The 67,606-nt window shown below is 48.4% G+C and overlaps 5 protein-coding genes across 8 annotated transcripts; 4 read left to right on the forward strand and 1 right to left on the reverse strand.

The window, feature by feature from the left end:
- The first annotated feature begins 2,532 nt into the window (after window positions 1-2,532).
- SF3A3 (splicing factor 3a subunit 3) lies at window positions 2,533-12,017 on the forward strand. The gene is made up of 17 exons (XM_072355235.1): window positions 2,533-2,668; window positions 2,763-2,810; window positions 3,691-3,743; window positions 4,005-4,110; window positions 4,522-4,594; window positions 4,979-5,070; window positions 5,339-5,421; window positions 5,642-5,780; window positions 6,079-6,147; window positions 6,507-6,574; window positions 6,915-7,022; window positions 7,309-7,378; window positions 7,664-7,828; window positions 7,961-8,071; window positions 8,373-8,463; window positions 9,050-9,105; window positions 9,437-12,017. The coding sequence occupies exons 1-17, from the start codon at window positions 2,573-2,575 to the stop codon at window positions 9,512-9,514; spliced, it is 1,506 nt and encodes a 501-aa protein (XP_072211336.1). The 5' UTR covers window positions 2,533-2,572; the 3' UTR covers window positions 9,515-12,017.
- Window positions 12,018-12,265: 248 nt separating this feature from the next.
- Window positions 12,266-30,548, forward strand: INPP5B (inositol polyphosphate-5-phosphatase B). Of its 3 annotated transcripts, none has more exons than XM_072355232.1 (23): window positions 12,266-12,701; window positions 12,858-16,044; window positions 16,161-16,241; window positions 16,352-16,449; window positions 16,790-16,819; window positions 17,376-17,486; window positions 21,246-21,339; window positions 22,635-22,805; window positions 23,256-23,357; window positions 23,743-23,857; window positions 24,480-24,596; window positions 25,091-25,278; window positions 25,780-25,891; window positions 26,044-26,153; window positions 26,341-26,476; window positions 26,701-26,811; window positions 27,475-27,637; window positions 27,791-28,026; window positions 28,437-28,550; window positions 28,940-29,024; window positions 29,364-29,491; window positions 29,723-29,834; window positions 30,132-30,548. In XM_072355232.1, the coding sequence occupies exons 2-23, from the start codon at window positions 15,989-15,991 to the stop codon at window positions 30,254-30,256; spliced, it is 2,595 nt and encodes an 864-aa protein (XP_072211333.1). In that variant the 5' UTR covers window positions 12,266-12,701; window positions 12,858-15,988; the 3' UTR covers window positions 30,257-30,548. The 3 variants fall into 3 exon arrangements, with proteins under 3 accessions (XP_072211333.1, XP_072211334.1, XP_072211335.1); XM_072355233.1 differs by having other exon boundaries at window positions 12,266-12,525; window positions 12,603-16,044; XM_072355234.1 differs by lacking the exons at window positions 12,266-12,701; window positions 12,858-16,044; window positions 16,161-16,241; ... (1 more) ...; window positions 16,790-16,819; window positions 17,376-17,486 and adding an exon at window positions 17,966-18,026.
- A 310-nt stretch (window positions 30,549-30,858) lies between these two features.
- On the forward strand, window positions 30,859-41,735 carry MTF1 (metal regulatory transcription factor 1). Its single transcript, XM_072355584.1, has 11 exons — window positions 30,859-30,937; window positions 31,244-31,708; window positions 35,947-36,185; window positions 36,474-36,605; window positions 37,158-37,231; window positions 38,243-38,376; window positions 38,801-38,878; window positions 39,091-39,193; window positions 39,770-40,326; window positions 40,713-40,779; window positions 41,153-41,735. The coding sequence occupies exons 2-11, from the start codon at window positions 31,295-31,297 to the stop codon at window positions 41,545-41,547; spliced, it is 2,193 nt and encodes a 730-aa protein (XP_072211685.1). The 5' UTR covers window positions 30,859-30,937; window positions 31,244-31,294; the 3' UTR covers window positions 41,548-41,735.
- A 6,521-nt stretch (window positions 41,736-48,256) lies between these two features.
- On the forward strand, window positions 48,257-50,459 carry YRDC (yrdC N6-threonylcarbamoyltransferase domain containing). 2 transcript variants are annotated; one of them, XM_072355689.1, is made up of 6 exons: window positions 48,257-48,422; window positions 48,571-48,766; window positions 48,904-49,018; window positions 49,191-49,310; window positions 49,689-49,831; window positions 49,967-50,459. In XM_072355689.1, exons 1-6 carry the CDS (start codon window positions 48,290-48,292, stop codon window positions 50,028-50,030), a joined length of 771 nt encoding a protein of 256 aa, XP_072211790.1. In that variant the 5' UTR covers window positions 48,257-48,289; the 3' UTR covers window positions 50,031-50,459. The 2 variants fall into 2 exon arrangements, with proteins under 2 accessions (XP_072211790.1, XP_072211791.1); XM_072355690.1 differs by lacking the exon at window positions 48,257-48,422 and having other exon boundaries at window positions 48,434-48,766; window positions 49,967-50,322.
- Window positions 50,460-50,981: 522 nt separating this feature from the next.
- MANEAL (mannosidase endo-alpha like) lies at window positions 50,982-54,312 on the reverse strand. Its single transcript, XM_072355688.1, has 4 exons — window positions 53,744-54,312; window positions 53,335-53,444; window positions 52,809-52,885; window positions 50,982-52,347 (listed from the first exon to the last, which is right to left on the reverse strand). The coding sequence occupies exons 1-4, from the start codon at window positions 54,168-54,170 to the stop codon at window positions 51,711-51,713; spliced, it is 1,251 nt and encodes a 416-aa protein (XP_072211789.1). The 5' UTR covers window positions 54,171-54,312; the 3' UTR covers window positions 50,982-51,710.
- Window positions 54,313-67,606: the final 13,294 nt, after the last annotated feature.

Below are 67,606 nucleotides of genomic sequence, written 5' to 3' on the forward strand. Positions count from 1 at the left end.
ACTGCTCTGGGTATTGCCTCGCACCCCACTGCACACAGCAGCTTCCCCATCTTGCGCCCCACGCTCTGAGCTGGGGGGGGCTTTGCTGGGGATGTGTCTGCAGGCTCCTCCTGGCAGCCTGCCCCACAGCACTGAGTGCTTTGTTACTCACTTTTATCAGCTGGGGAGCCAGTTGTTTCCCCTAACATCTGAAACTGTTTTCCGTGGATTCCTTTACATTTACTAACAGCTGCCACAGCTTCCTGCAGGCTCTCCAGCCCCCGCACCCCGCGGGTGCTGCTGCAGCAGGACCACGGTGCTGGCTCTGTGCCTGCACACTCCTGGATCAGCTCCTGCAAAAACGATGGTTTTGTTGCTTTTTTCTTCTTTCTTTTCACGTAAGACTTTTGCTGCTCGTGACCTGTGCCAGGCTCTGCTTTTTACCGCTGTTTGGCCTCAAAACAAGGAGCGAGCAACTCAGGCCCTGGAGGTTTCTGGCTGAGCCTGTCCTGCAGCAGCAGCACCACGAGCCCTTGTTTCTGCAGTGCCGTTTCCAGGGATTAACCACAAAAGGTTTCTGTACAAAAGGGCCCCTGGGTTCCTCTTTTGCTCAGCCTCAAGAGCCTCACGTTTTTAGCCAAAAAAGGAAATGACCCAGCTGCACGTAGAGCTGGAACATCTGGATTTTATCCCTGTCATGAATGGGTCATGGCTGTGAGCGGCCCCGGGCCTGATTTACGGGAGGGGGGAGGGTGATGTCATGCACAAACCTCCCTTGGGCTCCCTGAAGCAGGCACGGAAATACTCCTCAGCACGCAGCAGGGCTCTCACTGTGAGCCCAGCATGAACCACACACTGAGCTTGAAAAGCCACCCCACAGAGGGACACGGTGGCTCCTGCCACATGCTTTTGGGGCTCACTGTGGGCACCTCTCTCTGCCCTGTGGCTGAGGGCTCTCTCTTTCCAGACTGACTTTTCAGCTCCCTGCTGGAGGTCACCCATTTCCCAGCTGCAGGCATATACATGCAGCATCAGGTCACGGCTCCAGCACAGCCTTTCCTGAGCTCCTAAACCCAGCATGGACCTGCCCCAGCAGCTCCTGCAGCCCTGCAGGGATGGGTCTGGATACCAGGTGCAGCTGAAGGCTTGGACTTGACCCTGTGTGTGGTAACAAGCCCAGGACCACTACTGTCCATCCTGCCTGGGGTACTGGGGAACTAGAGCTGAAGGTGAACTTTCTCCTTTGCCTCTGTTAGGTGAGGTTAGGGATGAGCCCTGCAGGCATCCTGAATGCTCCTCCTGCTGTTATCCCTTCTTCCAGACCCTCAGCTAAGGTCCAGAAAGGTGGAGAGGCAGCAGAGCCTGTTTTATTCCCATTGTCCCACCTCTCCCAGCAGGAAAACTGTCCCCCCATCAGCACCAAGCTTGGTGGCAGTTCCCACACTGCCTTCCCAGCACTGCACAGCTCAGCCCACGTCTCCTCCCATAGTGCTGCTTGTGGGCAGAGGAAGAAGAGCAGCATCAGGCTCCTGGTTTACCTTACTGAGGATGAAGGTTCATGCAGAGGGAAAGGGGAGAGCACCAAGTATCATCCCCTCAGTGCAATGAATGTTCCCAGGGCAGGATCATCTTTGTCTGCCATAATTAAGCCAAGTTTTCTCGTTGTTGTGCAAAATGGGGGCAAAGCACCCACACGCTCCTCAGCATTTAGAGTAAGATCTGAAGGTGGTAATTAAAACCCAAGACAAAGCGGAAGGCCACAACCACGACCTCTGCAGGACGACATCCTTTGAGCCCTGATGTCCCAAACCCACTGAGCACAACGCCTGTTCTTCCCAGGAGCAACAGCTGTGAGCCCGGGGCAAGGCAGGCAGGAGGCAGCACCAGACCGGACACGTTTTGTTCTGCTGGGCCTGTTCCTGCTCGGGCTGTGATTCACAGCTGTGTAACGCTGCCCACAGCCACACACTCGGGCTGGAGGCTTTCGACCCAGCCTGGGGGCAGCTGCAATGCTTGTCCACCCTCAGGACAAGCAGAGCTGCAGAGCACTCAGTGAGTCTGAGAGGGGTAACTCAAGCTGTGGCTATTCTAAGCGCTGTGATAAAGGGCAGATGTGAATGTGGATGCTGATGGACTCTGCTGGGTGGACAGCCCTGGTCAGGGGGAGGGTGTTCAGTGCCCATTATTGTGGGTACATGGGTGTGTTTGGGAGCAGCTGTGCACTATCAGGGGATGGCACTGACCCCCGTGCTGAGCTCCTGGAGGCTCAGAGGCTGTTGGGGCTGTGAGCAGCTGTCCCTTTCAATGCACATTGGGACAAAGCCGTTGTGCTGGTAGCGTTTGGGATAGGATTTGTGGGCGTTCAGCACTCCTCTCCCACCACCCGATACCGGAGTGGCTTCCCACGGCTCCACACCTCCCCGAGGTGCGGACGGGCGTCTTCACAGCTCCGCCTCCCCTGACGAAGATCACCGCGGACCCAAGTTCAACCCGGACCCTTCCGACGCGGCTCAGGGAGGGGCCGGACCCTTCCGGTGATACACATGCTTTGACGGAAGTAGCGCTCGTCGACTTCCGGGCGGGAGGCGGGAGGATGGAGACGATCCTTGAGCAGCAGCGGCGCTACCATGAGGAGCGGGAGCGGCTGATGGACGTCATGGTGAAGGAGATGCTCACCAAGAAGTCCACGGTGAGGCCGGGGAGGGGAGCGGGGGGGAACGGAGGGGTGTGTGGGGAGTAGGCCGGGATCAGGCCTTCACCGACGGCGTTTCTTTTCCCTGCAGCTCCGCGATCAGATCAATTCAGACCACCGGACTCGGGCCATGCAGGACGTGAGTCGGGAGGGTTGGGCCGATGCGGAGCCGGGATCGAAACGGGATCGAAACAGGATGTAAATGGGATTGAAACGGGATCGAAATGGGATGTAAATGGGATCCAAATGGGGTCTAAACGGGATCGAAATGGGATCAAAACGGGATGTAAATGGGATCTAAATGGGATCGAAACGGGATCGAAACGGGATTGAAATGGGATCTAAATGGGATCCAAACGGGATCTAAATGGGATGTAAACGGGATGTAAACGGGATCGAAATGGGATCGAAACGGGATCAAAACGGGATCTAAATGGGATCGAAGCGGGATCGAGATGGGATCTAAATGGGATCTAAATGGGATCCAAACGGGATCTAAATGGGATCTAAATGGGATTGAAACGGGATCTAAATGGGATTGAAACGGGATCTAAATGGGATTGAAACGGGATCGAAACGGGATCTAAATGGGATCGAAACGGGATTTAAATGGGATCTAAATGGGATCAAAATGGAATCCAAACGGGATCTAAACGGGATCCAAACAGGATCTAAATGGGATCGAAATGGGATCGAAATGGGATCGAAACGTGATCTAAATGGGATCCAAACGGGATCGAAATGGAATCCAAACGGGATCTAAATGGGATCCAAACGGGATCCAAACGGGATCTAAATGGGATCTAAATGGGATCCAAACGGGATCCAAACGGGATCCAAACGGGATCGAAATGGGATCGAAACAGGATCGAAATGGGATCAAAACGGGATCTAAATGGGATCTAAACGGGATCTAAATGGGATCGAAACGAGACGGCTCAGGCGGCTTGTTAAGCTGCAAGGCCGGGCCTAAAGGAGCTTCGTTGTGACAGCGCGGGGTTTGTGTTGTGTTTTATTAGAGGTACATGGAAGTGAGCAGCAACCTGAGGGACCTCTATGACGATAAGGATGGGTGAGTGTGCGGCCTGATGGTGACGGACCTGCGGCTCCTCTGGGTCTGTTTAGATACGACACAAGTGACTGCAGTGCAGAGCTGGGGGTCTGCTGATCCTAGATCCCTAAAGCTGCTGACCCAGATCCTTAAAGCACAGGCCTGGCTGCCTGTGGGACGTCAGCAGGGAGCAGAATGCAGTGTTAGACTTCCAAGCATGACACCAATAGAAACGTGCTTTCTTTTCTATGTGCAACCTGTCTTCTTTTTATGAACCTGTAGCTTGCGGAAGGAGGAGCTCAGTGCCATTTCAGGGCCCAATGAGTTTGCTGAATTCTATAACAGGCTGAAGCAAATTAAAGAGTTTCACCGGAAGCATCCCAATGAGGTAAGCAGCTGCTTCGTAAGGATAACTGATCTGTGGTGTGTTGGGCTTCATCTCTGCTGTATTAAAATGTCACTCAGGAAAACAAAGTGCTCAGAAATAGGTGGTGCTTTGAGGCTTTATATAAGCCTCTGTCTGAGCAGGAGAAAATGCAGGATGCTCACCATGTCCTCCACACTCTCTATTAGTTTAAGAGCATTCTGCTTCTGAGCTAGCATTCATTCTTGCCTGCCTAACGCTGTCTAAAGTCAGAGTCACTGGGTTGTACTTTTTTGCCTTAGTGCAGATGTAATCATGAAGAAGTGCTTTGAACACCTCTTCAGTGACCTGTTTTACTGTTGGCAGTCTGTATGAGTTACTTCTGGACGTTAGCTGAACTAACCCCTTTTTCTATAACTTCTTCTGTTCCCGAAGATTTGTGTTCCAATGTCAGTGGAGTTTGAGGAACTGCTGAAGGCCAGAGACAACCCAAGTGAAGAAGCTCAAAGTAAGTCTTCAGGGTTTTGTTTGTTTCTTGTTTGAGGCTGGTTTAGGTGAGAATACATTGCGTGCTGTGATTTAGTGACCTGCCTGTTCTGCTTGCCTCCCTTTCCCTACATTAACCATAACAACTGTTTTAATTTCATTTAAATTCTTCTGAGCTGCAGCCACCCTGAAATATTCCACTGTTGCGATGGTTCTTTTGAGGAATGGTCTGATATAATGCAAGGAAGCTGGCAGACATCTGTCCAATGAGTATCCATTTGCATTATAAACATGCTTAAGAAAGATAAACTAGTCTGCAGTTAATTATTTTCAGGTTCTAAAGCATGCATATAATAAGCAGAGGATGTTGAGTTTGTAACAAAGCCCTGCATGCTCTTTCCTGCAGACCTGGTGGAGTTCACAGATGAAGAAGGGTACGGAAGATACTTAGATCTGCATGATTGCTACCTGAAATACATTAATCTGAAATCATCAGAGGTAAGTGGTTGCAGTAGTGTGGGCACTCAGTTGTGATACACTTCAGTGCTGAAGGCTGAGGGCTCTTTCTTTCATGGGTTCATTGTTTGTTTGTTTTAATTGTCATTTATTTCCAAATAGCTGTTTCAGGGTGCTCTGTTTGCCCTGTGCAGACCATGCAGAATAAAGGCATGAGCTTTGTGCTTTTCTTCTGGTCTGGTAACTAGAAACTGGTTGCTGATATGCTGCGTGTATCTAAAGTCTGAATCAAACTTCCTTTCTTTCTTAGAAACTGGATTACATCACTTATCTGTCTACATTTGACCAACTCTTTGACATCCCCAAAGAGAGAAAAAATGCTGAATATAAGAGGTGAGTCTTTTGTCCTGCCTGCTTCATTCATGAAAGTTGATGTGAAGAAACTTGCTTCTCAAGTGTCCAGGAACAGAGCTAGCAATCAAGCATAGGGCTTCTTATTTTGTGGAAGTACTTTAGTTTGCTGTATCAAAAGCTGTTCTAATCTTGATAACTTTGATGTTGTTATATCGGTACTTTGGTATGGAATTGTCTGTGTCCATAATTACTCTGCCAGGTATCTTGAAATGCTTCTTGAGTACCTACAGGAGTACACGGATCGAGTGAAACCATTACTGGACCAGAATGAGCTCTTTGGGAAAATTCAGACTGAGTTTGAGAAGAAGTGGGAAAATGGGACATTCCCTGGCTGGCCGGTGAGCAGCTGTGAATTCAGTGTGAATGCATTCCTGTTTGTGCTGGGTTTCCCATGAGCTGTCTGTGTTAAATCATTGCCGAGGTTAAGCTTAATAGCAAGATGTGTAGCTGCATGTCACAAAGGTGGAGTTTGAAGAGAACTCGTATTTGGAAGTAGCCTTTTCTGTTATTTCACTGCACGGTTCAGTGATAGAATGCTTCTGTGTGTGAAATGAACTGCTTTTCTCTATGTTAAATAGCTGTATAGCACAAAGAGCTACAGGTCACACAGATATCCCATGTGTCTTCTCTTGGCAGAAAGAGACCAGCAGTGCCCTCACTCATGCTGGAGCCCACCTGGATCTCTCAGCTTTTTCCTCTTGGGAAGTACGTATTCAGTGTTGCGTACCTGGTTCTAAATGTGAGGCAGATGGGAGCTTAACCATCTGGTTTCTTTCCATCATTTTTGCTTCTTGAGCTTTTGGTTTTGGCTCTGTGCTCTCTGGATGAGACTTTGGTTGTGCTGCTGATTTAATTTCTCCCACTAGAGGGCTGCAACTTGAAAGGCCTGTTGAGATTTGTCACATTCCTCATTTATTTTCAGTAAGGAGCAGCACACACTTGACAGTCGTTTCTTTCATGCTGTTCATATTCCTTCTTCCCTTTTGTTTTTAATTGAGACATACATCCACATTACATATATTTTTAATAGCTTTTATCTTACTGTGATTTGCTGCATTGAATAGGAATTGGCCTCCCTAGGACTGGACAGATTAAAATCAGCGTTATTGGCTCTGGGACTGAAATGTGGCGGGTAAGATGCACTCTGTTTTCCCAATTCCCTTTCAATTTTTCAGGTCTTCCCACTTTGCATTCCTTCATGGGATGTTTGTTTGACTTCTCTACTGTACAAGAAGTACTTTAATGATGGTCAACACATTAAAAACCAATCAGGGGATTCTGTGATCAACAGTTCTGCCATACTGAAGTCTCTTGTAGAGAAGAATTTGGGCTAAGAAACAAAGACAAGAGATTATAGAAATTCTCTTCATCTCTTAAAGGCTGAATTTCTGATGTTGTTCCATGAATTCAAATAGCATTCTGGAAATAGAAAAACAATGATCTGAATTCATCTCCTCCCTGTTTCTCCACAGGACTCTGGAAGAACGTGCTCAGAGACTTTTTAGTACTAAAGGCAAGTCCCTGGAAGCACTCGATCCTTCCTTGTTTGCTAAGAACCCAAAGACAAAGGGAATCAAAAGGTGAGTTCTTAGAGGTCATTCTCAAGTTGGTGCTGATCCCATCACTGGGATATAAGCATCACCACTATGTAGTTATATTAGATTCCCAGAGTATTGGAATCCTTTTATGTTGGTCCTGAACCAAATGTAAGATATCAGAGCTGAATAGTTTGCATGCAGTTTAGTTCATGCAGCTGTTTCTCTTCTCTTGCTGCACATGAGTCAAACACATCCTTAGGAGTTCCACATATGTTTGGTGATTGCAGTTCTGGAGTGGACTTAGTGAAATTTCCTTATCTGTTTCCAGAGACACCGAAAGAAATAAAGACCTTGCATTCCTGGAAGCTCAGATATATGAATACGTAGAAGTTCTTGGGGTAAGAACTTTATTTTGTCTTTGAGCTTTAGTTACAGATCTGTCCAGCAGAACAGAAGATCATTTTGTCTTTACCCAGTGTATTCATAGACTGTGTGTCCAGAGGAACTGGTTTTCTTTCCACAAGTTTACATGTTCCTGTGGGGAAGCCTGCCTGCCTTTATTTCTTTCCTTGTTCCTCCTTAAATCTTGCTTCAATTTCGAGTGGCACCTGCCATTGGCTTGTCATCTTATTTTATTGCTGTTGTGTTGTGTGAACAGTTCCTTCTATTTTCTCACTCTCTAGGAGCAGAGACACCTTACTCATGAGAATGTGCAACGTAAGCAAGCACGGACAGGGGAAGAGAGGGAGGAGGAGGAAGAAGAGCAGATCAGTGAGAGTGAGAGTGAAGATGAAGAAAATGAAATCATTTATAATCCTAAAAATCTGCCTCTTGGTTGGGATGGCAAGGTAACCGAGACTGTTAGGTCTGGATTTAGCTCTGAACAAGTGGGAGATTCCACTTAACTCCATGCTTGTCTTCTCTTTGTCTTCTCTTCTCCCTTGTCACTTGGTCTAATCTTTCTTTGTATTCCTTCTCAGCCAATCCCGTACTGGTTATATAAATTACACGGATTAAACATCAACTACAACTGTGAGATTTGTGGTAACTACACCTACCGAGGACCCAAAGCTTTTCAACGCCATTTTGCTGTAAGTAATGTTTTGTCACAAGAGCCATCAGTGCCACGTTCAGATAATGTTTATATATCCAGAGCGTGTGAAGATCTGTTCTGCCAATTTCTGTCCCCTCTCCTCTTGTTTGAACACCGATATCCAGGCCTGATTGATGCACAGCACAGTCAGTGTCTTGCTACCATCAGAAACAAAGGTTTTGGGAGATTTGTGTTATGTTAGTATTTGTTTTACACTGTTTAGATTGCAATAGGTCTTCTAATAGGCACTGTGGGTGAGTTGGCCTTCCCTCTCAGTGACTTTTGCCTCTTGTTCCCAGGAGTGGCGTCACGCTCACGGAATGAGATGCCTGGGCATTCCCAACACTGCACATTTTGCCAATGTCACACAGATTGAGGATGCTGTCTCACGTAAGTCTTGATGGCATTTCTTTACACAGTACTGGGAACGTGCTACAAGGACAATTGGTATTTACTAGCTCTGGCCAAAAATGTATTTACCCCCATGACTGGTGGCTAATTTAAGGAAGGAGTGTAAGAAGATGATGCTGCTGGGATTACCCTTCATTGGAACATCTCTCCCACTTCTTTGTTTTCTTGCTGAATGCCTACGGAAGTAGATGTTTGCTAGGAATGCCAGCCAAGTGTCTGTGTTTGTTGCCAGCTGTTTTGCCTGCAATGCTTTATGTATGGAATCTCAGCCAAGTGTAGCAGGACACCATTAATTCAGAGCATGACTGCGTGATCCCATGCAACTGGTACTTAATTGTTACTCATCACAGTCTCCACGGGGAAGCCAGCAAAACATTCAGAAATGATGGAGCCTCTAGGGAGATTCTGAAAGCCTGCAGTACATGGGGAAAGGCAGAGGAGTGGCAGTGTTTGGGGTTTATTTTATTGCATTTATTTATGTTAAAAGCTGATGTATTTTAGTCGTTTAAAACCCAGTATTTGAAGGGAAATGGTGCTCATATTGTGAACGACTTTGTATTTACAGTGTGGGCAAAGCTGAAGCTACAGAAGGCTTCAGAGAGGTGGCAGCCTGATACAGAGGTAAGATGGTGAAGGCACTGGGACGTTTCTAGTCCAGTGTATTTGGGGGGCTTCATCTATCTTGCATGAAGTGGCTCTGGCTGGAGAGTTTCTAACACAAGCTGTATCTCAGGCTGAGGTCTCCTGTGCACTTCGGAGCCTTCTGTAATTGTTCTGAGCCTAGATAAGATCTTCCTGAGCTCATTGCTAGATCCACTGCATGTCTTCATATAGAGGGGCTCTTGGCAGAGTGGTTGTGCTCAGATGCAAGCAGAGCATAACTGTGAATGCTGTAGCACGACCTGAGTCAGGCTGCATGCAATTGTCTCTTAAACTGTTGATTCCACTCTAGGAGGAATATGAGGACTCCAGCGGGAATGTGGTGAATAAAAAGACCTACGAAGACTTGAAACGTCAAGGGCTGCTGTAACTTTTCCCAGGTGAAGGATTTCACATGAGAAAAAACGGAGGAGCCTCACCAGCTCCATTTGATCATTTCCTTTCTATTTTGCATGACCATAGGATACTTTATAGGATCGCTTTGTAGGAAGCCCTTTGTGAAAAGCAGCCTTGTGATGTTATTTTATATTAAAAAAACAACAAAACAACAAACCTTAAAAATAAATCGATTTTTAACTTAGGAAGTGCTGAAGATGTGTCTCCTTTTGTGTGCTGGAAGGAGGAGATTTGATGATGGTGTTTTTCAGACACCTTCTACATGGTTAGAAACGATCACTTCTTCCATCAGCATTGGAATAAGAGAGTTTTTATGATGAGGATTGCCTTCTTTAAAGCACATATGAACACCGCATGCTGACAATGCATCGTGGTCTTGTACCGTATAACAGTTAACATGGGCTGCCATGTGGGTAGTCTGTGGTAGTTTGTCCAGCACTGGGCATTGACTTGAAGGCCTGGTAGATGCCAACACAGATCTTCCCTTTGGTTCTCTTGAACCATAGTACTGCCACGTGAATTAAAATCCTGTGAGGAGAAAAGAGGCATTGGGCAGAGGCCTCGTGCTTTGTGGCAGCCCTCACCGCCTACAGCGGGCTTTCATTTTGGTGCAGATGTGCATCACCTTTCTCTGTTTTTTGCTGCACACAGACATTTGCATCTCCAAATCCAGCAGAGCTGCAGGTAACAAACCCTTCTCCCTGGGTGACGGTTTGCGCAGCTGCTGGTTGGCAGGGTGGGGCTGCTTGCTGGCACCAGGGTATGAGCTGTGCTGCAGGTGCTGCAGGTGCTGCAGCTGCTCGGTGCTCAGAGACTCTCCATCTCTTGCACGGGGGCTCTCCATCTCTTCCTCTGGTGCACGGGGGCTTTCAGGGCACCGGACACACAGGGTGAGTCTGTGAGCAGATTCCTTTCCCTGCTTTGGGGGGAGAAGCTTGTCTCAGGGTGAGCCTTTTCTGGTTTGTTCTTAGCCTGTCCTGGAGGTGGGTCTGGCTGTGCTGGAGCTCTACCCTACTCAGTAAGGGCTGTCCTAACCTGCTCTGGGTTGGGGGGGCTGCCCCTGCTGTGGGAGGTAGGAAACTCCAGCCTGTATTGTTTTCTGTCATTCTGAAAGAGTGCCCTGGGAATGCTATCTGAGCTTAAATCCTAAGGCAGAAGTGGGGGAGTATTTGGAAAACAGCCTTGGAGCACGTTTGGAGTTATCTCTACTGTTTCCTTATTTCAACTGGCAAAGATTTGGCAAGGAAAATGTGTCTGGTTTCATTCAATGGAGAGCAGCGTATCTCAGGAGACACCAAAGGAGGTAGAAACTTCCCCATCCACGGTGTGAGCAGTGCTGGGGGTCGGTGTTGGGAAGCAGTGCAGACAACTGGATTCAGAATTCAATGCGATGGGGATGTACGTGCCACCATCCTGAGCTGGGCAGCTTCTTCATTCACAACAGCATCAGCAGTTTGCTGTGCGTGGTGACAGGCTGGTGCTGCTCACAGCTCTGTGTTACACAAGGGTAGAGAGTTACCACACCAACAGCAGCTCATGGCCTCCCAGGGGGCTCCTGTTCAGCAAGGTTGGGCTGAGCGCTGGGTCTGAGCCTATGGAGAGAAGTGCTCCCAGGGTCCCTTGGTGTTTGTTCAACCTTCTGCTGCAACTGAGGCTGGAAGGGCCTGGCTCTTGGTTCCTGATGCCACACAAGGATAACTTCTGGGTGATGAGCTGGTTCTGATTGCCCAGTTCTGATTGCATCTCTCTGCCAGGTCCCAGCTGAGGTTGCTGGTAGGGACGATGGCAGCTTACCGGCAGCTCCTCCCTGCTCAAGGTAATGGGGGCTCTGAGCAGTGTCCATCCCAGAGCTGGTACCCCACAGCTTGCACAGATCCCTGCTCTCCAAGGGAGACTGCCAGGGCTGAAATTGGCCATTGATGGTCCCAGCTGTCTCTGCTCTGTTTCAGGCCTGCTGTTCTGTGTCTTGGCTCTGCACTTCTGCACCCAGGGCTCTCTTGCCATAGCAGGTGAGTGCACAGCAGAGGATCTTCTTGGGGATGGGGCAAAGGCAACTTGGTGTGATGGCACAGTGTCCCTGTCCCCTCTTGGCTGTAAGCTCAGGAAACTTTTCTTGAGGTTTTGAGCCCAGAAATGGCTCTTATCTCCTATGCAATGTGCCTTGAAGGGCAAGGGAGAAGTTGCTGTAAGGTTTCCATAGTCAGCCATTATCTCTGATCTGCTGGGCAATCTCCTCACTGCTGGCTGCAAACGGATCTTTGTTCTTGTTTGGGATAGGGAACCACAGAGCTTGTTAAGCACATGGATGGATGCTGTTTCCTTCACCAAGGGAGAACTCTGTGTTTTTCAGGGCACAAAGTGGTCAACATGTCCATAGCCACCAACCACACTTCAGGGGCTGCCACCAAAGCTTCAGTGGCCACCAAGCAGGCCTCAGTGGCCACCACCAGAGCCTTGATGGCCACCTCCAAGCAAGCATCGGTGGCCACCACCAGAGCCTCAGTGGCCACCTCCAAGCAGGCATTAGTGGCCACCAACCAGACCTCAGTGGCCACCACTAGTGCCTCAGTGGCCATCTCCAAGCAGGCATTGGTGGCCACCAACCAGGTCTCAGTGGCCACCTCCAAGCAGGCATTGGTGGCTACCAGCCAGACATCAGTAGCCACCACCAGAGCCTCAATGGCCACCTCCAAGCAGGCATTAGTGGCCACCAACCAGACCTCAGTGGCCACCTCCAACCAGGCATTGGTGGCCACCAACCAGGCATCGGTGGCTACTAGCCAGGCATCAGTGGCCACCACTAGAGCCTCAATGGCCACCTCCAAGCAGGCACTGGTGGCCACCAACCAGACCTTAGTGTCTGCCACCAGTGCCTCAATGGCTGCCACCAACCAGACTTCAATGACCATCACCACCACCTCGGTGGATACCAGCCAGGCTTCAATGGCTGCTAACACCTCCATGAACCATACAGAACAAACCCCGGTAAGGAGAGGGAAGGGGGATGCTGGCCATGCAGAAGCTCTGCTGCGCTGTGACCCCTGGCATGTCCCCCCCCTCAGCTCAGCTGTCAGAGCTTCCAGTGCTCCAGGGAGAGGTGTTACCAGGATGAAGCCCACAGCAACATGACGGCCACCTGCCACAATGAGACCTTCTGCGAGGTATGGAGCTTACAGTGGCTGCTGGGGGCTGTGAGCACAACACCTGCTTTTCCTTTGCCTCTCCCACAGTCTGTCCATTATTTTTGCTCCTCCATAATGGCCCCTCTGCACTTCTAGTGGTGGTTTTTTTTTCCCCCTTTGGTTCTGCTGTTGCAGCTTTATCGCTTCTCCAGCACGAACTACACCGCCAGGTGCAGCAGCTCGTGCAGTGCAGGGCTGTGCAGGACCAATGGCAGCGTGACCCTACAGCAGTGCACCATGGAGTGCTGCAACACCTCACTCTGTCTGCAGCTCAATGCAAGCTCCTACGGTAACTGCTCCCTGGTTTATCCCACTGCATGTGAGAGCAATGGGTGTGCAGACCCATCGTGCTGGGCTGGCTGCATCAGTGCAGTTCCTCTGCCCCAATGTGTGGACACGAAGGCTGCTCATGGGCTGTGTCCTCAGGGTTCCTCTGTTCCCACAGGTGATCTTCCTTCCACCACCACCGTGCCACCCACAACCACCATCACCACCACCACCCCACGACTTCCCCCAAGAAACGTAGGTACCCAATGTGATCTTTGTGCCAAAGCTGCCTCGAAAGGGGAACAAACCCTTAATGAGCTTTGCAAGGACAGAGATGTGAGGGTGCTAAGCAAACCATCTGCATTGCTCCAAGCAGTCCAAGCTGCCTGTTGGACAAAGTCTCCTCGAGCCACAGGGTAGGGTGATGTTGGGGTACCCAAGTGATGGGGTGGAAGGAGCTTTATCTCTGCACAGCCTCACTGAGAGGAAGGAAAAGGAGGTTTGAAACGTTGTGGTGGTGTTGCAGTGAGGTTTCCTGCAGTGTTAGATGGGAGCTTTCTGTCTCTTATCTCTGAGTATGAAAAGCCAGAGGCAGATGATGTCAAATGTTGAGATACATTGGGGGTTTGAAAGGGCACTGTGGGAGGAAGGGCTGCCCAAGGTCCAGATCTGGCCCTGAGCATCCTGCTGCCTGCACCACACCTGCACAGGTCTCCTCTGGTCTTGTTTTGCAGGGGAAGATCTGTGCAGCATTCTCCTGCCACGGGGATGGATGTTTCAAAGGCAAGAAGAGCACAACTCGATGCTTTGTTGGGCACGATTTCTGTGAGGTATGGTTGGGAACAGGACAGGTGGGATGTGCTGGAGTCTGTGTGCATCCCCTCAATGCAAATGCCAGAGGCTGAGCAGGATCAGCAGGTCAACCTCTCTCCTCCTTCCAGGTGAAGAAGATGGGCTTTAATTACGTGGCAGGATGCAGCAAAGCCTGCAAGTCTGCCAAGCCTATCTGTGCCCATGGGGTGAAGGCTGCCTGTTTCCAGGAGTGCTGCCCTGCCACCCCCAAGGGCAGCTGCCTGAAGCTGGATGGCAAAGTTCATGTGAATGGTGCTGGGCAGGTGGCTGTGTCCCCACTGCTGCAGCTCCTGGCATGTGGGACAGCCCTCCTCTTGAGCCTCAGGGCCTCCACTCCCTTCCACGGGTAAACAGCAGCCCTGCAGCCTTTCCTGTCCTTGATTTCAGCTGAGATCACTATCAAACACCCTCTGTTGCATCCCCATGTCAGGAGCAAGGTGTCCTGGAGCTCGTAGACGGCGGCTTCTCCCCCCATGCAGGTGCTCTCTGCTACACATCATCCCCAGGAGCTGCAGCATTGCACCTCTGTGCTGCAGGGATGGCAGATGCTGGAAGGAGAGACCTCAGGTGTAGGAGTGAGAGGGTGCTGAGCCAGCTTGGAACTTAGGAACCTCTGCCTTGACCCAAGGCACAGCTTACACAATGTAGTTACATCTGAACATCCACTTAAGTTTCTAAACAATACCTCCTGCCCCAGTAGGCTGGGCTGTTTTGTCTCCAGGTCTTAGGCAAGGAAATAGGGCTGAGCTAAAAGTGTTTTGTTAGACCATCCTGTTTAGTAGCTATGATTCTCTATGGGTAGAGCAGAGATATGAGTGTGAGTCTGTAACACAAGCTGGCATCATCACAGACAGCAGGTAATGGCTCTGTGATGTCACTGTGCAAACACACACTGTCCTCTTCCTGCTCTCCTTTAAGAAAATAATAAAACAATAATAAAGAAGCACTGGGTTGATGTCAGGCTGCTTTGTGCACAGCTCGAGGGATGTGGTGGGATCCCAGCCATAGGGCTGTGCTGGGGCAGCAGCAGGATGGCTTTGCTGGGAGTAAGTGAATGCAGGGCTGAGGGCAGGCACTGTGCAACCATTACCAGCCCTTCCATGCTGCTGCAGCAAAGCCACAGCACGTTGTCACATCCGGGTATCAGCAGAAAGTGACAACAGGATGGAACTCAAAAGACATTTCTGTTCCAGAAGTGATTCACAGCGCCACGTTTCTTGCAAGAGGAGCGCTCTGCAGTTGGAAGCAGATATTTCTCATTCTCCTTTCATTTCCTCTTTGCAGTCTTTTATCTGTTACTGCATCGCTGCCGAGAAGGGAGCAGAAAGCACCGCTCCTTGCTGCTGCTGTTTCCATATCTGCTCGACTTTGCTGTTCTACAGCTAGTGGAAAGAGCTGACTCACACCGAGCTCCCCTGCTTGGCACGTCAGAGTCTGCTGCCATTTCCCAGCACCTGCTTATAACCCTCCGCAGCGGTTATTTGCATAAATTAAAGCTCGGAAATCAGCCGGGGTCACGACATTTAACAAAACGCTGCAGGTGCTACCGCAACAAGAGCCCCTTTTGATGGCAGTAGGAAGTCAGCGGCTCTGCATTGCCGCAGGCTCGGCCCCGTCGGCTCTATGCACGCAGTACGCTCAGCTCGGGGACGCTCCGTACCCCACCGCCCCCCCCGTACTCCGCTTCTGCTCAGCCCTTCCCGCAGCTCTCCCGGTTCTCCGCCCCATTAAACCCGCATCATCCCGTTTAAAAATCCCTCCCGGTCCCGTCCAGCGGAGCTGGAAATGATGCTCGGCCGCTTCCTGGCACTTTACGAGCTTCTCTCCGGGCTGAGGGCGGCGGTTCCGGCCGCGGTGAGGAGCCCCGACAGCGGCGGCCGAAGCCCGAAAAGCCCCGTAGGACCGCACCGGCTCATCCCCATCCCCGCAGCCGGAGCCGTTCCCGAGCGAAGGGTTAACGGAGCCCTGGGGCAGGCCGGGAGCGCGGGGCGGGGAGAGGGGCGACGGGGCGGCGGCTCCCGGCTACGGCGGTACCGAGCGCGGCCGCATTGCGGTCCCGATCCCCATCCCCGTCCCCATCCCGACCCCTAACCCGGTCCCCCCGAGCTGCTCGCTGACCGCCGGCCCCCACCCCGCGGGCACGGAGGATGGATCAGTCGGTGGCCATCCAGGAGACGCTTCTCGATGGGGCGACGTGTCGAATCATATCCTTTGCCTTATGCGAGTCCAGGGGAGCGATGCCGAGTTCCCTCTTTTTTCTCTTCCCCTTCCGACCCCTCGACTCCCATCTCGGTTTGCCGTTCCTTGACCCACAGCGAACGCCGTGCAGGGAGCCGTGGCTGCGGGGCAGAGCGTGGAGAGCCGACTGCTGGGCCTGGTGGAGCGCGGCGGGCAGCACGCGTGGGTGCCAAGATGGGGCAAGCCGGGCTTGTGCTTGCGGGGAGGGGTTTGTGTGGGGTGGGGTCTGCCCACACCGAGGCATTCCCTCCGCCTCTGCTCTGTGCTTGCAGGATCTATGTGTACACCCACCGGCGGATGGCCATCACAGCTGAGGATGTCTGGCTGGAGAAGGTTATCCCCATCACAGACGGGTTTGCAGTGGAAGAAGGTACCCACGCACTTCAGGGCTCAGTGCTCACCTCCAAAGGAAGGGGTAGAGGGATCTGCAGTCTGTATTTTGTTGTTATACTTGCTGTGCCTTGGGATCTACTCAGCCCATCGTGTTTTCTCATGTAATCCTTGGTGAAGTTAATGCACCTGAAAGGTTCTGCCTTATCAATCCTCCTGCAATCCAGAGCAGCACCCTGGGCTCCTGCAGGGCTGCATTACCCACCCCTGTGCCTGTAGCATCTGAGGGCTGTGCTCAGTTATCCAGCCTCAAAGCGTTAAATCAAATGCTACAGTCCTGTTACTCAGCTTTGTAACTGAACTTTCTTTCCTGTTTGCAGTGATACCTGATGGTGACCTTCATGTCATTGGTGAGTTCTGATATTGCTGTTATGCCTGTGCTGCCGCAGCCACTGGATGAATCATAGAATCACAGGATGCTTTGAATTGAATGGGACCCTTAAAGGCCATCTGGTCCAACTCCCCTGCAGTGAGTGGGGACACCCACAGCCCAGCCAGCCTTCTGGTCTGTTGTTACCAGCCTGGCTTTATTGCTCATTGAGGGGCGGTATACCCTCCTGGACTTTCCTTTCCCAGTTGCTGTACCCATAGAAGCCTTTCTTATCCTTCTTTGTGCCCCTTGACAAGTCTAGTTCCAGCCTGGCCATGGCTTTCCTGACCCCATCCCTTTGCAGCCTGGCAGCATCCTATGCTCCTCCCGGGGTGTCTGTCCCCTGCTTCCATTGCATCCCCTATCACTGAACGAGGAGAACAAAACATTACAAAGAGTGATTGAAATGGTAACACCTGGGGAAACTCACTGATGAAGGCCCACAGGCATGCTCAGCTGCAGAGAGCAGATTAGGGGCTGTTCCTGAGCACTGGGCAGCACTAATGCATGCTCCTTTCCTCCTCTTGGTGTCACAGGTTCAGATGTGACCATTCGGATCCACTCAGAAGGCGACAAGCTCACAGTGCAGCTGCCCTTTGGTTCACACACACGCACGTTCCTGCAGGAGGTCAGCAAGTGCAGCACAGGTACGTGTGCTGCAGTGATTGTGCTCAGTGATAGGGATGCAGGAGCCCGGGCTGCATTTGTACTCATTGCCGAACCTCGTGCAGAGCAGCGATGCTTTGTGTCACCAGGATCAGCAGGGGGGGAGCAGCACTTCGAGGCAGTGCTGTGACACACGCCTGCATGCTGTGCAGTCAGAAGGCCGAATAGAGATTTGCTCTGTGTACACTCTGGGAGACCACAAGGGGAAAGCTGTCTCCTCCCACATTCTGTGCTCTCCGTGCTCTCTCATTTCCTCGGTACCGGCAGCTCGCAGCCCGGTGCTCTTCCCACCACGGCTCCCTTTGGGTTTTTTGGGGGGATGGAATCCCGTTGCATGCTGCAGCCGTCCGAAGGACTTCGTACTGCGGTCAGGGCCCCAGGGCCGGCCCCGGTTCCTGCGTGGGGCGGGAGGGGCTGATAGCCGTCCCCCGGCGGGCGGAGCGAGGCGAAACGGGGCCGGGTCGGAACGGGGCCGGGCCGGCCGGGTGCCGCGATGTCGGCGGGCGGGCGGCCCCGCCGAGGTGAGTGCTTAGAGGGAACCGCAGGGAGCTTCTGGGGCTGGGATTCGAGACCCGTCCCAACCCGCGGAGCAGCCTTCCCGTCCCGTCGGAACCGCTTCGCTCGGGCCGATCGCGATGCCCGCCCCACAACGACGCTGGTTCCGAGCGATGGGAACCTGCTGGGTTGAGGGAACCCCTGGCCGCACTCGGGCGGCCGTGGGGGAGTTCGGGCTCTTGCTCTGTGCGTGGTCGTGCTTTGAGGAGGGCACGCTGTCGGTTCAGCCATGGGCAGCGCTCCCGGCTGCCCCGAGGGCTGCGGTGAGGGGCGGGGGGCGAAGGGTTCGCTCCGTGCAGCAGCGGCTCAGCCCACGCTCTCAGGCAGCGCTGGGACCCCGAGGGCCGTTTGCTGGCTACGGTTCCGGGCTGCGCTTTCCTCGATGGCGAATCCGGTGTCGGTTTTCATGTGCTGTGGCTGCGACCTTTCAGCTGTTCTCTGCCCGGTTGCTACGGGTCCGCCCCGTGCCGTGCCGTGCCGTCCGCCTCTTCCCCTCCTGCTTCCAGGAGCTGCTGCTATGCGAAGGGAGCGCTTGAGAAAGTGCGGAGAGCTGAGCGATGCCGGCACTCAGCGTGGCGTTCAGAATAGAGGTTAATCCATCTCTGCTTTACCTGCCTTTCTCTGGGCTGCTGCTGCCATTCCTCCTCGCTATTCTGTAATTCAGACATGAGACAAGGGGCACGGAATGCACTGAGCTGGAGATGGGGGAACATCTGTCCAGCTGTGCTGTTAAACTCGGGGCTTCAAAGCAACTGGGAGGGACCTGGGCGTGTGTTTAGGAGGAAAAGCACTGAGTGGCACCGGAGCCGGGTTGCAGTGCTGGGATGTTTTTGTTGTATCTGGAGCACGGGAACGCCCTTTGCATTGCGAGCTCTTTGGGAAGCAGCTCTGCTATCAAACCCTGCCTCTGAGCTGTGACAAAATTGCCTTCTCAAGGTTTTGTTGTGTGTTTCTTCAGTCTGAGTTGTTCAGGGATCTCTCTTTTGGCCTCTCTTACAAGTAGAAAGCACTGTCACACAGGGTCTTTTGGGACAGAAAGTCAAACAGTGTGAGGGTTTGTCTGCTGTTTTCCATAATATCTCCCACACTTTCATTACCTGATCATGAGCCCTGAGCGAGCGACTCCCATATGCAAAGCAAAGCACATTTAAATAGTGTGCAAATGCTGCCGTTTGCTGCTAGAACACCATTGGTGCCTTCTGTGGATTAAGGCTGGTGAATGCATCAGGGAATCTGGGAAAGGATTCTAATGGGCTTTCATTTCAGGGGTCGATGTTCCCAGTTTCAGATAGGCCCTTATCTAGAGCCCTGTGTCTGTGTGTGCAGACTCAGCCTGTGTGCTTCTGTGCAGGGAGGGGTGGGCTGGCTGTGCTGCTGCAAGCAATGCATGGCACAGGTAGTTCTCACTTCTGGGTGCTGAGCTGGATCTGGCTTTATCTGAAGATAGGATAGACCTTCCTGCTGTAGAACAGTGTTGGAATGCTGCTGCACGCTTTTCATAGCAAGTCTTTGTTGCTGCAGAAGTCCATTCTAGCTGCAAATCCTGGTTCAGGCTGTCTGTGTTCTGCTGCTCTCTTATCTCTGCACAAAGCTCGTTGGTTCTGTGCCCCTCTCAGGGCTTACATGAGGTTGTGTATTGCTAAAATATTCCGCTTTTGGTTGCCAAATTATGGACCCCTTTGGCTTGAGCAACATCTGCTTAGATACAAACTTATCTGAAGGAAACAGCCCATTTCCAGGGCTGATTTCTTCCTTAGGAGAATCCTACATAGGAATTAGTGCTGTTAATGAGGTTAAAACATGAAGGTGTGACACATGGCTGTGATCTTTGGGTTGCACGGTGCTGCACAGCACGCAGCAGGCACTGATATCTCCCATGCTGCCCAGCATTGTCCTCTGTGGTTAACAGAGCCCAAACTTTTGCCCTCTGCTCCAAAAGCAGCAGCAGTCCAATTGCTGTGCCCTTTATTGCCAAAGGTCAAGTTGGTTCACGTCACTGGCAGGATGCACAGCGTGGTGCTTATCAGGAGCGCTGCAGAGGCTCAGGCAGCACTGAATAAGTGCTTGATGCCTGCAGAGAACACACACAGCTCCATCCCAGTGCACACAACTAGGGCACTTCTAGCTGGATGGGCTCTGAAGGAGCGTTGTGCTGCTGGTGGAGGTTTTGTCTTATCAAAGTCTGCTCCTGCTCAGCTCTGTGGGGACTGTGTGTGATCCGTAATGAGGTTTGAATCATGTGCTCTTCTGGAAGCAGCCGCTGATTAATCCTCTTAGACAGCCTTTCTTCTCTGAGGGCTCTTTGGGCAGAAGAGGTTTTCCAGGCTGTGAATGCGACCACTTCTTGTCGGTGTGTTTATACTCAGAGTACTCAGGGTTCTATGTGTGGGATGTGCTCGCATCCCAAAGGATGCACTACAGCAGCAATAATAATACTTAATCATTTGTCTGTGCTTAACTAAATGAATGTTACGAGCTGAAGAGCATCTTCCGTGTCATCTTTAGATTCATGTGCCACTTCTCATAGCCCTGAGATTGCCTTTTGTGCATGGACACTTGGCAAAAACCCATGCAAAATTCTCTTGTTTTGGCCCCTGTAGGAGCAGAATAGCTGAAACAAGCGTTGCAGGCTCTCTGAATGTTGCTAACCAAGTGTCATGTAATTGCTATTGTACCTGCATCTAATTGCATTTGCACAGGGTCTGCCCTGTTGTTTTTTTTAGGAGCGTGTGATTTGCATTGAGGCACCGTTTCTGCTGCAGCGTGGAGGGTTTGCATTGGGAATGTACTACACTGCTTTGCAGGAGGGGCTCCCCTGCTTTGCTGTGCTGCTGCAGACAGGCAGAAAGCCTTTAAATAGCAGCATGCTTTTTGGTTTTTTTCTTCCTTTCTTTGTACTTCCTGTCTTGCTTCAGAAAGGGAAAGCTTATCAGCACAGCTTTCTGCATGCCTAGGATAAAGCTCAAGGGGGTGGGCAGCTCTGCAGCTCTGTGCCATGCTGTGTGTTCCTCTTGCTTATCCCTGTACCCCACCAGCCCATCAGATAAGTGACAGATCCTGAGATAACCGGGCTGCTTTGGTTCTCTGTACAGAACTAAGCTATGTTGGTTTCCCTTCTGTTTGCCTGTGGTTGGTAAGTTAAACACCACTTTGTGTTTCATGCGAAGCTTTTGTTGCCTTTCCAGAAGCGGTTGGCTCTGAAGGCATCAAGCAGAATGGAAAGAAGCTTGTGGTCAGTCCAGGCTGGAGCCAGGACAGCACTGACAAGAGTGCTCCCAGGTATGGTTTTGCTCTGACTTCACCTGAATCACATTCAAAGTGATTCTTGTGTGCATCTGGGAAGGGTGAGTGAGGTGTCCAAGCGGTGGCAATGTTCCCTTGCTTCTTCAGCTCTGCCTCCCCTTGATAAAGGATCTCAGTGCTAACAGTAAATGTATAGCAACAAACTTCTTTGTGCTTCTGTGGAATGGTGTTCAGCTGGAACAGGCTGTGGTGGGTAAGCTGTTGGTCTTTTGGTATCAAGAGGAAGAAAGAGAAATGGCAAAGTGTTTTGTGTCTGGTTTCCTGGTTTTCAGCTGGAACTGAGGGGGAACTTGGTCTCTGTGGTCCCAGTGTGTGTGTGCAGGGTACCAGCACAGGGTATGTGGCTGCTGCATTATCTGCTAGCACTCACCAATGTACCAGGATCTAGAGCAGGAGCCAGCATCTTTTTGAGAAGAGAACCCTAAGATTCTATTTAGGAGAGGAAAAATAAAGTCCAACATCAGCATGCTATCAAAACTAGAGTGGGAATTTCTGCACTGCCTCTTGGAGCTAGTCCCTCCATTCCCCCTATTTGGGCATATTTCGCTGTGTAGTGGGACGGGGCCGGCTGGTGTTGTTTGTTTTGAGTTCAGAGAGCTTTGGCTTAGGGCCACCATGTCTCACAGATACACTCCTAGAACGTTAGAGTTTCATTTTTTCAGTTCCCAGGGCTTTGTGGACCCTGCTGAGTACCCTTCAAAGTCTGCCTCTGTGCCATCTTTGGCACCCACATGCAGGTTGTTGACCTTACATTTATATCATGTACTTGCTTGTGGGAACTCCTGAGCTGTTGCAAAAGGAGCATGAAGTAACTCACAGAGCCACAAGATACTAAATAAAACCCACATCCACCCCTTGCTGCCTCCTTACTGGACAGAAATGGGACTTTTCTGCTACAAAAAAGAGTTTTTCATTCTTCTGCTGTCATCTGAAGGGTTGAGCAGAGGGTGATGGCATTGGCATCCACCTAATCCAGGGAGCAGGAAATGTGTGTGGTTTGATATCAACATCCAGGTGAGCAAGGTCAGCCCTGATCTGACAGGCTGCACCGGGTGAGCCAGAAGGGTTTGTTCTCTCAGTTGGTTAAACTGGTTTTGTCTGGAGAAGGTCTGAGTTGTCGTAAGAAGTGCTGGTTTCACTCTCGTCTGCTTGTTCTGAACGTTGATTGGTGAAACAGACAGGAAGATTTGGGTCGTATAGCAGCAGAATGAAGCTGGTCAGGGTGTGCGCTCATCCTGTGCTTCATCTCACGGTTCTGCATTTACTTACAGGCAAAGCAAACTCAAACCAGAGGTGACAACAGAAATGGTGCGGTCCTCCAGCGTGATGGTCTCAAACGTGGCTTCAATTTTATCAGAACCCAAGTTTGGGTTGCGAGATACTCTTGTCAAATCTAAGCTTGTGCAAAGGGAGGATTCCTACACGTACATCCAGAACTTCAGGTAATGATCATTCCTTATTTCGAAGGCGGGATGAGGTTTTTTTGTGCTTGAAGGTGAGTTGGTTCCACACAACCCTGCCTGCTTCAGGTCATTCTTTCACCTTGCTGCCATTCTAACGAGCTCCTAAGAGCTTAGGAGGGTTATTGTAATGATGAGCAGAAACTATTCTGTGGTTAAAGTCCTTTTGTGCTGGTGATGTGATGAGTTTGTCCTTTCAGGCTGCTCCTGCACAGCTCAATCTGTGTGTTTTTACGCTGTATGCAAAAAATGTGTATTTTTCTGTAAAGCAGGCACAGAAAAGTGCTACTTTAATTAAATCACCGTAGGAATTTAAGCTTCGCCACGTTGTCTTAACTCCCTCTGGAAACAAGCTATAATTAGTAAGTACGTGGGTTAATAATAGTGATGTTTACAGGTCTGGCGTTTAGCAAAAGTGTATTTTCTTTGCAGGTTTTTTGTTGGGACTTACAATGTGAACGGTCAGTCCCCCAGAGAAAGCCTCCAGCCTTGGCTGAGATGCGACTCTGTACCTCCAGACGTTTACTGTGTGGGGTGAGTGGCTCCCTCCAAACCTCAGCCCTGGGTTGCTTTGCTTGTGAAGCCGCAGCATGGAGGTGTTCAGCCAGGAACACCACAGCAGAGGAATGTTTGCATTGCCTTATTGTGCTGCATAGCTTCAGTTTGTGTGTCTGCATAGCCTGGAAGGGATGATGTTCTGGTGGTGTTTGGGCTCTTTGGCACTGCAGTTTTACAGCATCTTTAATGCAATTCAGTATAGCTGAGCTTTACATTTTAACGTGCCTCTGAAATGAGCATATCTGAAAATTCAAATTCAGTTCTAATTTAGAGCATAAACTGTTTTAGTTCTTTCCTGGAGGAAAGAGCTGGAGAGTTATAAACCAGTGCGTGCATCCACGGGTTCCTTCCTCTAATGCAGTTTCCAGGAGCTTGATCTGAGTAAAGAAGCCTTCTTTTTCAATGACACACCGAAGGAAGAAGAATGGTTTAAAGCTGTAACTGATAGCCTTCACCCAGATGCCAAGTATGCAAAGGTAAATGTGACTTCTGGGGAGGTTTGAGTGTGGAATCGTTTTCCAGTCGGGCTTCTTTTCACCTTGTTCTCCTGTTTTCAGTCGCTGTGTCTTTCAGAGGGGCATTGTCTGCAGGCTTTTGCTCAGTCAGAAGGTGACGTAGGCAGTGTTACTGTGCAGTGTGCCAATGCAGAGGGCAGGCAGGGCAGCTGGGCGCCATGAGTTAGTGGAGCTCCTCCTGTTTGGGGGTAGGGAATAGGAAGCATCTCGTTGTTTGCCCTGTCTGTCTCCTGGTATGCATGCTTGAATGAGCTGTCAAGGCATTTTGGAAGGAATACTGCTTGTGTTTTGGCTCCTGCTCCTTACTTCTGCTTTGTCTCTTGTTAGTTGTCTAAGTGAAGCTCCTTCTATGGGCTGCCTGTGCCTCGGGCTTTGCTTTGGGCTTCTGCTTCCTTTACTTACAGCATTGCTCCCTGGCTCCCTCCTGTGCTATGCTGCCAGAGTAACTGTAAGGGTGTGTTGAGGTGGTCTGTTGGATGAGCCTGCAACTCTCCTTTGTGTGTGCTTTGACCCGTGTTCTGGGCTGGGAGGCAGAGTGCCTTCTCCTGTTCTGGTATTTAATACAACAGGATCTGTTTTCCAGGTGAAGCTTGTGCGACTTGTGGGAATAATGCTTCTGTTGTATGTGAAGGCAGACCTTGCTTTGAACATCTCTGAGGTGGAAATCGAGACTGTGGGAACTGGCATCATGGGGAGGATGGTAAGAATTGACAGCAGTGCCTGAGACTTTGGAGAGCCCTGGGAGCCCCTCTCCTTAGATGTAGAGGTTATTCTTCCAGCTAAAAGATGCAGCTGCCTTTAGAAATGCATGTGATGGCTGAGGGTGTTGCTGGAGGGAACCACCATCTGCCCTCAAAGCCTTGCAGACCTTGAAAGTTTTTCATGTGTTGGGCTGTATGGGACCATGAGGTTTGATGATGGCTGTGGTTTTACCTACGGCAATTAATATGAGGAAACACAAGAACGAGAAACCTGTCCGTCCAGATTATAGTTTTCCTGAGGGGAACTTAGTGGCCTCTTGCCATTCTGCTCCATTGGAATGAAGTCTGTGTCCTTTCAATGTTGTTTCTGCAGCTGTAAATTGGCAGAGGTATTTTGGACCAGCTGAGCTTCCTCCTCCACTGCTCTTAACTCATTTCTGGATTCATCTGTTGTGTACAGAAGAGTTTCTGACCGCTTTATTTCCTCTTTCAGGGTAACAAAGGTGGCGTTGCCATAAGGTTTAAATTCCACAACACTAGTGTGTGCGTTGTGAATTCTCACCTTGCTGCTCACACGGAGGAATATGAGAGGAGGAACCAGGACTTCAAAGACATTTGCTCTCGGATGCAGTTCTGCCAGTCGGATCCAAATTTGCCACCTCTCACTATCAGCAAACACGAGTATGTTTCTGGTTTGATTGTGTGGATCACTGCAGGAAGCAAGACAGAGCATTATGAATGTGGTGGGCTGTTCTCTAGGCAGGGATGCGAGGAGGGTGGCTAATGCTTTAATTGCTAGCCTGGAAAAGCCAGAAACACTTCACTGTAACTCTGGTTTTGATAGTGGTCACCTATATGGTTCTGGCAAGCCACTTGCCCACTTATGCTCTAGCAAGCCTTGTTTTAGTTCCTGCATGAAGCAGGAAGGAGGCGATAATACACATTGGTCTCCTCAATGTATTGTGGCATTGAGTGAGGATTATAAAAAGCACTAGATGTGGTGACAAACATGCAGGGTGGGAATTAAAAACAGCAAAGGCAGAAGAAGTGGCTTCACTTTCAAGTTCCAGCTCTTGCTTGCGTGTTGTGGTGCAGAAAGACAGACACAGCATCCACCTGATCATGGGGAGAGCTCACATGGGTACCTTTGTGCAGACTTCTGGTCTATGTTCTCTCTTGCAGCGTGATCTTGTGGTTGGGTGACCTCAACTATCGGCTGGAAGAACTGGATGTGACGAAAGTGAAGCAGCTTGTAGATGAGAAAGCATTTCCAGAGCTTTGCCAATACGACCAGGTACTGATGCCTCACCCACCTGCAGGTGGAGCTGAGGGTGCTCATTAGGGATTGCTCATGTGCTCCTCAGCCTTCTCAGTGCTGAATAGCTCACATGGGAATTGTGCTTGAGCTCATTCCATTTCTCTTCTTTTTTTTTTTTTCTCCTGTAGCTAAAGAGGCAAATGAATGCAAAAGCCGTCTTTGAAGGCTTTACAGAGGGAGAGATCTCTTTCCAGCCGACGTACAAATATGACGCTGGCTGTGATGAGTGGGACACAAGGTACAGTGATTGCTTCATAGGTGGCACCGACGTTATTCTCAAAGGCAGTAAAAATAAAGCGAGAAAGAATTACAGAAGCGGGTCTTGTTCAAAACACGTGGTTGCTGGGGAGAGCAGTGTTCTGCTTTGCCTTGTTACTCCACCTGAACTGCACCTGGAAGCTGTAATTTTCACCTCTCTGTCCTAGTGAGAAATGCCGTGTTCCAGCTTGGTGTGATCGGATACTCTGGAAAGGCCAGAACATTACTCAGCTGAGCTACCGCAGCCATATGGCTCTGAAGATCAGCGACCATAAGCCCGTTAGCTCCGTGTTTGATATTGGGGTAAGTGTGTCAGTGCTGAAGGAAATAGCTCTGCCGACCTTGTCCTCTGTGTGGGTGGAGGAGGGAGGCTCTCCTGCTGGATTGTCCCTACTTTTATGGCATCCACATGGAACAATGGCTCGTAAGGTGGGCTAATAATGCATTGTACTACTGAAACATAATCACTTGACGTCTGCTCTATAGGCACAGTAAATACGAGTTGGTGCTGTGTGTGTCCTTTTCAGGTGAAAGTGGTGAATGAGGAGCTCTACCGAAAGGTCTTTGAGGAAATCGTGCGCTCCCTGGATAAGATGGAGAACGCCAACATTCCCTCTGTGACCCTCTCCAAGAGAGAGGTAGGATCTGTTGATCTGTTATGAGCTGCTGGACAAAACAAGCATTCCCAGGCCCTAGATGTGTTGTCTCGTGGTAGCAGTACATTAGATGGATGCTGGACCAGCTGGTCTGGTTCCAGTCAAGTAGAGCACAGTGACTTTCAACTGTTTTCTGTCTACAAACCCTAGAAATACCTTCTTTGTTTCTGTTTTAAATGCAAGAAAGATTCATTCAGGGTACCAAGCTGAATATACAGCTGGGTTATGAGGTGGAGAATAAAAGGGTAGTTTCAGGTAACACCAAGTATCTCTTTCTGTTACTTAGTCTTGGAAACATAAAATGTCACATTCTGAGGAATTTAGAGAAGGTCACAAGACCAGCATTTGCTTTGTGTGTTGGGGACTATAAAAGATACGCAACCAAGAGGCTTACAGATACCTTGTTCTCAAGTTCCTCTGAGGTTATTTGAGGGGAGCATTTGTTTTAAAGGGCACACTGCTGCATAGAGTGTAAATAAGTGTAATCCTTTTTAATCCTGGAAGAGGCGGGATGTGGGAGCAAGAGGGTTAATCTGGATATCTTGCTGCTTAATGATTAAACTATGGGACAGCAATGTGAGGAATTGCTGCTGGTGCTTGGCGACGGGGGATTGGCTGACGATGTTGGCTGATGTTTGTTTCTAGTTCCATTTTGAGGATGTCAAATACATGCAGCTGCAGGTAGAGAAGTTTACAATCCGCAATGGACAAGTGCCCTGCCAGTTTGAATTCATCAGCAAACCAGATGAGGTTACCTATTGCAAGGAGTGGCTGATTGCTAATCCTAGTAAGGGCTTTCTGCTGTCAGGTGAGCTCCTCATTGTTCCTTTCATGTTAATGAGCTATTATTGTCATGTGTTGGCTTTGCTCCTTCTGCTAATTCGAGAGTGCTATGCTTGCCTACAGGCTTATTGGTTTAATGCCTTTTTAAACTCAGTGTGGTTTTCTTATCTTCTGTCAGGTTCTGAGATCACAATTGAGTTGGAACTGTTTGTTAATAAATCAACAGCTACACAGTTGAACTCTGGAGAAGAAAAACTCGAAGACATCCTAGTCTTGCATCTCGACAGGGGGAAGGATTATTTTCTGTCTGTAACAGGAAACTACTTGCCCAGTTGCTTTGGGTCTCCCATTCATACGCTGTGTTACATGAGGGAACCAATCCAAGACATGTCTGCAGAATCCATTCGGAATCTTGTGAGTTAAAGATTAGCTTCCCTTCTGAACCCACCGACACCATTAAAACTAGGTGATTGAGTCTTAGTTATCGCCACAGAGCCTCCTTTCTGGTCCATTGTCTGAAAATGCTGATACATCTCCACGCCTTGTGTTAGTGCTTTGTGTGGATGAACCAACCCATTTTAGGTACAGCACTGACAGTAACGTTGCCATTCGCTCTGCTTGCACGTTGAAAAATGGTGTGTGTATGTGAAGCGTGACTGAGAGCATCTTTTCTGTCTGTGCTTATGATGCAATTACAGCTGACACAGCAGCCTGTGAAAACTGGTGAGTGCAGCTGCACAAGTCCTAGTTCTCAGCTTTAAGCTCTGTGAACAAGAAGCTGGCTAGCTAGCTCACTTTGTTCTTTATTTCTTCCTCTCTCTCAGACCCTGATGCCACTGGAAGGGAGCAATAATGCTACTCAAGCTGAAAAGCCTCTGGAGATTCCCAAAGAGCTGTGGATGATGGTGGATCACTTATACCGCAATGCTTCCCAGCAGGTCGGCAGTGCTTGTGCTGGAGCTGCAAAGTAATTGGTTGGCATTAGGTTGAGTTATGGGAGAAGATGCTAGTAATGTCAACCATTGCTAAGTGTGGATGTTTGGTTAATGGTAAAGGGTGAAAATGGATCTTTTTGAGATAAGAGATCCCATTACCCTGGGTTGCAAAGTTTTGTGAAGGTGATGCTGTGTATGGTATGCACCAGCAGCTGTCCTTTTGTGTTGCTCTTTACTGCAGTCCCACAGCCTTCCTGAACTGCTCTTAGTGAGGTTTGTGCTGATAACAACCAACCTAGAGAGATTTTTGCTGCCAGTTTATAAAGGCAATGCTTCGGTTACCCAAATAACTTCTATTTTCCATGGAGATTGATTAACGGTGGCCTTTGCAGGAGGATCTGTTTCAGCAGCCAGGCCTTAGGTCTGAATTTGAGCAAATCCGAGATTGTTTGGACAAAGGAATGCATGATACCCTCCGTATCCTTTTAGACTGATGTCTGATTGGGCTCCCTATGCCCAAGCAAAAGATCAAAGCTGAGAAAGGTTTTTAAACTGCTCTTTCTCATCTCACAGTAACTGAGATGTGCTCTTTGCTGACATCTGCAATCCGTCCTAATGCCTCTGCGGAGTCCTTGCTATGCTGATGAACTACATCAGTATCTAACTTCCAATGGGGAAACAGTTTGCTGTGTGGGGCCAAGCAGTTTAACTCAAAGCTATGAACAGCAGTTCTTTGGAGACATTAGGAAAGATCAGTGTTTCAGCAGAAATACTGCCATGCTGTGCTTACCTCTTCCTTAACCACCTCTGGATCAGTTGGCAGCAACCACTCGGTAGCAGAGGCACTACTGCTCTTTCTGGAAAGCCTGCCAGAGCCAGTCATCTGCTACAGGTTCTACAGCAGCTGTTTGGAGTGTGCCAACAACTACCTGCTGAGCAGCCAGGTAATGCCAGCTTCACTGGGAGACCATTTCTGGAAGGAGGTAGACTGGTTTATCCTGGATCAATAACAACGTTTTGCTATGAGAAACCTAATATTCTCATAAAAGAAGTGATCCAGAGCTTGGGTTATTAAGAGCTGTTCCCATATACAGAAAGCGTGATGTTGGTAGTAGACAAAGCTTCCAAGTTACAGTCGTTTCTTTCAAGGTATGTTGTTTCTTCTCTCCACCCAGATTATCTCTAACCTGCCGGAGTGCCATAAAAACGTCTTTGAATATCTCATGGCATTTCTACGAGAGCTACTGAAGAATTCAGGGAAGAACAACTTGGATGTGAATATTTTAGGTAAGGCGAGCAAAATAACCATTCTGTTCAGTGGGGTTTTTCAGTTAGTGGGACAGAACGTGTTTCTCCATAGCGAAATGCAGTCGTGGTCTCTCCTGATTTGAAGCATGTCGTTATCAAAGCCCATAGAAAGATGGATTTTGCATCCTTGCAATAGCTTGTCCTGCAGTGTCATCAGCTTTATCTAACTCCTCCTGAAACCAGGTTGTCTCTCATTGCAACTAATTGAGCTTGATGGAATTACCCTTACTAGCTCGCTTGCTTGATGCTCTTTTCTCTCTCCCCTTTAAAACACAGCTAGTATATTTGGTGGCTTGTTACTTCGACCTCCTCCTGGACATCCTATGCCTGATATAACAGAAAAGAGGAAAGCTCAGCAATTTATCCACCAGTTCCTCCTGAGGGAGAACAACTCGTCGTGAATTTCAGATGCAGCCCATCCGATTTTTAAGCTGCTGTAAAGAAAAGCAATGTACAGTGGATCGGTTTATTTTTTAATCACGGTATTTTATACAATCTCTTTGCTATTAAATGCAGCTCAGGCGTTTAGAATCAGGTGTCACTGTTCAATAAGCTGTATATTGAATTTCTACATAAGCTGTACGTAGACAAGCGAGAAGAGCCGGTATTTACGTTTCTTATTTAACTTGTATGAAAGCAGCGGATTTTTAAGTCCTTATTATTTAAATAATAAAACATCTCAGTGCATTTTCCAGCCTGTTTTGCTTTGGTTTTAAGTGGGTGGGTCACATGTGTTACAAACAAGGAGCGGCCCTCTCCATAGCAACAAGGAGATGAGCATTTCCATGCCTTCCCCTGCACCTTATAACCCTATGGGAATGCTCCCTATTGAGTTTATCTTAGCAGGAGCTGGGCTCTACCCTGCTGCACATTATTGCCCTACACCCAGTTGGCCCCACGTTGCCCTCGGGCCCAGCGCGCATGCGCTGCCCCTTCTCCCTCCCCCCTCCCTCCCCCATTAACCCCCGCGGCGGGCGCGGCCTTCCCGTCGTGCCGTGCGCGGCCGGAAGCGGAAGTGAGTGCTGTGGTAATCATGGTGCCGCTGGGGTGGGGAAGGAGGTGCCGCCGCTGCCGGGAGCTCGGTGAGCGCGGTCGGAACGAGACGGGGCGGCTCTTGAGGCCTGTGTGCGGGGTTGGGGTGGGCCCTGGAGACGGGTGGAAGCGGAGCCGGACGGACTGAAGCATCGCCAAGCTCGGGGGTGGAGGGAAAGGCCTGTTTCGGCCCGTGGGGTGAGGGGCTGCGGCACGGTGCCGACACGGAGGTGCTGCGGGAGCCTTATAGTTGTAAGGGGAGCTGTGCTGAGATCGGCGCTGTGGCCGCAACTGAAACGGGGCTCGAGCGGGGCCGGCCCTGCCTGACCTTCCGCCTTCCCGTCCCTCTGTTGCAGATGGGTTGTTACGGTCCCGCTTTAGGATAGCGCAGTGAGAGGCGGTGAGCCATGGGGGAAAACAGTCCCGAAGGCAACGTGATCTACTATGAAGTGGACGACGAGGAATTAACCCAAGATGACAATATGATGAGGTTTGCTGCTGATAAAAACGGGCTGGTTTCTTCATCATCCGGGACGGTTTATGACAGGACAACTGTGCTCATAGAGCAAGACAGCGTGCTGGATGATGATGAGGATGAAGGACAATGTGGTGATCATTTGCCTTTTTTACCGGAGGGTCACGAAGAAGGATTTCATTTAATAGCAGATCATGAAGGAATGTCCCAGGGTTACGTGCAACATATTATTTCTCCAGATCAGATTCACCTAACGATAAATCCTGGTTCAACTCCTATGCCAAGAAACATCGAAGGCGCAACACTCACTTTGCAGTCTGAATGCCCAGAAACCAAGCTTAAAGAAGTAAGTCGTTCAATATATGTTTTAAGTTTGTGCTTGTTTGTGCTTAGCATCCACCTGGTGATCTCAAATGCTTTGAGAAATACAATGGCTAAAAGTTGGTGCCAAAAGACAGGCAGCAGCTTTTCCTGTTCTTAAGGATCAGCATCAAGCTGGTTCTTATGAGTGATTCCATCAAGTCCGCTGTCACTGTTTGTAGTAGTGCTTTGTGCAGGGAGGAATAGTTGTGTTCTATGGTCCTTTGGTACATCAGCAGCATAGCTGTGAATGTCTTTGGTTTTTAATCTCATATCTTGTTTTCTTCTGGAGCAGCAGGAAGTGTTTTTTTGACACCTGCTTGCAAGCTGGAGGAGAATATGGCAATGAAAATTAAGTCTATTATTTTATTGTTTGGGTAATTATTGTCTGAGTTCAGCTGAAAAGAGCACGCACTCTGTTATTCTGTGGTACTCTTGTTATTCTGTGGCACTCTGTTATCCTGTGGTGATCCATGTTCCTGAGAAAAGCACATCTTAAATTGCAGGTTAAAATCGACCCTCGTGGAATTAGCTAAGACACGGAGCTCAAGGTGCCAAACTTAAAATGGCTTTTTAGCTTTATTGCCTCACTCAGAGGGAAACTGAGAAGAAAGCAAGAGAAATCTCAGAGTACCATCTGCTGTCATAAAAAGCTTAAGTTAGCTTACGTGTTAAAATGGAGGCTACTTCTAATTCTGTTTCCCTGATGAATTCTACCTGCATGCAAAGTGGTTGATGGCTTGTAGGATTCCTACTTCTTAGGTGCAGAGCAAAGTGAATTGATATGCTGATATATTTCTAACAACTTTGCCCTACTTTCTTGGCCCTGCTGAGTTAAACTCCTACTGGTGCCTTAGCGGGTATCAGTGGCAGTAGTATCAGCTGCTCGTGTAACTGATATTCAGCGTGAGTGAGAACTGCAGAAATGAGCCCTTACTGAGGAAGGAAGCTCAGTTTGAATGCTCTGAATAATTTAAGTTAGCAAGCAGCCTTGGTTATCGCTCACTCAGCAGTAATGATGTGGGGCTGTAGGATGCCAGCTTTATAATAAGTTGTGAAACTTCTGGAGCAGGTTTGTGCAATGGGCTCATCCAGTGGATTCTGTTTGCTCAAATATTATTCATATTAGTAGCAGCTGCGTCTTCCTTTGGCTGTTAAAACGTTTTAATTTTGGTATGTCAGTCATGCCAGTGTTTTCTTTTAGTAGAACAATCAGTTTGCAGTCTGCAGTGTGTGAGAACAGTGTGTACTGGTTACGTTGGTGTTGATGGCTGTTAAACATGCTGTTAAACTGATTTATTTTTCTATGCTGCCTCCTAGAAAAACACTTGTAAGACCTGGAACTGCCTGATTCAGTTCTTTGTCTGAATTTGTTTCCCGTTTCTTGGCTTGATTTTGAAGGTGGGAGGGGAGGAATTGCGCTATAATTTGGGTGCAGTGGAATTGAAAGCTGAGCAAACAGGACTCTTCCTTTATTCAGTGATTTCAGATGCTTGTTAAGTTTTTAGAGTGGGAGGAAAGAGATTTTAAGATCTCTTAGGTGCCTGGGTCATCTCTCAGTCATAGCAGTCCAATCCTTTGGTATTTCTGGAACATCTGAGGAAGTTCAAATAATGAAGAGAAATGTTTTAAAGTCTCATACTTTCAGGTCAACCTTAGACAGTCATGAAGGAAAGTTTTATGCTCTTTTAAGTCCCTTTAACTTCCTTGTGTTGTAATAAACTTCTCTCACTGTAATTGTCTGAGTGAGAATAAATGCAATTGCAGTCTTCTATTTCAGTTCCATTGATGTAGTTTTAATCAGTGGCAGGAGACAAAATGTAAACCTAAGGGGACAGTCCTGAACTAAAGACAACTTAAAGGCAAACTGAGCAATTGAAGTGGCCTTTGGCTCAGCTTTTGTGAGTCATGTTGGTGATTGAACAACTACTTCTGGGGTAAACACTTAATGAAGACTTCTATCTTCCCTCTGGTGTGTGAGGAGCATATTATCTTCTGCAAACAGCTGTAGCCTTTGTCTTCAAAGCAGGTTGTTTCTGTACACATTGTATCCAGCCATCCGTGGCTTTTCCTGTAGCTGCCCTGTTTTTGTTGTGTTGCTTGCCCATGGCAGTGGTCCTGAGTGCTTGCTGCTCTACCTGCCAGTCATTCATGGTCATTATCTACATCATTTTGTGTGTATAATGTTTACGTGATGTGCTGAATTTCCTAACCTGAAAAGAAAATGAAGTGCTTTGCTGCTGTATGAGCAATTTTACTTATTTGTGACAGTATTGCTTCTGTCTTCAGCATCCTTCTCTAAATCTGCAAAATAACAATTTAGTCTTTGGAGAAAAGGAGGAGCACCACAAGGCCTTCAAACTGAACGTGCCTCTGCCATCTTCCTTTAAATAGGTACATGGCAGCTAGGGACCAAATCATTCCTATATAATAAATATTCTCCTTTTCCTCTCACTTTCTAGGCCTAAATGTCACCACATAGGACTCCTCACCTAATAGTTTCTAGGTAGCTCATCTCTCTGTCAAATCCCTTTTATTATAGGAGGCACAGTGGAGAGCACCCTATAATGCAGCATGTAAAACTAATTACCAGCTGCCTTCTCAAGGCTAAGAATTGACTTCCAAACTGATATAAATTGTACTGAATCTGAAGATCTCTGGTGGAGATAATGTGCGCGTTTTCGTCTAAGAAAATGTGCTTTCTGACCTTGTGTCTGTGTTTTACAAGTCTGTACTTTTCCTTGTGTTTTGGCAGGCTCAACACACAACTAAGCTTATTAATTATCTTTTAACTGTATTGTGATGCCCATATATTTGTTGGTATAACTATTAGTATAATATATACATTCCAGATCCCATTAATTATCCTTGTGTTGCTGTATCGCATCAGTGGGAGCTTACCACATGAGCACAGGCCAGGGGATGCTGTGTTTGTGTTTTCAGCCCCCAAGCTATGGTAATTAAAGAGCAATGAGCTTCATGTTTTCTGATGGATGTATACATAAAGCAACAAGAGAAGAACAATAGTTGAGACCCATAGGTGTTACATGCTGACTATCTATAGGTTCATCTACCTCTACTGTGGTACCAAACCACAACTCAGTGGGTTTTTTGTTTGTTGTAAGTTTTCTTTTTAAAGACAGCCTGAAGTGTTTTCTAAGCAATAATGTTGTGTACTGTGAGATAGGTGTTGAGTACCTTGGTAAAGAGGAAGATTGCTGAGCACCGCTTGCTATATTAATTTTGTCTGGTTGTTAGAATACTCAATCTGAAGGTTTCTGCTCCTCTGTTGTGACTTGCATCACCTTTCTAAAGATTCCAAAATGAACATCTGGAATGCTTCTTCTGCTTCTTGCCTGTCAAGCATCACGTTCTCTCCTGGGCCGTATAATTACTTGTAGATGTTAAGGATTCTCAGCTGCAACAGTCAAATGAAAGCTGTCGGTCTGATAATTAATGTTGGAGGAGATTATTCAAGCATATCAGGTGGCCTACTCCTTTTTCTTCACAAGAGAGAATGAGATTTAATTAAGTGTTATGACTTGCATGCTGGAAGTTTCCTGATGTAATCTCTTCCTGCCTGTTATCAGGAGGTGGGAAGGCTGTCAAATCTAGTTCATACAGAACTGTTTCCTGGTGTGAAATCTGTGGCACCTACGATGTGAAGCACCCTGTTTGATTCAGTGTGCTTCAGGCATACGTTGTTTGAGTGACCACAGGAGAAGAATACAGCACAATGAAGGCTGCTCTTGAGATAAATTAAGTAATGCTGTAGGAGACTGTAAAAACTATAGATTCCTTCAAGGTGTTAATTCAGCACATAGGCTGGAGCTTTTGAGGGTCAGCTTGTGAAAGTGGATCCTTCCTTGTCTTCCCCCTCTGTAAATAGCTTTGCTATAAGCAGTGGAGGTGTTCTGCGTAGGAATAGTGGGTTGGTTTGATAAAATCTTGGGGATCCTTTCCAACATTTGATTCCTAGCTATACATACGTATATAACTTTTTTTTTTCCCCATTTTTTCCTTTTCAATTAGTTTCCCGTTCTGTAAGGTCAGCCTGCTTTCCAGTGTGTGCCATTCTTTACATGGAGCAGCAGATCTATTAAGTAGTCTGATCATTAAACTGTTTGTTTGCTTTTTCTTTCCTTTGACATCAGAATCTGTTACACTGTCTCTGGAGTCCAGGAACTATTAAAAAATCAATGATGCAACATTTATATCCCATAGGTTAAAAGATACCAGTGCACTTTTGAGGGCTGTCCACGAACTTATAGCACTGCTGGAAACCTGCGCACTCACCAAAAGACACATCGTGGGGAATATACTTTTGTCTGCAATCAAGAAGGCTGTGGCAAAGCCTTTCTTACCTCTTACAGCCTCAAAATCCACGTTCGAGTGCACACTAAGGAGAAGCCGTTTGAATGTGATGTGCAGGGCTGTGAAAAGGCATTCAATACACTGTACAGGTAGGAATTCTCTGTGTATTTCTGTTGGAGAAATGTGGGGAATCGATACCAAGATGGCACAGAACTTGTAATAATGTACTTATCTTATTCATTTTATGGTAGATTTGGAGATGGTGCACAGACACAAGGAATTCTTAGATTCTGTGAGGACTTCAGAAGTGATATCAATTACATACTTTAAGCATTTGATCCTGTCTTATACATTGAAATGGATGGCTTGCTTGCCTTGGAGAGAGGCTGGCTTGTGTGACAAACCATAAGAGGGATTTGTTTTTAACTCAATTTTAGGTTGAAAGCACATCAGAGACTTCACACAGGGAAAACATTTAACTGTGAATCAGAAGGCTGCAGTAAATACTTCACAACACACAGTGATCTGAGGAAGCACATTCGAACACACACAGGAGAAAAGCCATTTCGGTAAGTTACTGGATGGCGATTTTTACTGCTCTGGAACTTCTGTAGTGGATTACCTGTGCCAAAAGACTACTATTGCTGTCATTAATGGAAACTTATTTTTGTACCATAAGACAGCTATTACTGCCCCTAATGAGAACTTGTTTAAATAGAATAATGAGTCTAGCATTTGAACATGGTGTCTGTAGAAGTGGATGAAATAACTGTCTTCAAATGACCGGAATCCTCAAGCTGGAATATTCTTATTTAGACAGAAATATATCTCAAGATGAGCATGTTTATGGAACATATTGCTGCTTCTCTGTTGGGATGCAGTGTTTGTTCCACAGTGGCTCAGCACACCCCCAAATGATGCATTTGTGTTTGAATTTTAAAGTCACAGCTGGAATTCTGCCTGTATAGCCTGCTTAGCAGCAGTTGGGAGATGTAAATGACTAGCAGAGATTAGTATCAGGCCAACCCTTTGGAGTCCTGTGACTATTGCAGAACATGACAAGAGATGGTAAAACGTGTGAAAGAATCTTGATGCTAACTCTTCCCTGATCCTTCGTTCAGATGTGAACATGACGGCTGTGGAAAGGCTTTTGCTGCAAGCCACCACCTCAAAACACATGTTAGGACACATACTGGTGAGTCCTGAGGGTTTGGGTTTGCTTTAATTGAGTCCATTTAGTTCGTACTAACTTTTAGAATCCTAGTATGTGTTTATACTTGCTTGTAAAATAAGCAAGGACATTTAATTAGATGTTTTACCTATCAGACAGGGTTACTGTGTTTTTTTTATGCTTAGATGTAGTTCATAAAAACAAGAATTGCTTTATAGCAGCCCTGGCACAATTGCTTTTATTCTTTAAGTTACACAATACATTCAGGATTGCTAAACACAGCTATTTAAATAGATATAACTCATTGAATCTGCTGTGAATCATTTATTTCCTAGATATCTCTGGGGATATATCTTACAACATGTGTTGAGCAAACTGGTAACATGCAAACGTAGGTGGGCAGTGAAAAATTCAGCTCATATTTCAGATGAGAACAAAGAAACAGAACCATGGAGAAAAGTCACCTCCATTTATGCCTCACAGGTCTTGAATTTCATCAGCATGTTTCACGAATGTGTCAGTAATGATGCATACGAGTTAAATACTGTGTTTGTGTGTCAATTCACTTTATAAAATGGGAGCTTTTGTTTGCAAGGATCTTTCCAAGAACGTTGAGTGTATGAAGTGGCATTACAATGACTCTCAGACCTATTCATACAAGTTCCAACGTGCCAGGTAGTAATTACTTACTGTTTTCCAGAGTATCATTAAAACAATTTGTAGGATGGGACTTAGCCTTTTGAATAGGGCACTGTGATGGCAGGTTAAGGAGCTGTTTGTTAGCTGTTACTGCCGCTGGCATGGCTGTAAGTAGCAATTTGTATAGAGAGAAAGGTACTTCTTTTTCTTACCAGTATGTGCACTAGTGCAGAAAGACTCTGAAATGCCTGACCTATGTTAAGTTTTTTGCCCTGTATGCTAGCAAAAGTTGTGTTTTGGAGAAAAACGTGCCTATATATATAAAATACTGTTATTATCCTATGTAGATTAAAAATGTCTCATATAAGTTTGTTGTGTGTGTCGTGCTGCCTTTAGGGGAGAAACCCTTCTTCTGTCCCAGTAATGGCTGCGAGAAGACTTTTAGTACACAGTATAGTCTCAAGAGTCACATGAAAGGCCATGAGAAAGGACATACCTACAATGCACTTCCCAATAACAACGTGTCTGAGGTTAGTAGTAGTCTGTAGGCAACTCTATAGATGGTCATGTATTCCCTGTGAACTCTCTATGTTTCAGTCAGTGCTACATAAATACATGTTTGAAGTAAAACAAAGGCTGGCTACGAATGACTGGAATTTTTGTTTTCTACAGGCTGCTTTGCTTGTGCTCATTTAAATTTCTTTGTTGCTTAACATTTTGGAAAGCAACCCGAGAGAAATGTGAAGATCTTGGATAAATGCTAAATATCATTTTGCTTAGTAACATTCCTTTGATTTTAGGCTTCACTCGGATATGGGTATAAAAAGGCAAACCAAAAGCACTTCTATGTAGACACTATAGTCGTGCTTATGTTGTATGGACTCTTTAAGAGAATTTAAAACACTTCTGTCTCATATTTTTATTAGTATTTAACTCAGTTTCTGTTCTTTACAGGATACAAGCCACTCACTTTGTCTGAGCGACTTAAGCCTCATATCAACAGATTCAGAACTGCGGGAGAACTCTAATCTAGTGAGTTACTGTCTGAATTGCTTCACTTATAATTTGAATACATGTCATTTTATGTTTTATGAACGTGTGTGGCGTGAAGTATGTTCTGTTTCCTGAAGCTGGCTGGTTAATTGGGCGGAGGTTTCTGATGTTGATATGTTTCCTGACTGAGATCTGTGCTGTTTATGGAGACCCAAGATACAACATCTTCCTCTTTTCTTTTTGTTTACCAGACACACGGACAAGATCTTAGCACAATCTCACCAGCAAGCATCTTTGAGTCTATGTTTCAGAGCACAGATCACACCACAAATCAGGAAGACTCTAAGCAGACAGGTACAAATTGTATCTGCAATATTCTAAGGAATTTTCTAACAGTTTTCCCTCTTTCCGTGCATATGCTTGGTTCAGCAGCTCCAACTGAAGTCTTCTGCCCTACATAAGTTTAAGTTGCAAAAAGACGACTTCAGCTTCCACATTGGAGGCTGGTTTTGGTGTTGAAATACATTCACAGATGGTGAAGCAGTTGTGCAGTGGCAGGGGAACAGACCGTGTATTTACAGCATGCCCTTGTTAAGTCCCAGCACTGATGCTCCTGAATGTCTCATCTTTGAACTTTCTTGATGTAGCTGCACAAACATGCTGATGAAAAAGGCTTTTAAGAGAGTGCTTCTGGGGCCAGTCCATTCGTGTGCAGTGTTCAGTGTTACCAGCTTCCTGAATTTGGACCTGCTTTTAGATTGCACTGTCTAGTGCTACATGTTCTTGAGCGCTAGTCTGAAGGCATGAAAAATGCTGGTGCTTTACTTAGCAAAAACCTGTTAGCTAGCTGGTAACTAAACTGAAAGAGTTGTTTATTCAGGTATGGTGAGAACTGATGTATGCTTACTTTTTCTTTGTTTCCTTTGACAGCTGCCTTGATTGAAGCTTTTAATGGTCATGCAGACTCAGTCACTGCTGTTCCGCCTTCTGCAGGAGATTCAGCATCCTTGTCACTTCCACTTGTACTGCAGCTTGGCATCTCTGAGCCTTCACATTCAGCACTACAAGCCTCAGCAGCACCTGCTGCTCCCTCCTCCATAGGAACCAGCTCACAGCAAGCTGCATTTGGAAATCCTGCAACTGTTTTACAATCCCCAGAAGTGCCTGTTCCTCACAGCACACAGTTTGCAGCCAGTCACCAAGACTTCCTGCAGCACACTCAGACACCACCGCAGCCCATTGTACAAGGACTTTCAGTGGTTGCTGGGGCATCTGCCCCAACAGCATCAAGTGCCACTGAACCCCTGCCAGCTGTAGTTCAGACTGTGCCTGTTGGTGCGAACTCTGTTCTGACGAGCAATCCAACCATAACAATTACTCCTTCTCAGAGCACGGCTATTCTACAGTCCAGCATCGTCATGGGAGAGCAAAACTTGCAATGGATATTAAATGGTGCCACTGGTTCTCCACAAAGCCAAGAACAAATGGTTAGTATACTCAGCGTAGCTTTGAAACAGCTTGCACCATTCCCTCCTAGAGTGAATGAATGGCTGCAAGTAATAGGAGTAAGCATGGCAGCTTCTTAACAATTCATCACTTCAATTGTCAAAAACCACAAGCTGTGTTGACAGGCATGTGGTGCAAAGGGAGATGACTCATCACCTTCAGGACTACTGAAATAATATGCTTAGTTTTGGAATAGCCAGAGCAGAGCCCAGTACCAAATAAAATGTTAATTAATGTAATGTTTTCCTATGCGTTCTCTTTGGAGTATCTGCTTCTTTTGCATGCAGATATTTCGAGTTTGAACAGCAGAAATTTGTTTGGAATCGACTCTCACTCTTTTTCTTATTCTTTTTTTTCTTCCTTTAAGCCACAAGTTCCAAAAGTAGTAGAAAAGGTCTTTTTTACCACTGCATTACCAGTAGCTGGCAACACAGGTAAGCATATTTGATTCCAAACCTTCTTTTTTCTCTTTCCCTGTTTGCCTGTAGTAGTGCTAGCTTAACCATGATGTGTGATGATTTCAATTGCTTCCACAAGCAGTCTGCCTGTCAGAAAGGTGACGTACAGTTCTGTGTAAGAGTTTAGACCAGACGCCTAAAATCTTGGCTCAGCCTGTGCAGGTTGGTCATCAGCAGAGAATACCTGTCTGTATTTTTTCCTTGCTTACCTTCTGCTGAGGGTATTCATTGTGCTTGGAAAAAAAATAGGCAATCTCTGCTTTAAGGTGTCTAACAGTTACGATTTGTCTCTCCTGTGATGACATTATGCTGTTTAGTTACGTGTGTTTTCACTTTGTTTCGCCTTCAGGAAACCCTGTTCAGCAGATTGGTCTCAGCGTTCCTGTCATTATTATAAAGCAGGAGGAAGCCTGCCAGTGTCAGTGTGCCTGCCGAGACTCTGCCAAGGACAAAGTCACCATTAAGAAGGAGAGTTCCTCACCTGAACCGAAAGCTTCGGAGCAGCCAGCTCCCCAGCTGCAGCCTCAGACCTTTCCTTCCTCTTCCTCTTCCCCTTCTCCCTCACGTGGGCAGAGCAGTCAAATAGTTAACCCTTCAGACTTACAGACTGAAACATTAAGTGCCATGGATGTATCGGACTTCCTGTCCCTCCAAAGTCCTGAAACCCCATCTAATATAATTCCAATCGAAGCACTACTGCAGGGTGAGGAAGAAATTGGTCTGAATAGCAGCTTCTCTAAATGAAGATGTTCTGGATTTTCTTTTGCACCTGGAGGGTAAAACCCTCCTCTTAGAAGCAGAAACTGAAGGATCGATTCTTTTTTTTCCTTCCTCTTTGGAAGTTTTGTGGCTTATTTCTGCTTCACAGATGTCATCTTAGTCACATCCCAGGTACATCCATCTTTAAGAATCTATCTAAAAATAGAAAAGGCAAAAAAAAAAAGAAAAAAAAAGAAAAAAAAGCTAAGTTATATATGAACTGTTTTGGCTGCACTGTCTGTCACTTTTGCTTGTCATATGTGAACACGGAAGTTAAGGTTACTCGTGTGCAAAAAGATTTTTAAAAGAAAAAGGGGGGTTAGTTTGTCTCCAATTGCACATCGCTTACGTTTGGGTTTAAAGGTACTGGCAGCGAGTGAGTCTTTGTTACAACTCTTTGGGTCTATGATTTTTCTTTTGTCTCTTATATATACTAACCATGCACTATAAGGGGAGCCCAGGACAGGAATTGGCTGTAACAGAACATGGTTTCATTGTAGTAGAAGGTGATTTATCTGCAATTTTATTGGAATGCGATCGTCATGTCACTGAGTTGGGAGTTGATGCCTGGGTTTGCATTGTGCTGTGGCCATCACTGAAGCCTACAGAAGCGTTTGGGGAGCTTAGTGCAGGAGAGCACGAGGTACTTGTGCTCCTAATGGACCGGTTCATTTAATTGAACTAGGACTTGAAATGTGGTGGCAGATGTATGGAAACATTGCGGGAGCCTCTGCTCACTCAGGCTTGAGAGTCTGTTTGCCTGTCTTTGAAGGATGCAGTGAGTTCCAGGTATGGTCAGATTGGTGCCTCCTGCTCTTTTGATTCATTTGGCTTCGTTCAGAAACGAGTCATCCTCTTAAACAAGCCCTCCAGTGGTTTAATCAGGAGCGTGGTGCCTTTGCTGATTGCTCTCATCTTTTATCAAGAGGAACTCTAGGAAAAATTTCAGAATGATTTGATGTCACTTCAGTTTGGGTTCAGTGAGTTTATCCTTCAGCTGCCCAGAAATGCTTCCTCTTTTCTCTTTAAGCTATATAGTTTCTGCCTGAATCTGCCTCCAACCTAATGCAATGCCAGCTTTTTGTGCACGGGGCTATTTCTTGACTAAAAGATGTTACACGACATAGTAGTTTTTCATATCAAACTATATTCTAACCTACTCAGGGTAAATAAAACACAAACCCCCCTTCCACCAAAAAGCCTGTAATGTTGCAATAAATGCAGTCTCATTCTAAATGGTTTATTTATGCTGCATTATTTTAAAAGATGTAATTTTGTAGTATTTTATCCATCTTTCTGGCTTTGGCTGTCAGTCTTTTTGTGTTAAAGGAAAGAATATTAAATAGTCTTTATTCAGTTTACAGTGTTGTCATTAGTGAGATACAAAGATAACGACTATAAGCCAATTAACGTGGACTGTCTCTGCGCACTAAGTTTAGGAATGCAAACTCCTAGTGGGTAGAGATCTTTCACTCTTCTTTGCTCCTATCTGATCTGCTGTCTGCACCTGGTGGGGGGGAGGGGGAAGTGATGTGAATGCAGCCAGACCTCCCCGAGATAACCTGATGATTTGAAGGCTTTTTTAACCCTCTTGTGACATTCTCTGTGCAGCCTTACCACACCACTGTCAGTCTTAGCTGAGGCGGTGGTTTAAGCTATCTCACTGTCTTGCAAATGCACTGCCATGGCACAGCTGGAAACGGGCTGAAGGGAACTGGCTTTTTCACCTCTCTGTCAACTTGCTTCCAGTTGTTAAATGCAGAAGGGTAAAACAAGGGCTGTCCGTTAAGGTGAGTGTGAGGGAGGAAAGTGCTGTGCCACTCTGCTAGGGCAGAACACTCTTGCTAATTGCAGTGATGAGTTTGGAGGCATCACCTGAACACGAAACATGCTGCTGATGTTTCCTGTCTGGGAGCACTGGCTCGCATTGCAGTGCTATGCAGTCTATTACAATGGGGATGTGGGTCCTGCAGCAATAAGGTTTGCATCCATGAAATGTAGATTAACAAAGCAGCTGCTGTTTTGTTCTCGTAATGGTAATCCCTTGAGGACAGTGTGGTGGTGTGGTCCCCTTTGTTTTTCTTTTCCCTACAGTATCGTTTTGTGATGCAGTCTGGTTGTGTGGACAGCAAGAACTGCTTTCAACGCAGAAGAAACAGCCTCAAATCTGTGTGAGTGGAACTGTCCCCCCCTTGAGTGAGTCTCCTTGCCCCTTTCTTTGGCATGAGGGTGTGTGGATGTACTTGTGTGTACGCATGTGAGAGTTTGCTAATGCAGGAGCACATAGATTCCCCTTGAGTTGTGGGGTTTTCTCTAATGGGGACAAGATGTGCCCTGAAATGTGACAGCTGAGGGGTTTGGCAACCTCTTCTGAGCCTTTCTATCCTTCAGGGAAGCATTTTTTCCTTTCTGGTCTGGCTACTTGTGGCAGCTCACATAAAGCGTGTTTGTGATTAGGCCACGTAGCATCTTCAGAAACTCCCTCGTGGTAGAAATGAGTGGGAAAAAAAAATCTGCCAAAGGGTTTGAAATTACAAGTTAATTTGGAGGTGTGGTGATTGGCAGCAGCAAGATGCTGCATACGTCCTCTCTGAGTGGAGATTAGAGGTTAACCCCTCTGCTGCTTTCTCTTCACAGCTACTGTTTCATATTGATGTTTTAGGTAAAGCAATGCTTTCCAGGTTTATACTGACTTTTAGGCGCCTTGGGTTTGCAGTTGTCCTCTTTATATGTGTGTCAGACGGGTGTCGATTTAGGTGAAACTAATTAGAGCTTGTAATGAGGGAAGATGAGTGTGATTTGGAGTGCACGGGCTGTGAGCTGTGCATCCCAGCCGTTGCGTTGTACAGTACTTGCTTTCGTTCTTTCACTGTTGGTCTGTTTTCCATGCATCATGTATCTGATCTGTTTCATGGTGAACATGTGCATCGTCCCCAACGCTGTGTGATCAAACGTTGTGCTGCTGGGTGGTTGTGAACATGCTTGGAAAGGGAGGAGGTGTGTGAGCAGCTGGCATGAGAGGGCAATCGATCACAGTGTTGGTGCCAGGGAGCTTATCATAGGATTGTACAGTTGAAATGGACTCTTAAAGGCCATCCAGCCCAATGCTCTTGCAGTGAGTGGACATCTACAGCTCCATCAGATGCTCAGAGCCTGGTCCAGCCTGACCTTAAATGTCTCCGGGGATGGGACGTCCCCCACCTCTCTGGGCAACCTGTGCCAGTGCCTCAGCACCCTTATTGTAAAACAAATAACTTATTTCTTATAGCCCCTCTTTAAATACTGGAAGGCTGATATCAGGTCTCCCTGGAGCCTTCTCTCCTTCAGGCACAGCCTGTTCTTGCAGGGCAGTGTTTCATCCTTGAGATCATTCTTTATGGCCCTTCTCTGGAGGTGCTCCGACAGGTCTGTGTCTCTCCTGTACTGGGGGGCTCCACATCTGGACACAGCACTCCAGGTGAGGTCTCACCAGCACAGAGCAGAGGGGCAGGATCCCCTCCTTTGCCCTGCTGACCACATTGCTTTGAATGCAGCCCAGGATACTGTTGGCTCTCTGGGCTTTGAAGGCACAGTGCCGGCTCATAACCTTTACCCCCAAATCCTCTTCAGCAGCTTGGTGTCATCTGCAAAGTGCTGAGAGTGCACCCCACTGACAGTGGCACTGATGAAGATGTTAAAGAGCATCCGCATCATTACTGACCCCCAAAAGACAAGCACTTGACCCAGCATTTAGCACATCCATAGCATTTTTATTAAAAAGACTGGAGCTTCTGTCACTGTCGATCTGGTAAGACAGAGGATTCCTGGAAAGGGGCATGTTCTGCTTGCGTGCTGGAGCCTCTGAGAGCAATGTGTCCTCCCTCTGCAATATCTGTGTTTCATTGAATTCCTTGAGTTATCATCGTCAGTCAGAGAGCACAGCTGCTCTGGGGCATTCTGTGTTTAAAGGATTTGCTGTTTTGTGGGGATTTATTTGGTTATTTATGTTTTCTGTATGGGTGCAGAAGCTTCGATATATAGAATGGGGCTGGTTACCAGCATCGGTGGCTTTAGTGGCCAGGCAGTGACCCAAGCAAGCAGGCTTGGCGTGCAATTGAAGGCTGTGGAAGTTGCTTTTCACGCTTCTAGTTGGTAGAAGAATGGAAAATCAGCACTGTTGAAATGCTGGTACTGAATTACATAGAACAAAGTACGAATTGGGCACTCATGTAATGCTGACTGTGTCCAGAAAGACTAGTTCGCAGAACCTCATACTGGTATCTAAAATGCACTTTAGGTTATTTTATCTTTAACCCGATTGCTGCAATTTCTTTTGTATATATACTTTCACAAAGTTTATTTTCGCTCTGAGTAAAAGTTAACAGGGGTGTGCAAAGATGAGCACTTAACTCGGTGCAATACTTGTAGCTAAAGATCATTGTCCCACGTGGTCGGTCTGTCTGTGTCTGTCTAATTGAATATATATAGTAACTACTAGCTCAGTGACATATTGCCCTACCTTGTCTATACCCAAGAGAAATTATGCATCGTTAGCAAATGTCCAATCTATGCAAATATTTCACTGAGAGCACTGTGCTTTAGCAGGCCTTTTCTCTCAACGCTTATTGATGAGCTGCTTGTCACTTCTGTTGGAAATCAATACCTTCTTCCAGCATCGATCCCAGCCTCATCCCTCCTCCTTTCCCCTTCCCTCCGTCCCAGCAGTGTGAACAGAAGTGACAAGCTGTTCCAATCCAGGCATGTTGCACCTTTAAAGTTTGTCTTCTCCAGCTCATTTTAATGTCCTGTTATCTGCCTTACTGCGGAGGGTGGCACTTCTCCATCATCCGAGATAACGCGTTTGCAACTGCAGCAACATTATTAAACTGTTTACAGTACTCTTCCCCCCCCCCCAATGACTATAATTAAGACACGGGGAATGAACTAATGATTGGCGTGCTGGTTGTGGAACTGCTGTGGGGGGAAATTAGTTAGGCTGTCATTGACCTTGAAGTTAATTAGAGATGAAAGGCTGTTCCCAATGGGTGGGGGTTAGAAGTGCGGGTGGTAACTGGAGTAAGGGGCAGGCAGGGCTGTGCTGCAGCTTGGTGCCGTGCTGCAGGCTGTGTAACCTCAGGCACGTTGCTCAGCCTCTCCAAGCCTCAGTTTTCTCCCTGTAAAAAGGAGGATGTTGAAACCCATCTCGGTAAAAAACACGCTGAGATCGGAGTGTGAAGTCCTTTGTTTGCATCAGTGATCTGAGCTCGGTGGGCAGAAATACGAGAGTCAATTTGGTCTGTAAGGCAAAAAATGAAGCATGTCTGTAATAAACCCTGCGGATTTCTGGTTGCATAGTTTTTAATTGCTAGACTATTTTCTCCTTATGCGTATTTTGGAAACGGCGTCCAGGTTTTTATATGCGTTACCTGTAGCTGAATCCTCACAGACAGGGCTGAACTTCGAACTCTTTTTGTGCGTCTCGTCTTGATATATATCAGTTGTTTTAGGAGTTGGATTCTGTGTCTGCACTGAGAAATGCAAATTAAACTGGATATTTATGTAGTAGTGTACATAGTCTTAAGTGTGTGTGTGTGTGTGTTTGTGTGTTCTTGGAGCTAGTTGTAAAATCCCACACCATGCTTTTGGTGGTGTGCAAGCTGGCCAAAATTTGGTTCATTTTTATGCAGCGTCAACTTTTTCTCTCTCAACTATAAATGCAGTTTCTACTTTTTTCTTACGAGGGATTTTTTTTCATATCGATCTTTTTTCCAGCCAAATCAAGGGTGTGTTTCTGCAGTTAACAGTAGCCGCTGCGTTTCTTGCTGTGTCGCTTTCGTCTCCTTTCCACTTGCTTCTAGAACCAGAGCTGTGTCCGACCCTTGTTGTGGTGAGTGTGGTAGTCGTCGTGTTTCACACCAACTAGCATCAATAAGGCAGGGCAGGGATGTGTGAAGCTCAGGCCTGGTTAGTTACCCACGTCGCCTATCAGCACTGAGGCCAAACTGGGATGTCCAGGAGAACATAGGCTGTGTGTAGTTATTGCTTTGACACATAAGGGGAGCTGGGCAATAGAAATGGTCTTGGAGATGAGTATATCAAAAGAAACCCCCCCTGTTTTATGTGTTTATGGTATGAAAAGGAACGGATTGAACTAGGAAACACGGGAACAAATGTGCTTACATTGAGCAGTGTGAAAGATGTTAGTTACAGGTACAGTACTTCCAAAGGAAGAGCATCTCCAAAACAAACCCCCCCCCCTAAACCCCTAAACCCCAAAATAGAGTTAATTAAATATGAATTTGTATTTTTATGAAGAATGTAAAAGAAGAAATAATGTGAAATAACGGTGTTTTGCTTCATTTTGCTCCTTTTTTTTTTGTATACAGTTAAAAAAAGATATTGTACTTTGAGATATCTACGAAAGAAGTGGGAATGAACTGTTTCTTTTTGGAATTGAAAGCAATATTAATACTAATGGAATCCTAATTAAATGCTTATTTAAACACTGTGTTACCATAGTCTTTACTCAGGGGGGACTTGGCAAGTTATGTGGGAGAGAGGAAGATCGTTGTATTTAATGTCCATCGGCGCTTTCTAAGCTTAAAACCAGTTTATTCCTCAACGTTACGCTTTTTAATAGAACACCATTATGGCTTATAGTCACCATAGAGCTCTAGAATGGGAACGAGCCGGAAGTACAGAGCGGCACCTCCTTCCGGCGGCCGGAAGCGGAAGTGTTTTCTCTCACATGCTGAGGGTGCAGCGAACGGCGGCGCTGGCGGGGTTGGTTCGGGCCGCGGATGGGCTGCCGGGCCCGGTTCACTCCCGGACTTCCTGCTTGTTGCCTCTGCCCGGCAGCGCGGCCCGGTCGGAGCAGCGAGGTCTGACTGAAGGGACGCAGGGAGGGCGGGCTGATGAGGCCGGGCCTGGGGGAGATGGGAGGCCGGGGACCCTCGGGGCGGGAGGCCGGCGATGAAGGCCCTACGCGGGTTCGGTTGAGGCTCCGGGCTGAGCCGGCGCTGTCCGCAGGCTGGAGGGAGGCGGTGGCAGCCGCCGTTCGTGCTCTGCAAGAGGGAGGGCTGGTGGCCGTGCCCACGGACACGGTGTACGGCGTGGCCTGCCTGGCTCAGGACTCGCGTGCCGTGAGGAGCATTTACAGCCTGAAGGGGCGGAACGGGACGAAGCCGCTGGCCATCTGCCTCGGGGACGTGGAGCACATCTATAGGTGAGCTGCCTCGGGGGGGTTGTGGCCACATGCAGCCTGGAGGGGGATCTATACTGTGCTTTCATCAGCTTGAGGAGCCCGTGGGGCAGGGCTTATGCAGCTGGCTGCCCCTCTGCTTCACCTCTGTTACTCTGTAGGTACTGCCATGTGAATGTGCCGGATGAACTGCTGCAGGACTTGCTGCCGGGACCTGTGACCCTGGTCTTAAAGCGATCAGAAGAACTAAATAAAGACTTGAACCCTTTTACGTCGGTAAGTTTTTGCCATGATGTGCATCTCAGTGTTAGTTGTGGAGGATGTGCAGTTGTGAAGGTGGCGTATTCGTTCTCTGAAGTGTCAGCTTTCAGTCAAGGGCTTTAGGCAAAGCAAGAATAAAAAGGTCTGCAGTTACAGCATGTAAAACACGCTCTCTTTTTCCTCCTAGCTGGTTGGCGTTCGCATTCCAAACCACCCCTTTATTAGGGAGCTGGCACGAGCTTGCCCTGGACCATTGGCTTTAACAAGTGCTAATGTCAGCAGTCAGGCGAGCACGCTGACGGTTTCGGTAAGGCTGTTTTTGCTACTAAGTGAGATTTTCACGGCAGGCTGTCAGAGCCCCAGGCACTCCTAATTGGGAGCTTAGCATTAGCAATATAGTTGAGCACAGCACCAAACGGACACTTTTTTGTACCAAATGTGTTGATAGTTTCTGTGTATGTGCTCTTAAGTAAACAGTGCTGCCACCACGCAGTTTTGAAGCTGAGAAGACATAGATGTAAGGTAAATCTGTTCTCAGATGTCAAACTGGGATGTGTCTGTGACAGAGAAAAGAGACTGACAGTGAAGAGACCATTTCCCTGACAAGAGACTGTTCAACAGGAGTAGCTGGAACGTGGTCACAAACCACCTTTGGGATTGTTAGCCAGATCTCTTATTTCTCCAGGAATTCCAAGACCTTTGGCCTCAATTGTCCTTAGTTATTGATGGAGGCCCAATAGGAGATGTCCAGAGCCCAGAATGTCGTTTGGGATCAACTGTGGTTGACTTATCTGTGTCGGGAAAGTTCACTATCATTCGTCCTGGCTGGTAAGCACTCTTTGTTGTATATACATAAGCAGTGACTGTGTTTTTGAGCTGGTTTCTCTTCCACAAAGGAAAAAAAGCAATTTAATCCTTGGAAAAACCTTTTTTTCTGACAGTTGTGTTTCACTCCCCCCCCAGCGCACTGACATCTACAGTTGAGATCCTGAGGCAGAAGTATGGCTTGGTTACAGAATCATCTTAAGACTTCAGACTCTGAGGCTCTGCGGAGCTGGTAAAGCTGGACACTATGTGCCTGTGCATTCAGCAGACGGTGTTAATGGCCTTGTTTAATGAGGTTGATGAGTTGTGTCAGGTCAGTAAACAAAGGTAATGAGAGTAACAGTTGATGGGTGTCTGTTAATTAGTCTTACATCTACTGAATCCTGAGAAACTATTTATGCTAAACTCTTTATGCTGCTGTACAATTTCCAGATAACTGTCTGTTTTAGTAACGTGATCTAAAATAAAACAACTGGAGTATTAGACTTTCCAGGATGGCATGATGTCACTGATCCTCCCTGCCCATAAAACTCATTCCATGTGTCTGTTTATTGCATCACTTACAACACTCAGGTGCTTAGTTAAGAGTGTGTATGGAGTCTGAACTCTGTTTCGCATCCCGAGCTGCTGCTTCTCATTTTATTGATACAAGTATAAGCTAATTTATGGCTCATTTAGAAGGGTCCCAGCATATTTTAAACCACAGATAGAGGTGTAGTGGAAATGCTGAGTCTCAGCTTGAAGCAGTGATGGAGAACCTGGTGGGAAGGCAGGGCCAGCCCAGAGGAGCTCACCTGCAAGCAATGCAGCTGAGTAACCAGAAGGGGTGGAACCAGGTTACACCCTTTCCCAGCCCTCATTTAAGGGTTGGCAATGGAGGTAGGGGGCATCTTGCTGGACATCCCTGCATACCTGAGGCCTTCTGAAGGTAAGCAGTTTCTTTCCTTTATTTCTGAGCCTACATCTGTTGCATTTGAGTACATCCTCACTTGCTGCAGCCTGTGACGTTGCTGCTGTGCAGTCATTGCTGTGCTTTCCATCATGTTACAAGAAGCAAAGCTACTGTGAGCTGAACTTCTTTCAAAAAACAAATGAATGGTGTTTTCAGCAGCAGTTTTATTGCATTCTTTCCCTTGATTCTAAAGGAAATAAAGCAACTTCAGATCTGAATTTTCAAAACTTGGAGCAGTAAACAACCACTGAAGAGCTTTTAGTGTAGACATGGTTGCATTACCATGGTTTCCAGCACATAGAGTAGTAGGGGTAAATAGTCACTAGTGTTTCTGCTGTAATTATCTTTAGTTGTTTGGATACAGTGAGCCATAGTAACGACACCTAGCACAGAACTTTTTGGTATAGAAGAGCTTGGATAAACTAGAGGGTATATAAACCACATGGTTTAGTTTCATCTACAGTTAAACAATTTAGAGGAACTCTTATTTCTTTTTTTGCAGCCAACTGGTAAGGAAATGTTTTTGAAGTTGCTATAGTGGAGTGAGGGATCTGTGGTGGCAGCAGACCAAAGGCTTAAGGTAAAATGCATGCTGGAACCCAGCTAACTATGTCAGACATCACAGAACATACACACCATAAGAAATAATGGATCTTTGGCCCTGGAACCAGCACCCCCATGCATTGCAGAAGAGCTCCAAAAAGGTCATCTCTGCTACATCTGCAGGAAGTTAAGAATTAGCTGCTGCTTAGAGATTTTCTTACTCCTTGTAATTTTTCCTCCTGTGAGTTCAGAGCTGGGACTCTTGCAGTCCTTGGGGTGCTTGCAGGCTCAGCAACCTGCCTAGGTTGAAGGTTCTGCAGCTGTTCTTGTTTCTGAAGTGCTGCAGCTCTGTCCGTGGGACGGCTCTGAGTAAGGCAGGTGCTGAAGTTACATCAACCACTGCTCTTTCTCTTTGCTGAAGTGTTCTGCCCACCTGCGGGTCAGCTCCAGGTACATGTTGGGCTGATGGGGAAGGTAATCCAGATAAAGGCGTGTCAGAGTCTTCTTGGGAACAGCTTTCTCAATCTGGGTGCCTTCGTGCCATTCGTTGAAGGATGTGATGGAAACAATCTCTGGCCTGACCATGAGAGCAGCCTGCAGGGCTGTTTCATAATACTTCCCATTAACTCTGTTGCGAGTGTTGTGGTTGTTCCAGGGACGAATGCTGGTGTCAATGTAGCCTGGCCCAACACTGGGGATAAACATCAAGTTATTGGAGTCACAGAAAGTTTTGATGGCTTTCCAGTTCTGGTGGGATGAGCCAAAAGAGAAACCATTGGACGCAAAGTATGTGTACATGCCATCATACCCTGCAGACAGGATCTCCATCTTGTGCCCTTCTTCCACCAGCAGTGCTATGAACACAGCATCATAGGCGGTGTTGCGGAGAGAATGGGAACCTGATGGTGTGAGGAGGTTGGCCCAGGATTCGGCTGGTGTCAAGTAGGAATCATAGATATAAAACAGCGGGAGGCTCCTGCCAGTGCTGGTCTTGTACTTATAAAAAGCAGCGTGCGATCCATATCTACAGAGAGAGCAGACAGCTTTTTCAGAGGCTGGAGTGATAACAGCCCTCAGCAGGTATTGCTGTTAGAAGGCAAGTGTGATGTGAGACTTGGTTTTGCCATAGGGGCCTCTTTGCTCAGAAGCTTTCTCTGCAACCTTTATCTCCTTTCTGGGAGTGCTTTGTACCTGTGGTGTTTGTTACTTTCCTTCCCTTCAGAAGGAAAGAATAGAGGCGATAGGCTTAAAAACCTGAACAGAAGAAAGCAGCTTTGGGTTCTAGAGGCAAGATACTGACATGCTGGAGCAAGTGGGATTTGATTACAGCTCCTGCTGCTTAGCACTGCTTTGTTGGCTGGCTGTAGGCAGTTCTCACTGCACGCTGCTTTTTGGATACTGTTCTGGTGCACTTAATTCAAAGCATGCTGGTTTTGCTTAAAGCAGCATTCCACAGTTGGATTTCTGCCTAGGTGAGAGACTTACTTGTCCATGATGTACTTGATATTCTCATGCACTGTGTGGTCATCGCGCCCTTTGTACGGCTGGATGTGGAAGGCGACCTTCAAAAGAGGTGGTAGAATGGATTATTTGCAGCACAACCCTATTGCTCCTTCTCCACCCTGACCTCCCAGATGGCCCTTAGAGCTGTTGCAAAGGGTCTGGGGTCTGCAGGGGGAATGGGCTGGGGGGACCCTTGTGTGACACATGCGGGAAGCTGGGCAGCCTGCTTAGATTAGTCAGAGCTTTCACTGCTTTTCACTGAAGTTAGTGGGAAGTAAACTGAGAAACCTAATTATTAAGGGGGAAAAACAAACCCAACCACCCTTACTATTTTTCAGCTGCTAAATACTTTCCTTTAAATAAGGAGAGCTCTTACGTGGAAGCACTCTCATTTACTTTACTAGTAACTGAAGCAGAGGAGTGGGACCTTTGCCCAAGCATAGCATCAGCTTCATGCTGGAGCTGAGCAGTGAGTTCAGCGGCCTCCACCAGCAGATAAAAGCATTACCTTTATGGCGTACCGTTGTGCAGCATCCAGTATGAATGGCACGAGGCTGTCTGATGGTTCCCCATTGTCATCTGCTAGGCCAGGTGGGTACCAGGACAAAACCAGCACTCCTGTGGGAACACAGTCGTGGATTGCTCAGATGTTTTGTTTGTAAACTTTCCTCATGCAGTGGCAGCGAGGTAACTTATTTCATGGCATTGTAATGCTTTAAGTGCTCTGTGCTGTGCGAGGTTTGGCTGGAAGAGCCTCTAAGTGCTGCTCTGTGTTGTTGGCTATAGGATGGCCGTGGCAGCGGCCGTAAGGGATGCTGAGCCTGCCCGGTGCCGGGCAGTGCGGGGTGGAGGGGCCGATCTCCACATCCCGGGTGCTGCGGGAACGGGGCCGGGCTGCGGTGCGTGCCGGTGCTTACCGATGGCAGCAGCGCGGAGCTGGCCCATGTGCTCGTCCACCACGGCGGGGTCCCGGGAGCTGTAGGGGCCGAGCGCGGGGTAGAAGCTGGAGCCGATGTCGTCGGGCGGGCGGTGGCGACCCCGGGGGTAACTGGCCGACACTTTGGGGTCCCAGTGCGGCACCAGGGCGTGATCCCAATGCAGGTAGCGGCCCTCGAAGCGCGGGCTGCCGTACCAGGCGTAGTAGAAGACGTGCAGGTCGTAAGACGGGCCGCTCCCCGCTGCCGGCTCGCGGGGTCCGGGCGGAGCGGGCGGCTCTGCCAACCCCGGTACTCCAGCAGGGAGAGCATCGGCAGCGCGGAGCGTGCGCAGCGCCAGCACCGTACCGAAAACGAAGAGCGCGGCCAGCAGCAGGGCCAAACCCCCCCGCCGCCGCCGTCTCCGCATCGCCTGAGCTCCAGCAGCCGGATGCCCGGCCCGGAGGAGCCTGCTCAGTCCCGGCTCCGCAGAGGATGCTCGGCCCGGCGGGGGACGCCTCGCTCCGGCCGGCCGCCGTTCTGCTTCTCGGCTCCCGGCCCCGCTCGGTGGCTGCGTGCTCTCTTGGGTCCCCTGCTGGCAGCGGCCGGGACTGCAGCGCCTCCGCCCTGCTCGCCCGTCTGCTCTCGGTCCCCGAGTGAAACGAATGGTTGGTGAAGGATTAAACTTATCCAAGGGAAGGCCAACACGCCCCAGCAAACACTGTGATGTGACTATCCAGCTTGCTAAAGGAAATAACGCTTTAATTGCATGAATCTGTTATGCTCAAATGTTACGGGTCATAAAACTCCTGCTAAATGGGAACCTGGTAATGAGGTAAACCTGTCGAGGGAACAAATTGCCTGTAAACCACAAATGGGTTTCTGAGGCTCCCCAGCAGGGTTGGGCCTTCCATTATTTCGCTCACTGAAAGCTGCTGGCAGCGTTTCCTACCTCCATCCATCCCTGCATGGGGCTGCACTTTGTGGGTGAGCAGCAGCTGCAGCAGCAGCACAAGTTTGTCCTTCAGAGCTGGATGTGGGTTTTGGCTTTATTTTCATTTGCTGACATAGAGGATGTGGGACTTTGTGCCTTTCTGGGTGTGCTGGAGTGAACTGGAGCATCAGGAGCTGCAGGATAGGAGGCAATGGGGCTGCGTGGCTGCTTCTAGATGGACTGTATAAACCAGCTCTGTTCAGCCTATCATCCCATAAAGTAGCTAATTGCCACCTTCAGGCTATTGCAGAGGTCAGGCTGCAGAGAAAGATGCTCCAGGGAGGCAGGAAGAGCTTTTTCTTTCTGTGTTTGGTGCCAAGGACAAAGACACTGCGATGTGCCAGTTGGGGTGCTCAGGTCCCACCACTGCTCCCCATGCTGGGGTGGCATGGCACAGTCAGGAGCTCCGTGCTCCCAGTGGGTTTTGGTTCCCAGATACCCTCAAATGATCTCACCAGGTCACTTGTCGCTACTGTGCTGTGATTATACTTGTCGTGGCTGGCTCTCCTGCTGGCTTCACCCGATGCCATCCATCTGTAGATGGATCTTTGCAGCCTGCATGCAGCCTTCTGCTCCCTGGAGCTCTCTGTCTGACCACTAGATAGTGCTCGGCTACCGAGGGAGTGCTGGAGCAGCCGGGCAGCGTGGTTTGTGCTTCAGAGCACTGAGCAGCGGGCGCTGAGAGGGGTGCGAGGCAGCAGCTCTGCTTGGTGCATGCTGAGCTCACGCTGCGCTGATATTTCCTGGTGCCTGAGTGCTGTGGTTATGTATCTTTATTGCTCGTGAGCAGCTGTCTCTGTTGCTGCTAATGGACTGTAATACACACAGAGCTGACCCCCAAATGATGGCTTCAGAGAAATTGCTGTCTGCTGAGCTGCTGCTGGAGGAGTCAGGGAGCAGAGGGCTGTGAGGGGCTGTCATCTGCTGAGTGTGTACGTGAGGGGTCCCCTCCTCTGAGCCTTTCCTCCTGCCTTTGTCTTCCCAAATCAGATCACTGCAGGAAACCTGCAGCAGAAGGAAAAGACAGAGGGATCGCTTCCCTTTGCTTGCTCAGGACTCTCTCCTCTCCTCTACTAATTCTGCTGCTTTCTGTATTTGCATAGGGAGCTTGTCCCCCCCCCCCCCCCCCATCTCATTCCTCACCTCCTCAGCTATTCATTGATCCTTGCCAGCCTCCTCCAGCTCTCATTCATCACTCTTGCACCCGCCATCCACTTTCCAAATGTTTCCTATTTTTCTGGTGATATATTTCCCTGCTCAGACAAGCTAATCTTGTGCCATCAATAACCTGGGTGTAGCAGCGCTCTGACCTCCGCACTGGGGCTGGAATGGAGCAGCTGAGCTGTGAGGACCAACAGAGCCACATCCCTTGGGTGCAGGGTGTGTGCTGGGTGCCTTTGCTCCTCCAGGAGCTATAGGAAAGCCATGAGATAGAGCAACCTTTAGAGAAATCCTTGCTTTGCTGTCTGCTCTGGGCTGCCCAAAGCCTCGTCCCTCGCTCCTGACCACTGCGAGGGCTGAAGGGAAATGTATTGTTGTCAGTCTGTCTGTAGCTCATCCCAAGCTGCTGGCGCTCAGCATCCCTGCAAGTGACAGCTTTATTTGTGCCGCCGGCAGCGGGAGGATGAGCTGAGTGTCAGGAGGGTGGGATGGTTGGTGACCCCTCTCCTTCGCAGGAGATGCAGGCGCTATCAATTACTGCTTTCCCCCCCCGGCTTCTGGGTGTCTGCAGGCCATCGTGGCTGTCACAATGATGTACTCAGCACCAGCTAAAGCAGCCGGCCCTTGTGAAAGCATTTGGGCGCTGTCAGCAGCACAGAGTGAACCCAGACAGATTTGGGGCGGGGATAGAGGAGGGTGGATGTGAGCAGGAGCTGCTGATGGCTGGGAACGGCTCAGCGGTTTCCTGTGAAATCAGATGATACTTTGTAATTGCAGGAGATGTAGCAGAGCTCAGAGCCCGCTGACAGCGGTGCTGCCTCTGGAGGGCTGTGTGTGAGGTGGAGGTGCTGTGCAGAGCATGCACGCAGCTGGGGCAGTGCAGAGGGCTGCAGGGTCTCAGCGTGAGGTTGTGCAGGACTGAGCCCCAGATCTGGGAATTCCCATCACAGAATGGCTTTGCACTAAGCTGAGCCTCCCCAGGAGCAGCCCTTGTTCTGCTCCTGGGCAGCATGAAGGCTATTGGTTTTGATGCTTATTTGGTGGCGCTGATACATCCCTGAGCAGGGATCTGCTGCTGGGCAGGCTGATTTCCAGCCAATCCGTGGGGGGACGTGGGATGATGGTGATCAGAGAGCTGCAGGTGATGAGATGTGTTGTGCAAACGCTCTCCTCGTGGTTAGGACACACTGATCAGACAAACAGCTTCTGCTATTTAGATCTTGTAGGTGGAACTATAAACATTTCCCTGAGCCTATTCATAGGAGCTGCATGGAGTCAGGGTGACTCTTGTGTTTGCAACCCTTGTTGAAATCACACTGGCATGAGCACTCAGAGCAGGAAGTACTCAGCTTGCATTTTAATCAGCACTTGACCTCCAAATAAAAACACATCTTTGGATCCTCGTTAGCAGCAGAGCAGCTTCAGACTCATCCAGCAGCGATTCCAGGAGCTGTGCTGAGCTCTGGCCACACCGGTGGCAGAGTTGGGGGTGTGAGGTACCACTGCAGCATGGGGGAGAAAGGCCTCACTTTGCAGCTCTGTGAAGCCCCAGTTCCACCCAAGGCAGAGCAGCTACAGAGCATGCTGTGCTGTGTTAATATGGGGGGTCTTGCATAGGGGTCTTTGGTGGTTGTGGGGTCCCAGAGGGGACCTGCTGTCATATAGGCCAGGTCCCTTAATTTGGTCAGGAAATCATCTCCAAAAAGGCTTGGTTGCTGATAAGTTTCTAATTAGCACTTTGCTTTTGCTATGGTGCCAACATTATCACCCTGGCAGGGTGCAGTGCATCTCCTTATGACTTGTGGGTTGCTGAGATGGCTTTTAGGCTCCATACGTCCTGCTCACCTAACCTAGGAGAAGCAGCCTTCGCTGGGCACAGTGTCAGTTTGCTGATGAGTTTGGATTAATTGCTGAAGGCCTTGAATTTATTGCCTAGTGTCATTGTCACGAGTGCTCAGTGGCATTGTGCTTCCAGAAGGAAGCAGCCTTGACTGGGTCCTGCTGTCCCAGACAGCTGCAAGCACTGTCCATAGAGAAGTTCTGCTCCTCCTCTACCAACCGAGCTCTGCAGTGCTGCTTCTCAGCACCCTCCCTCCACAATGCAGAGCAAAGACAACCAGGCTTGGGCTAATTAAGATGGAAACGTAACGTTACAATTTGTAGCTGATTAAATCTTTCAAACAATATTTATGTTAATCTCCTCCTGATTTATTTTCCTCATAATGCCTCATGTAGGAGATAACCCAGTGTGTGGGGAAATGGTTCCAGATGGAGCACGGCCCACCTCGCCAGATGCTTGGAGCTGGGGATGAGGATTTGTCACTGGTGGCTGCAGCTGCAATGGTCAATCCTGTCCATTTAGGCCATTTTTGCACATAGGGAAGGGTGCTGAGCTGCAGTTCTGCTTTTGTTTCCTCAGTATAAGATGCTATGAGGTGCTGTGGTGCTCACAGAGCACAGGGACGTGCCTGGGGATGAGGACAGGGCTGCATGCAGAGCTGTGCCTGCAGGCAGGATGGCTCCGGAGGTCAGGGGGTTTCCACTGCGGAATTGTTAAATTAACTATTCATTTAATTATATTTTGATTAAATTAGGTCCTCTCTCTCTCTCTCTCTCTCTCTCTCTCTCTTTCTTTCTTTTTAATTTCACCAACTAATGATTCTCTGCATAATTAATGCTGGCTCATGTTGCTAATTCCCTCCTTGATGCTGTGGACACAGGGGGCTGGAGGCAGCACCTGATACCCCCTCACTGGCTCCAGGGCAGGCGGGGGGCTCTAGGACAGGGGCTCAGCCCTCTGTTTGCAATCAGTTCTCAGTTCTTATCCACGTGCCATCCATCCCCTGGGTGCGTAATGATGCTCTCCACTGTCTTTGTGCTGGGAAGTGGGCTGGCTTGTACCTCTGTCAAGTGTGATTACTTTGATACACCGTGATGCAAACTGTCACCAGCTCAAGGAGGAGGAGGAGATGTCTGGGGCAGGAGGAGCCGTGCATCTCGAGCAGCGTGGTACGTGTGTAAGAAGAAAGTGGCGGTGGTGCCTGGGAGGATGCAGGGGGTGGTGAGGCAGCACCTGGGCATGGGGCTGTGGTAGTGCTGCTTCCTCCTGCTGCCTTCAAAACCCAGAGCCCATCTCCGCTGTGGGCTGAGCTGTCTCCCGGTGAGATGCAAATTTAGTTAACCTCAAATTAGGCAGGAGAATGGGAGGCTCTTCTTTGAGAAGATGTCATTCAAACGGTTGCACCTGAAATTATCCCCACTAGAAATGTAGCTGGAGATGGTAATTAATTCACTGTGCTCCCTTAATTAATTCCACAGTCTCTCACTGTGGCTGAGCTGTGCCAGGCTGAGCCCTGGCCTGAATGCAGGTGTCCACAGGGCCTGGTGCCTCCTGCATAGCTCCTGCCAGCAGGTGATGCTCAGTGCCTTTTTCCTTTGCTTTGCAGTCCTAACCTTTTAAACACCCTTCAGATCAGCTCCCTGCTCCAGGTACCAAAAGAGAGATGAAGCAGAAGGCCGTAGAGATGCTCAGCCTTAATGAATGAAGCCTGCAGCATGAGCATGGCGGTTGCTTCAATGCTGAGTGATACATAGAGGTGCACTCTCAGCTGCTCCAAACCCTCCTCCTGCTCACCTCCAGCACCTGAGTGGTCCTCAGCAACTCAGCCAGTGCAATTGCCCAGCACGGTGCAGCATCTCTGCTCAGTGCTTCTGCAAATAACCTCCTCGAAATGGTGCCAATTAGGCGCAGCTCTGAAATCCGGATCCCTGTTGTGCTGTCAGACTCGATTCAAATTTAATTTGCAGAAGGTGTATATTGGGCAGCTTTTTAACTTAGCACGAAACAGGAAGATAACGTTGATGGAACGAATAATAGGAGTTCATATTCTTTTTTTTTCTTTCTTTTTACCTTAAGGAAGGGAAAAGAGATGCCAGAAAACTTGGCTGCATTTACATTTTAATGGGAAATGTTACGACTGCCTGCACTGGGAAACACAAATTGCTTTCTGGAAGGGACCCGATCTTTGTACCAAAGTGTGGGGAATTGAGTGCAGCAGCACCCGAGGAGATGGAAGGGATGGATAACTGCACGGCCAGGCAGAGCGGGTGCTGTGGATGGCTGTGTCCCACTGTTACCACTGTGTGTGTTGGGCTGGTATAGGGGGCAGCAAGCAGGAGTTTGTGGGCAAAGGAACTCCTCAACAACACACGTGGTGCTGTTGGGGATGCTTCCAATCCAATAAAGGAAGCAAAAGCATCGCTGTTAGAGGCTCAGCATGAGCAGATACTCTGGCAACCGTAAGGCTGCTTCCCGGTGTCACTGTCTGGAATCCAAAGCAGTGATAAATCGTAGGTGACCTTCAGTAATTTATTACTGCCTCGTGCAAAGCGGCTGCTGCGTCTCAGGGCCGGTTCCTGGGCATCTGCTGGGATCACAGTAATTCCAATCTTGAGCATCGTAATAGGTTTGTCATGGGTTAGATAATGATAAAAGGCTGTGGATGGAAGCAAGTGCTGGAAGCAGAGCGGGGATGCACTGATGTCAGCCAACAGGAGCATTTGCTGATGTGGGAAATGCTGTGGGCTGTAGCACTGGGTAGGATCTCACTGTGGTTCTTCTGCACTGTGAAGGAGAGAGGTTTCCAGCCAGCTCCGGCTGCTGCTGCATGCTGCTCACAGGAGTCAGATGAGCGCTGTTAGTGAGAAGTGATGGCAGAAGCTCTGCAGCCGCTGTTTGCTGTGTGCCAGATGTTCTGTTAATGACACGGCATCGCTCGGGGCGTGCAATGGGCTTCTATCTCAGCAACGTGCTGAGCCCATCCCAAGCATGGTGATGTTAGGTTGAGGGAACCAGGCTTGTTTGGCTGTGGATGCCCCATCCCTGCAGGCATTCAAGGCCAGGCTGGATGTGGCTCTGGGCAGCCTGGTCTGGTGTTGGCAACCCTGCACACAGCAGAGGGTTGGAGCTGGATGAGCATTGAGGTTCTTTACAACCCAGGATATTCAGTGATTCTACAATGTGGGCACCTGCGTTCCACTGCATCGCTCTGTGCTATTGGGAAAAGCACAGACTTGGCTGCATGGCATAAAGCTTCCTCCCCAGAAAAAGTCACAGAGAGGAAAAAAAACCAAAGGAGATTGTCAAAGAGAAACTTCCCCCAGTGCTTCAGAGCTGAGGCCGCATTTACATTTGGATTTTGGAAATCAATAGCCCCTCACAAATAGTTCTCCTGTGCTGCTGCAGGTCATCCATCAGCTCTGGAGCTGTGCTTGATCGGAGCGCTGCGTCGTTTGTTGCTTGGTTTGTTTGTTCGATATTAGCGGCTTGTTCAGCTCTTTTCAGGTCTGTGTTATAATGGCAAATTACAGATTTGGTTGGTTGTTTTGTTTTCCCAAGTGGTCTTAGAAAACAGGGCTGGATGGTACCATCGTGTGCTGCTGAGCCAGGGTGTGAGGGAGCAGAGCCGGGGCACTGGGACGGTGGCTGCAGGCTGCTGTTAACCATCACTGCTGGGCTTCCTTTCTGCATCCCAAGCCTGTGATTTTTTGTTCTCTGAGTAGGATGGAGTGAGATTAAGGCACTCGGCTGTGTCAGAAGACTTTTTCAGCCTCTGTGAGGACCTGGGATGGAATTCACTCACTGACGTGGCTGTAGATCACAGCAACCCAAACCATCTGAAGGCTGCGGTGCAAGGGCAGCGCCTGCATGTTGCCACAGCACTGACCCTGCAGCAGTGGGTGATGGCTTTGGGATCCATATACCCAAGTCACCTTGATGTTTAAATTACCTCCAGCATCTGGGTGCAGGAGTCTGCTTTGGGTCTGAGACAAGACCAGTCAATCTGAGTTGCTCTCAGGGCTTCTTTGGTGCATTGAGGGAGAGGATGGAGTGGGCTGAAGCCATCCCAGAGCCTCTGGGTTGTGTGGGTCGGTGGTTGCATGCAAGCACCAGGCCCTGCTGTTATGGCAGTTTGTGCTGAATGTCTTTTTAATACTGCGAGGAATAACTTGATTAGTGATTATTGGTGCAGAACACTCGGGGAGCCTCTGCAAAAGGCAAGGATGGGCTGTTTCACCAGAGCTGCCTGTCAGTTTTGTCATCTCATTATAAGACCGTTCAGTGCCACGGCTTTGGACAGAGAGGGGGGGGGGGGGAACCCACCTCGGTGTAATTATATTGGTCACATTTTGTAGGCACTAATGACTCGCTTAGCAATTAATGTTTCTGTGGCTGGCAGGGGAGATGTCATGGCTCTGGCTGGGGGGACATGGCTCTGTGCTCACAGGCTCTGTCACAGGTGGGACTGGAGGAGCCCCAGGGGTGGGAAGTGGTGGAATTGGGGTGGGTGGATTGCTGATATGGTGGGAGGAAGGCAGCCCCGAAGGAGGGACATCACTGCAGCTAGTTGTTGTTTACTGTTTGTTCCTAACAGGCATCATTTTCACCTTAATAAAGGTGGTGGGACGTGAGCTGGGTGAGAATTACCTTGGACCCCTCCATCCGAGTGGTCAAACAGTCAAGAACTTATTTTACGCTCTCTAAACAGACATGGTAATTTTTTCCCCTCCACACTCTGTTTTACACCAGCTTAATTCCACCAGTAAATTGAAATCAAATGAAAAAGCTGCTTTCTTGGCACAAGTGCAGAGCAGCAGCCCTCGAAGGGTGGGGGGGTTAATGGGGCACCAGGTGGGCATGAAGGGGCAAACAGAGCCAGCAGGCAGAGGGGTGAAGTGCCCATGTCTATATCTGCTCGCTTCTCTTGCTTGCTTTGCAGCTTAGAGAGGAGCTCCAACCTTGGCTTTGTGTGGTGCTGTTGCAGGATGAGGCCACCATCAGTGCTGCCCATAGGGACAGGAGCCTAATGGCCACCATAGGGCAAGTGGGGGGCACAGAGGTGACCACAGTGGGGCACAGTGCTGGGCCAGGAGTTTGGTGGCTCCACCTGAGCTCTGTGCTCTCATAAATCAAAATCTCGCCGTGAACTTTAGCGGCACCCATAAATTCTCCATTTATCATTATTAAAGATATGTCAACATTCCAAAATTGATTTATAGCTGGTAATTTAGATGGCGAATTGTCTCTGATACGGTAAACTATTTGTACCCAAAACCCATCGTGTGGTTTTCTACTTATTAGGAATTAATGACTCGTAACACAGGGCCAGAGCAGGCTCTTGGTGTGGATGAAGGGGTGGCTGGTGGCCATTCCCTCTTGAATATATCTAGAGGGGCCCTGAGGAGCATTGATGGGGTGTGCAGCCCTCTGCCCACACTGGGGCTGTGCCATCAGGTGCTCTCCTTTCCCATTTCCCAATACATATGTTAGAGCTCCAGTCCTCAGCACTGGCAAAGCTGTGAAATCCTTTATCTCCAGGAAGGGCCATCTGCTGTTTCGACACCATGGAAACAGCTTTCAGGGGAGAAAAACTTCGGTTTATCATTTTAATTCAGCACCAAACGCTGTAAATTCAATAATTCATTGCATGCTTTACAAGGTATTTCTCTCAGTCTCTCTGGTGTGGCTGTTGTGTTGTTGTTGGTTTTTTTTTCCCCCTTCCTTCTTCTAATGTTGTAGTGATTTTACATTTGTGTAAGTGCTGCCGAATTGACTTTATACAGTGAGACAGATTGTCCTGGCCTACATGGCGCCTCATCCCAAAGCAGCAACATCTGCTTGCTGGCTGTGCTATGTTGGACGTACCCACCTTCTCCAATATGATATAAAGACCAATAATAAAGCTATTCGAATGTGTAAATCGAAGGGGATCAAAGCTTAAGTCATTGGTTTAAGGGCAGGGCAGTGGGATCCTGATGGGACCTTCCCAACCCAGGATGTCCAATGGTCGCTGTTGCACCCTGGGCTGAATGCCTTCAAGCACAGCAATAGAACAGAACTTCAGGCATGAGCTCAGGCTGTGCTAACAGGTCTCACGGCCAACAGCACAGCTCCCTTTTTATTTATGTTCCTTGATTGCCATGAGGAAACTCTGCAGTTAGTGCTGTGCTCTGAGAACATCCCGTATCTTTTTTGTGGCATTGTCAGCCCTGCTTGTTTCTGAAAGCATCGCCAAGAAAGCTCCCGACTCTGCAAGGCTATGGTGGTGTCTGTGAAAGCACGTGGTGTTGCAGACCTTGGCCAAGGGAGGATTTGGGGTGGGTGGATGGTGCCGGGAGCGGGTTGACAGATGCAAGCCTGGCTCTTGTGTGCTGATTTCTTGCTTTGTTTTGGCTTCAGAGAGGCTGTTTGGCATCCCTCTGCCTGATGAGTGAAACCGCTGCTCGCCCACTGTGACATAAACGATTGTATTTTGGTTAAAAAGCTACAAAGAGATACTGGCGTGATAGAATGCGCAACATTACCTCTAATGAGCAATTATATTTCATAATGTGGATTAATTGAAATCTTACACTTAAACCAAGTAGCTAATTACAGACCTTTTAGCTTAATAAAGATAGAGAGCGGAAAGGGATAATATATACGGTAATTATTGAGTTAAGCAGGACGTAATGTGCATCCGGGGCTCACTTAGGACGTTCTCAGTCAATATTTAATTACTTCTCTCTGAAGCCTGCATGCCTGTGAGCTGCTCACACTCCCCCCTGATATCCCTGCATCCCCATGTCCCTACTTCCCCATATCCCTATATCCCTATGGCTCTGTTTTTTCCTGTTGTTGTGTTTTGGGGCCCGATGTGCCCAAGTTCAGGTTCTTCCAGGTGCTGGGCTGTGCTGGCAAAGCAAACCACAGCAGTGGTGCCCTGAGTGCCCCTTGCTGCTGCGGCTTGCCTTGATGGAGCATCATTCCCAGCACTGCGCAGCCCTTACGGTAACAGAGAGGAGAAATCTTGTTAGCGAGGCTTAAGGTCAGGATTTGAGAGTTAACAGCCTCGAGGTTGGAAACAGAGAGCTGCAAGAGAAAATGAAACATGAAGCGTGGTCCTCGGGCGAGCGTTGGGGTGAGGATGGTGCTCCATGTGCTGCAATGGAGTGGGATGAGGGATGCAGGCTGTGGGATGCAGGCTGTGGGATGCCCTGTATTGGTGGTGCTCATGTAGTAATGGTACAAAGGCAGTGCTCCTCCTGCCTTCCTATAAGGAGGGGATGGATGGATGGATGGGCAGCCATCCTGGACTCGATTTCCACACTCCCATGTTGTGAGGCCAAGCTTTCCTGTGGGGGTCCCACAGCTCCAAGGGGTGTCCTGTGCTGCTTTGGAGGGACAGGCAATGCTGTGAGCTCTAATGAGTGGAGGCATTGGGAACTGTTGGCTGGAAAAACAGAGCTTGAAATAATGCCAGGGGTGTCCGGCCAGAAAATTTTGGCTGCTCTGAGAAAGGCCACTGCAACGCTTGAGCTGGTTGAGTTATAAACAGCTATTAAAAAATAGCAATAAATGGAAAGTGGGATAAAATGTGCTGCGGGCTCCTCAGCACGCAGTCTGGGCAGCCTGTCCTGTGCACAGCAGGGCAGGGCAGGTGTAGAAAGAGCAACTCGCTAAACAGGAGAAGAGGAGATGCGAACTGCATGCATTTCTGTCAAATGAGGGAGAAATGAGTGGGTAAAACTAAGCAAAGTGAGATTGGAATGAGAAAGGTGAGAGCAGCAAGAGCTGATTGGGGAAGACCTGCAGAGATGGGGTTGGGAGACAGACCTGAGGCTGTTGGTGGTTCTCTGTGGTGTCCCCAGCACTGACTCTGGCCTTAGAAGATAGACCAGCACATAACCCTCCATTGTTGCTATTCATTTTGTGGCTCATGCAGCACCCACCGTGAGGAGGGTGTTAGGAGGAGAGGCCGTGCAATTAAGCAGCTCTCCTCCTTTTCATCCACCAAGTGCTGCACTGTTTGGCAGCTGCTCTGTGGCTGCGATAATTATGTCAAAGCCTGGGGTGCCATCAAGGGTCTCTGACCATCTGCAAGTGAAGAGCTTCTTTCCAATTACTGACACTGGCATCTCATGTCCTCTTTGGTCTGAACCGATGCTTGCTGAAGGATATTGGAAGAATTAGGAGATATATTTCCCTCTAATCCCGTCCCAAGTGACAGCAAAATCAAACTAAAAAGTGCCAGATCATGTGCTGTTGTTTTAGGCAATAACCCAGCAGTATTAATGAAGGGTTTTATCATTCTGGGGGCTGCATTGATTTAGAGAACAAAATATCCAAGGTAACAAAGCCAGATGAATTAAAAGCTTAGCAGCATGAGGAGGTATTACAGCATAGCCCTGGCTCTTCTGGAGCTGTCTGGGCTGTTCTGCTCCTGCAGACAGGATGTTGTTGCAGCACTGGGTGTGTGGAGCATTGCTCTTCCAAACAGGTACCCTCAAGAGGTGAAGCACACGGAGTGTATCTGTTTGAACGTGTGAATGTTCATACATCTTCCATGGAGTGCCTGCCTATTCCTAGAAGTTCTCTATGTGTTAAAATCTAGTGCTGTGCATGTGCTGGGTTAGGGGTTTTTGCAAGGGGTTTTGGTGCTTGTGGGGTCCCAGAGGGGACCTGCTGTCACATAGGCCAGGTCCCTTAATTTGGTCAGGAAATCATCTCCAAAAAGGCTTGGTTGCTGGTAAGTTTCTAATTAGCACTTTGCTTTTGCTATGGTGCCAATATTATCACCCTGGCAGGGCGCAGTGCACTTCCTTACGGCTTGTGGGTTGTTGAGATGGCTTTTAGGCTCCCTGCATCCTGCTCACCTAACCCAGGAGAAGCAGCCTTCGCTGGGCACAGTGTCAGTTTGCTGATGAGTTTAGATTAATTGCTGAAGGCCTTGAATTTCTTGCTTGGTGTCACTGTCAGGCAGCAGCACTGCCCTGAAGGAGAGCTCATGGCCTGGGTTCCCTCTTTCTAGGCAGGAGACTTTAGGGGAAGGCAGACTTGCTGGATCACATAGTATAAATGAATGGGCTGCACTGTGTTTGCAGTCGTGGTGCTGCCACATTTCTTACTGGCTTGGGCAGGCAGAAGAGGAGTGGGGAGAAAGCTGATACAGCAGCTCACTGTACAGCTCTTTACTGGTGCTTGTATTCATTTATGAAGGTAAAGGGAAAAAGCTTTTTGAAGGATGCAAACAGCTGCTTGCAATCATAGGGAAAACTGAGAAGTGCCTGTGGTCACAGTGGTTATGAATGTCAGCTTTGAGAGTGGAGTTCTGCTCTGCAGGGCTCCGAGCTCAGCATCTCACTGGCTTTTCCAGGGGTCTTTGTGCTCCCATGGCCCACTCTGTGGTAATGGTAACAGTGGCATTTGTCCCATTAGTGTGACTGCAGAGGTCATGGTAGTGTGCAGACCTCACTGGGGGCAGGATGGGCAGATGGGGGCTGGGGACTGCCTGTAAACCTGGTCCTAATGCTGCTCTGCTGCCTGCATCACACGTGTTTGTCGGGCAGGAACCAGCCTGGATGGTAATGCGAGGGAGATTTGATTAGTCCTGATAATGCTTTGCTGTTAAAACTCATGTTATGGGAGATAATGTTGCTGTACATCCAGGCAGTGCTGCCCATGGCAAAGCTCCAGCTTAGGGTGCAGCCCCTCAGCCTAAAGGCAGGAGGGTGGGCTTCTGCCTCTGGGCTGAGGCTGCTGCAGGCAGGGCTGTGGGGTTGTGGGCTGTCCCAGGACCCTGCCCCAATGGAGGACCACCCAGACACCCCCAGGGCAGCTCAGGCACCCAGGGTGAAGCTGCTGCCATGCCATATGGGCATCAGAGATTGTG

This window comes from Excalfactoria chinensis, chromosome 22 (genome assembly GCF_039878825.1).
Source record: "Excalfactoria chinensis isolate bCotChi1 chromosome 22, bCotChi1.hap2, whole genome shotgun sequence".
NCBI lineage: Eukaryota > Metazoa > Chordata > Aves > Galliformes > Phasianidae > Excalfactoria > Excalfactoria chinensis.

Bases quoted from the DNA above. Each gene is read 5' to 3' on its own strand.
- MANEAL (XM_072355688.1), bottom strand. From the start codon at position 54,170: ATGCGGAGACGGCGGCGGCGGGGGGGTTTGGCCCTGCTGCTGGCCGCG. The intron at 53,445-53,743 runs GTAAGCACCGGC...GTGTTCCCACAG, and splicing joins GCTCCGCGCTGCTGCCATCG to GAGTGCTGGTTTTGTCCTGG. The intron at 52,886-53,334 runs GTAATGCTTTTA...CCTCTTTTGAAG, and splicing joins CACAACGGTACGCCATAAAG to GTCGCCTTCCACATCCAGCC.
- INPP5B (XM_072355232.1), top strand. From the start codon at position 15,989: ATGGATCAGTCGGTGGCCATCCAGGAGACGCTTCTCGATGGGGCGACG. The intron at 26,154-26,340 runs GTACAGTGATTG...TCTCTGTCCTAG, and splicing joins TGTGATGAGTGGGACACAAG to TGAGAAATGCCGTGTTCCAG. The intron at 28,551-28,939 runs GTCGGCAGTGCT...TGGCCTTTGCAG, and splicing joins ACCGCAATGCTTCCCAGCAG to GAGGATCTGTTTCAGCAGCC.
- SF3A3 (XM_072355235.1), top strand. From the start codon at position 2,573: ATGGAGACGATCCTTGAGCAGCAGCGGCGCTACCATGAGGAGCGGGAG. The intron at 4,111-4,521 runs GTAAGCAGCTGC...CTGTTCCCGAAG, and splicing joins ACCGGAAGCATCCCAATGAG to ATTTGTGTTCCAATGTCAGT. The intron at 4,595-4,978 runs GTAAGTCTTCAG...TCTTTCCTGCAG, and splicing joins CCCAAGTGAAGAAGCTCAAA to ACCTGGTGGAGTTCACAGAT.
- YRDC (XM_072355689.1), top strand. From the start codon at position 48,290: ATGCTGAGGGTGCAGCGAACGGCGGCGCTGGCGGGGTTGGTTCGGGCC. The intron at 48,767-48,903 runs GTGAGCTGCCTC...GTTACTCTGTAG, and splicing joins GACGTGGAGCACATCTATAG to GTACTGCCATGTGAATGTGC. The intron at 49,311-49,688 runs GTAAGGCTGTTT...TTATTTCTCCAG, and splicing joins CGAGCACGCTGACGGTTTCG to GAATTCCAAGACCTTTGGCC.
- MTF1 (XM_072355584.1), top strand. From the start codon at position 31,295: ATGGGGGAAAACAGTCCCGAAGGCAACGTGATCTACTATGAAGTGGAC. The intron at 31,709-35,946 runs GTAAGTCGTTCA...TATATCCCATAG, and splicing joins CAGAAACCAAGCTTAAAGAA to GTTAAAAGATACCAGTGCAC. The intron at 40,327-40,712 runs GTTAGTATACTC...TCTTCCTTTAAG, and splicing joins CACAAAGCCAAGAACAAATG to CCACAAGTTCCAAAAGTAGT.